A 51,819-nucleotide genomic window follows, 5' to 3' on the forward strand; every position below is an offset into this window, starting at 1 on the left:
TCGACCTCTGAACGATGCCAACAACAGCATCGCACACTTGAGTCAATCTGATTATGTACTTCTTTCACAATGTTCTTTCTCAACCCTGTGCTGTGTAACCTATTCATGAGAAAGTACAGATAGGTGGTAGCAGACAGGAAGGTCTTTAACATAAAAGTTTTTCCAGTGATACAAAATACAAGAATCTGAGTTTATCAAAGCACACTAAGTTTTAGCTATGCTTATATCATATTTTCCAAAATGTGGTGCCGTTTTAGCCCTCTTTGTCCTGAGTGTTGGTGCACCTGACACTTATCGCTGCAGTGTATGAGCGTGCTGTTATGTTACCAAACAGAACAGAACCTCCTGTGCCAAATGAAGAAGAGTGGAAATTGCGTAGGACTTGAAAAAGGAGGTGCTTTTTCTGAGACCACATTCTACCACCTCCTGACTGAGTGCCGTGGGACAGACAACCTAAACTACTGACATCTCGGTTTCTTTATCTGTAAACCAGGGATAATAAAATTTCCTCTCCTACTTCACTTTACAGAGTAGACACGCAGTATAGGGAATTCCTTGCTCGTCCAGTGGTTAGGACTCCATGCTTTCACTGCTAAGGGTCTGGGTTCAATCCCTGGTTGGGGAACTAAGATCCCACAAGTCGAGCAGCATGGCCAAAAAATAAAACACCCCCAAAATGAAAGCAAAGTGAAGTAATACATAGAATCTATACATTATGGTGCCCTCTTCGGTGTTAGCTCTCACTATGACTTTTTTTTAACAGAAGGAGCTGGATCTGAACTTTTGTTCTCTTGTCCTTCAAGAAATTTAATAATTGTTTATAGCTGTAGTTTAGGCATAAGTTTCTTAAAGAAAATCTGTATAAAATATAAGAAGGATTTTTGAAAATAAATTATTTTAGGTGTATTTACTTTTTAAAATAGTTCATATGTAATCCCTTTAAATGGCAAAATCAATGCATTAAAAAGTAATTTAATTTGCTAATTTTAAATCTACATGCCTCTGTTCAGAATTATTATCTAGCACACACAAAAAAGAAACTTCTTATATAATTTTGACCACTTGAAATCAGTTGGAAAGTCAAGTCCAATGTTGCAATATAAGAGCTCTATTATGTGAGTCAGGTCTCACCCTGGAATTTTCACCTTTGGAAAAATTTTCTCTGAACGTTGCACAGTCTGTGTTTATAGTAATCACGTAATTATGACTCAGTTTCTACTTGATTATGGGGATTTTCCCAGAGCAGGAAGGACTCATTATTTGCAGTAATTCAAGAGGCTTATACTGGAATACACTCTATTTGCCTTGGCTGATAAAACTGACTTTCTTAGGGGGAAGGTGTCCTGAAGCCTGATAATTAGTCTCTGATGAATTATTGTAAGTAGGGAAGGTAGGTGACTGATGAAACTTTAATACTACTGAGTCTTGCAGACACTTACTCAAATGGCAAGCTTTCAACTCTGTGTTGTAGAAAAGAAAAATCCAGTGTTTAATATAATGCTAATATTGGTAAAGAGAGCCCCCGTTTCTTCCCTAGTATCATTTACCCCTAAAAGGGGTAATAGGGCTTCCCTGGTGGCGCAGTGGTTGAGAGTCCGCCTGCCGATGCAGGGGACACGGGTTTGTGCCCCAGTCTGGGAAGATCCCACATGCCGTAGAGAGGTTGGGCCCGTGAGCCATGGCCGTTGAGCCTGCACGTCCGGAGCCTGTGCTCCGCAACGGGAGAGGCCACAACAGTGAGAGGCCCACATACTGCAAAAAAATAAAAATAAAAAAAAATAAAATAAAATAAAAGGGGTAATAAAAGTCCACATAGTCATCCTTGTGTATTTAAGTACTATCATTTAGAATACTGACACATGTCATTCTTCCTTGGGCTCTCCCCATGAGGAACTAATAGGAACCATTAAAGTACCCTAATTATTTAGCCCCCCCAAAAAGAGAAAGAAAACCAAAATAAAATATATAATAGTTTTATTAAGGCCTTAATGAATATGAATGTTCACAATATTACCCTGTTTTTCCTGAAGGCAAAATAAAAGAAATGGTCACAATCTCTTCCTTCTATTCAAAGACTAGTTCAACATCAATTGCAAAGGGACTGGGAAACCATGGAGAGGCTGAATGGTCTCTACAAGCAATCAGGTCATCAGTGTTCTGGGCTGTCTTCTTCTAGCTACAAAATCCATAATGGCCATTATTTATTTATTGAGCACCTGCTTGGTTCCAGAATCTGTACCTGGTACACTATGCACATTATCTCATTCAATTTATGTAGCAGGTATAACTATTCCCACTTTATTTTATTATTTTTTGTTTGTTTCTTTCTTTTTATTTATTTATTTTTGGATGTGTTGGGTCTTCATTGCTGTGCATGGGCTTCCTCTAGTTGCAGCAAGTGGGGCCTACTCTTTGTTGCAGTGAGTGGGCTTCTCACTGCAGTGGCTTCTCTTGTTGTGGAGCATGGGCTCTAGGTGCATGGGCTTCAGTAGTTGTAGCACGCAGGCTCAGTAGTTGTGACACGCAGGCTCTGGAGTGCAGGCTCAGTAGTTGTGGCGCACGGGCTTAGTTGTTCTGCGGCATGTGGGATCTTCCTGGATCAGGGCTCGAACCCGTGTGCCCTGCATCGGCAGGCGGACTCTCAACCACTGCGCCACCAGGGAAGTCCCTATTCCCATTTTAAATATGAAGAAAAGAAGGGAGGGCTAACCTGGTGGCACAGTGGTTGAGAGTCTGCCTGCCGATGCAGGGGACACGGGTTCATGCCCCGGTCTGGGAAGATCCCACATGCTGCAGAGCGGCTGGGCCCGTGAGCCATGGCCACTGAGCCTGCGCGTCCGGAGCATGTGCTCCGCAATGGGGGAGGCCACAACAGTGAGAGGCCCGCGTACTGCAAAAAAAAAAAAAGAAAAGAAGGGAGCTTAAGGTTTCACAATTGGTAATTAGCCTGGTTGGAATTCAAACACAGCCATTTCCACTGAGCCACACTAACGGAATGGACTTTTGAGTGCCTGGAAGCACCATCTTATACTTGAAATTTCCAGTGACTAGTGAATCCACTTCTTAGCGTGTTCTGGTTGCTAGGAATTTTAATCTTATTTTCCACTGAAATCATCTATCTATAACTTCCTTTGGGGTTCATACTGCTCCTATCGTATATTAAGATATGTGACTCATCTTCTTCAAATTAGAGTCTTTCAATTATTTGAAGCCAGCTATAATCCCACCTATTTCCTCACCTCAATCCCTTCTTATTTCTAGGGTAAATATCCCCAAGGTGGGTGGTTTGGGCATTACTCTGAAAAGCAATTTCATAGTCTGTATTTATCCCAGGGTTTCACTCAAGGGCCCTCTAAGATAGAAGGGAAGCTATTGTGTTGCATTGACAAATGGGGACACTGAGACTGCATAGTGAAATTCTTTTTTCCTTTTCAAAAATATTTCTGGTACCTAATGCTGCATTTGTTCTCTGTAGAAGATGATCTGCCTGGGTCCAACTCTATACTGCCTCCTAGTAGGACTGTGGCTTGGATTATGGAAAAGGTCCTCCCCATTAGAAGAGTGTTAAATTTCAAGCCCTTCATTTGTGTTCCTAGGAGAACATCATAAGAAAATATGTTGCTTCTCTTCTTCCTCCTCTTCCCCCTCAATTTGCTCTATGCTTCAGTCTTGCACTGCCATCTTGAATCTGTCAATTAAAAAATAGGTTAGTTTTCATAAAGAAGAAGATTGTATTACATGTGAGTTCTTAAATCTTTACTGTTGATTCTTAACCTAGAGCTGTTGTGTGTTATAGGTAACGGGCAAATAAAGTATGACTTTGGAAGTTCCAAAATCACTAACACACAGTGAGTTTAAGGCAGTATCTATTGAATTAAGTTTGGCTGCAGCCCAGTGCAAGAAAGGCTCATCTGTCTGGCCAAGGACAACTCTATCTACATTGTGGCAAATATTGGGGACAAGAAGCCATGCAATGCCAGTGCCCCTCAGTGTCCCCCTGATGGTCGTTACCAATACAACATTGATGTGGTATTTGATTCTGAGGGTAGGCTGGTGGCCCGCTACCACAAGGTGAGAATTACTTGTGCCTTAGCTAAGCTCAATTTACTTCTTTTGTTTGTGATATCTAGGTATACTTGTCTGTGAATGCTGGTGAGGGAACTGTTGTGAATGCGTTTCTGAATTATTACATTTAGTTGAAAAAGGGATTTAACTTACTTTGATTTCGTATAAGCGTTCTGAATTTGAATTAGTCATAAAATAGAATCTACCAGACTATTTATTTATTTATTTTTATATATTTTATTTTTGGCTGTGTTGGGTCTTCATTTCTGTGCGAGGACTTTCTCCAGTTGTGGTGAGCGGGGGCCACTCTTCATCACGGTGCGCGGGCCTCTTCACTATCGCGGCCTCTCTTGTTGCGGAGCATGGGCTCCAGACGCGCAGGCTCAGTAGCTGTGGCGCACAGGCCTAGTTGCTCCGTGGCATGTGAGAATCTTCTCAGACCAGGGCTCGAACCCATGTCCCCTGCATTAGCAGGCAGATTCTCAACCACTGCACCACCAGGGAAGCCCAAATCTACCAGACTATTAAAGCAGATGTGCTAATAGCTGCACAAGGATTTTAATATTCACTGAGAAAGGAGAAATGCTCAGTTTCATCACAAGATTTAGTACTAGAGTTAGTTTTTTGACCAATTTGTTAATATTTGGTATTAAGCTATAGTCATTCATTTCATTAGGACTTTTTTGATTGCAATGATAGCAAAACTCCCCAACTGAAATTGACTTAAAAAGAAAACAACAACACAGAATTTCCTTGCTTAGGTACCTGAGAAAATATATATCATAGAAAGGGTAGGTCTAGTTTCCGATGCAGTCTGTCCCTAAGAGACCCAGAAGATGTCAGCCGTCCCTCTAGCTCTCTTATTCCTTTGTTACAACTTTTTCCCAGGATGACTGTCCTTTCAGAAGCCACATGGCTGCTCATCACAAAACACATATCCTAACAGCAACAAAATCCAGAGGAAGACTGCATTTCTCTTTCCTAGAAACCCTGCAAAAACCTTAGCCTTCCTTGACTCCAAATCAGCCACATGCCGCCCTCAAGTCGATCACCTGGGGATGAAGGATGGGCTACCCCCTGAGCCGTGGGCCGAGGAGCTTGGGATGCTCACTGTTCGGGTGGGGGTGGGGTGTTGCCTGAGCACATATGCTCACATCAGGCCAAATAGAAATGTGAGCAGAACATAAGGCTGTTCTCCTGAGCCCAGGGTAGTTAGAGTTTGGGAGCAATAATCAGGCTGGAAAAAAAATTCTAATGGCTTACTAATTAACAAGCTATTAGCTATTACATTGTCTAAATTAAGTTCCAATCTACGTCACCTCACTTATATAAACCTAGCAGTACCATGGGGAGACATGACAAAGTTTATTTTATTACCGTGTTAGACTTCACACAGACAGTGCTGTTGGTATTTAAAGAATAGAGTGGAAAACCATCAGAAATTTGTGAGGTTCAAAATTTCAAGTGATTTTAAGACAAATATTCACCTTTTAAATATCATTTGTAGGGGCTTCCCTGGTGCCACAGTGGTTAAGAATCCGCCTGTCAATGTAGGGGACATGTGTTCAATCCCTGGTCCGGGAAGATCCCACATGCTGTGGAGCAGCTAAGCCCATGCGCCACAACTCCTGAGCCTGTGCTCTAGAGCCCACGAGCCACAACTACTGAGCCCACAAGCCACAACTACTGAGCCCACGTGCCACAACTACTGAAGCCCGCACGCCTAGAGCCCGTGCTCTGCACCAAGAGAAGCCTCCTCAATGAGAAGCCCGCGCACCACAACAGAGAGTAGCCCCCGCTCACCACAACTAGAGAAAGCCCGTGCACAGCAACAAAGACCCAACGCGGCCATAAATAAATTAATTAATTAAAAATAAATAAATATCATTTGTAGATATGAACTCATTGGTTGATTCATAAGTTGTGGGAAAATGAAGTGTTCTGATGAATGTCACAGTGAGAAAACTCACAGACAGTGGTATAGTGGGTATAATATACACTAATTTATGTGTAACAGTTTTAAATATGCACACCAACATGCGCACGAGAAAATATTTTGAAGATATTGATCACTTCTATTTGACAGTTTTCTTACTAATATTCCCCTTCTTTGCATTTCGCTTAACAGTACAATCTTTTTGCACCTGAAATTCAATTTGATTTCCCCAAGGATTCAGAACTTGTGACTTTTGACTCTCCCTTTGGGAAGTTTGACATTTTCACTTGCTTTGACATTTCTTCTCATGACCCAGCTGTGATGGTGGTGGAAGAGTTTCAGGTTGACAGCATTCTCTACCCCACGGCCTGGTACAACACACTGCCCCTCCTCTCGGCGGTCCCCTTCCACTTGGAATGAGCCCGAGCCCTGGGAGTCAACCTGCTTGCTGCCAATACCCACAACACGAGCAATGCACATGACAGGTACCTCACTCTGGTTCTGCCTCAACAGGCAGCCACAGTCTTGGGAAGCCTTCATTCATTTTCAATCCACGCTTTTCTTTAAAGATTCTTCTGTTAACTTCAATGTCACAAAATTAATAAGAGCATGGGCTTCTATACCAACATTATTTAAGGAACATTATTCCTGGGAGTAAAGAAGGAGGCAAACATTATATTCTCAATTTCACGTGAGGGGAAATTGGAGTTAGAGAGAATTCAAGTTACATTAAAAAAAAGCAAAGCCAGAGCTAAAGAATGCTGCAGCTAACATCCATGAGTAATATTGAAATAAATCTTGCTGTTGAGGTGATAAAATGACTTTAGACTTGATCAGGTTTTTAGAGTTTATCCTTTATAGTATCCACTTTCAAGGTAAAGCAGACTCCCCTCTTGACTGCTTTGTTGTTCATTGATCCAGGTGAAGAATCTCAAACACAAATAAATTAGATAGGTCAGTGGAGAGCTAAAATTGTTCTTCATGTTTGAGAAATTTTCTGGTTTACTGTTAAGTTGGCTAAAGAAAGGGGAGTTTAAGTTAAAAAAAAAAAAAGCTATCTAAGTCATATAGTTTCAGTGTAAGCAGTCCCATACGGAGGACTCAGAGTCAAATTGGAATTTAGGTCAATGTAAAGCTCTCTCCCTCCTTATCTTGAAAATGCTTATGCTTTCATAACTTTATATTTCAGTTCTTGTGGAAGTGATTCTATTAGGTTGTCACCATGCAAAATTTGAAACCAATATTTGTGTTTCTTTATGTCACCCGTAGGCAGTAGAATCTACTCACCGGATGTTGTCAAGGTGTATTACTATGACATGGAGACAGAGAGTGGCCAGCTGATGCTCTCAGAATTGAAGTCCCGGCCTTGAAGAGAACCCAGTTACTCTGCAGCTGTTCACTGGAGTGCTTATGCCAGAGGTGTCAAGCCATTCTCATGTGAACGGTTGAATTTTCCAGGGATGACTTATTTTGATGCGTTCACCTTCACCAAGCTTAAGAGAAACACAGGAAATTACACAGTTTGTCAGAAAGACCTGTGTTGTCACTTAACTTACAAGATGTCCAAGAAACGAACCAATGAGGTATATGCACTAGGTGCCTTTGACAGACTGCACATGGTAGAAGGACAGTATTACTTACAGGTAGAAACACTCCAGTATGTTAGAATGGCTCTTTTACTGATTTGTCTTCTAGGTCATCATTGCATTTCTTTAAGAATTGTGCTGGATTCAGTTAATTGGAATGGTGTTACATTTGTCTCTGAACTTTTCTCCCTAGAGCACATTATTTGTTCAGTCTTAGTGAGAACAGAATTAGAGCTGCAAGGTAAAAACATGAAGCAGATTGATTAGTTCTCAGCAAGCTGGGTTCAAGTTTAAAAAGCTACAACCCCCATATACTCTCTTTTTCTGTCAGGTTACTTTAGAGCTGTGTTTTGCAAGCTGTCTTCAACTAGAGTCCAGAGCAAGAAGTCCATTTCACATCATAAACAAGCGCAGTCAAGATGTATGACTGAGTTAAAAGAGGTACTTAATTGAAACAAACATTTTATAAAATAATTCAAATCAGAATTAGAAATAGCTATAATTATAACTAACATACTCTAATTTTGAAATTCTAGTCTACTCCATTTTGCTTCATTGAAAAAAGGGCTAATCTTGACTCACTAAATTAATTTTAGGATTTACTAATAGATTATGAGCTGCAATTGAAAAAAAAAAAACACTTAAGAGGCAACCTGACAAATATTCTTCTATTCTTTGAAATTGGATTTTTAGCTGAGAAAATATTTCCAAGATTTCCAATCACTTTTCTTTTTCTACACAGGTTTGCACATTACTGAAGTGTCAAACCACTGACCTCAGAACTTGTGGAGAGCCTGTGGGGTCAGCTTTTACCAAGTTTGAAGAATTCTCCCTCAGTGGCACATTTGGAACGAGTTATGTTTTCCCACAGATCATTTTTAGTGAGGGTCAGCTTGCCCCTGAAAGACATTATGAGGTAGGAGATTTTCAGGAGGATAAATTCCTTTGAACAGATGCAGTAGACTGGCATAATGAAAATCGTTGAAATAATGAGACAACATGGCAACATTGTCGTTCACCTTATTCAAGCAACTTATACAAAGAAACTATGATATGGAAGACAAGTTGTGGTTCTAGACTGTCCTTAGGCTGTGGTGGAGAATTTGGGGTTTATTTTTCTACATAAATGTGATTTTGAGATCCAAAGGAACAAGGAGATTATGGAAGAATTAAAATAAAAATATTGATTGTCAATGATAGCCAGCAACTAATGTTTTCTTTTTTTTGCATAGTGGAGAAGGTCCAAGTTGAATACATTTAATAATGCATCTATAACTTATTTCATGGGTGCATTATTCTGCATAGTTATAATAATGATAGTAATAATTGATACTTTGTATAGTGTTTCATGAATTAAAAAAACAACAACTCGTTTTTATACATTATCTTACTTAATCCTCAGGGCAATAGATTTATTTGCTACACGTTCATCCAAAGTCCCTCTGATACTATTAGACATGTAGAGCTGAAACAGGGGTCCACTGACTCCAAATTTTGTGCTCTTTTGACTATTTCATGTTGCTTTTAGAGTGATGTTGTCAGAGAAGGCTTCTGGGCTGGAACCAGCTCTACATTGAAGTTAATCCTTTGCTTTCTTTGATCGGGTTTCAGGAGATGGACGTCTGCAGAGCCGAGGCGGAGCCCCTTTGCCTTTCTTGGTTCTGTCCCTGTATGGAAGAGTGTTTGAGAGGGACCCTCCACGCTTAGGGCAGGGAACTGGGCAACTACCATGATCCCCTTCACCGCCATCCTTTCAGGATTAGCCTGGCAAAGAGAGAGGGAAAAGAGAGAGTCTTTAGTGTCTGTTTAGAAGAGATGTCATCACTTTGCTGAAACAACAAACTTAAGAAGATTTAAAAAGCATTTAAAAAGATGTGTGTGCACATTTTACATATTCATTTCCGAGAGCTGCATGCATCTTCTGTGTGGGTGCACTTAAGTATGTGTCAGTATGTCTATGTATAGTGTAACATGTATTTATAGGAGGGGAGCCTAGAAGAGTTCTTTTGTGGTAACTTCTCTAAGGTATGCAAATATTGTGTCTCTCATTTGTAAATGCACAGGGTAAGTGTTTAAAATGTGGAGAGTATTTGGTCCTAGTCTTTAGGATACAGGAAGTTAAAAAACAAGGGTATCTTTTAAAGTAATTATGAAAGACTTTTATAACAAATTAAAATTGTTCCATTATCTCTTTATTCTACCTTTATGGAATATTTGTATGGAAATTAGATATGTGTGAAGGGAAATTTAAAAAGAGATAAATGGGGCTTCCCTGGTGGCGCAGTGGTTGAGAGTCTGCCTGCCGATGCAGGGGACACGGGTTCGTGCCCCGGTCCGGGAAGATCCCACATGCTGCGGAGCGGCTGGGCCCGTGAGCCATGGCCGCTAAGCCTGCATGTCCGGAGCCTGTGCTCCGCAACGGGAGAAGCCACAACAGTGAGAAGCCCACGTACTGCAAAAAAAAAAAAAAAAAAGAGATAAATGAATAAATGATCTCCTTCAGACCACATGCTGTTTCCTTCTGAAATTATTCTTTCCTAAAATTTACCCAATCCTGGTTAAAGCCCCTCATACTCATGGATTTGTTGCAGCCTGTGCCAGACAGGAGCTTCCTCAGAAAAGGCTACCTTGTTAACTTTCTCCCAGTTACCTTTGGTCCCTTGACCCTGGCGCCCTGAGTCCTTTCCCTGGTTTGTCATTTATTAACTCTGGAAAGAGACACACATGAGAGCAGGAGGGCTCTCTAGGATGTGTGGGAGAGGTTGAGGATGACTCTGAGTTTGGGGACACCTTTCCCTTCCCTTAAAAGATATGACAACTGCTTTCCTAATCTTTTCCCAGGTGTTCATTTCTACTCGGTTTAATTCAATCCAGTTCCAGGAAGCTAGAGACATTCTGGGCAGCAGAAAATACCCTTTGTCTCTCTGTTCCCATTTTACCTGGAATCTCTCTCCAGGGGCTACAACACTCGATGATAGGATGCTACCTATGCCCTAGACTCCTCCACTTGTGCAGGATGTGACCTTCTTCCCCACAGTGGCCTCATGTTGGTTCTTTCTAGGCTTCTCTCTCCCTTCTAGACAGTTGTCTGGAGCTTGCATTAGTACCTGGTGGCTCTAGCTTCCTCACCACCCCTCACCCCACCCATCTTATAAAAGCTGACCTTCGCCCTTCTCTAGTACTGGGGTGTTCTCAGCTCTTAGTCACTGGGACTAAGCAACCCAGTGTCCTCTGAAAGTCGTTTTGCCCCTTATCTTTAATTTATTATTATTATTATTATTATTATTTTATTTATTTATTTTTTTTGCGGTATGCGGGCATCTCACTGTTTTGGCCTCTCCCCTCACAGAGCACAGCCTCCGGACGCGCAGGCTCAGCGGCCATGGCTCACGGGCCCAGCCACCCCGCGGCATGTGGGACCTTCCCGGACCGGGGCACGAACCCGTGACCCCTGCATCGGTAGGCAGACTCTTAACCACTGCGCCACCAGGGAAGCCCATGCCCCTTATCTTTTAATATCACATGTCTTTTATTTCTTTGACCCCTTTTTTTGGTCTCTCACACTTCTCCCCCTAATTCTCATTTTATTTACTATGACTTATAAATGAGGACCTTGCTAGACTCAGCCCTCACAGCTGTGTCTTCCTCATTGAGATTCTTTCTTTGGAGAGTGAAGCCACTCTTCTGGCTTCAACTAGTGTTTCTGAGGCAGCAGAATATAATTCACTGGTAGGCAAAAAAAAAAAAAATTTTTTTCATGAGAGACAGTTCAAGCTACATAATAATGATTTGAGGCTATATTAAAAAAATAAAAGTTTTATTAAGTCTTATGGCAAACATACATTCTTACAATGTAAACAACTTTATCAATCAGATTAATGTCAATAGGAAATTAACACAGCATTCTAGCCATTAAATATATATATATATTTCTTGTAATTGAAAAATGCTTTATTTTTAGAGATGTCACCTTTGGAATTTAAATTAAGCAGTATATGCACTAAAGAAATTGCTTTACAATACAGGTACTAAATTTTTTTTTGTCTGTGATATGTTTTTCACTAAAAAATATTTTAATAATTCTAAAAATAATTTTGGAAGACATGGGAGAAGGATGGAGGAGCTAAATTATTATTTCAGGGTCTCTGATTAGTGCTTTTTGTCCAGTCCAGTCAGGTAATTTAAGATTTATAAGAATATATGTATAAATGAATCACTTTGCTGTACACCTGAAACTAACACAATATTGTACATCAACTATACTTCAATAAAAAATTTTTTAATTAAAAAAGACAAAAGATTTATAAGAGAAATTGTTTTAGAAATCAAGGTGATAGAAATAACATTCAGCCTGGGATCATACCATTCAAGAAAAAGAACAAGAAAACCGCTTGCAAAAGCCAAGATAGTATAATCAAAGTATATTCATAAGATCCTACTCTTAGTAACAGAAATACTCAGTATAAACATTACAAAAATAATTCTTACCATTTATTCAGCACTGCCAGGCACTGTGCTAGGTGCTTTACGATCATGATTTCTAATTCTAAAAACTATTCTTAGGAAGACGGCTAACCTGTTTTTTGAACCAGGAGAAGGAAATGAAGCTTATTAAAGTGTAATGACTCATCTAAGGCTATATAGCTGGTAGATGCGAGAACTGGTGTTTGAATCCAAGGTTTTTTTCCACACTACACAGCACCTACCATATAGAAAATCGGCAGAATAAACTGCACTTACTATTTTATCCAAATTTCATTTGTAAAATCCCAGACATGACCTACTATTCTGATGGCAATATCTATCTTTCATAGTATTAATAAATAATTAAGAGAATTCACTACGTTCTTATCACGTGTTTGGAAAACAGTGTTATCACATATAACAATAATACGCTATTCTTGTCCTCAGTTCCAACAATTTAGAACCTGTTACTCAAAACAAGAAGCCCTCTGATTCAAATATAAAACACAGTATTCTAGGGCTTCCCTGGTGGCGCAGTGGTTGAGAGTCCGCCTGCCAATGCAGGGGACACGGGTTCGTGCCCCAGTCCGGGAAGACCCCACATGCCGCGGAACGGCTGGGCCCGTGAGCCATGGCCGCTGAGCCTGCGTGTCCGGAGCCTGTGCTCCACAACGGGAGAGGCCACAGCAGTGAGAGGCCCACGTACTGCAAAAAAAAAAAAAAAAAAAAAAAAAAAAATTTGCCTACTTATTCCATACCAAAATCTATAAGCTCTTTTTCTATTATTTTCCTCTCTTCTCTCTCCCTCTATCTCCCTCTTATTCTCCTTCTCATTCTTTATATTCCCCTCTCTATGACTCGTATGGTATGCAGCCTCTAAGATGGTCCCCAATGATCCCTGCCTCATTCATGCCCTTGTGCAGTCCCCTCCCAACAAGTGTGATGACTTGCTTTTAATGAATACAATACAACAAAAATGATGGGCTGTCACTTCCCAGATGACAATACTAAAGACTGTGACTTCTGTCTTGGGTGGTGGGGTCTCTTGCTCTCTGGCTTTGAGGGAACCTACATGCCATAATGTGAGTGTTCTTTTAGTGTGGCCTGAGGTCTATGTGGCAAAGAACTTATTCGGCCATAACCAGTGAGGACCCAACGCCTGCCATCAGCTGTGTGAGCCTGGAGCTGAGAAGTGAACCTTTCCCAATCAAGTTTTGAGGTAACTGCAGCCTTTGCAGACTTGTGAAAGAGACCCTGGGCCAGAGGAACCCAGCCAAGCTGTCCCATGATTCCTGACCTACAGAAAATGTGAGATCATACATGCTTGCTGTTAGAAGCCACTACTTTTGGAGGGTGATCTGTTACATAGGAATGGACAATGAATAGCCCTTTTATATTCCCCTTTGTTCTGACTCTTTGCCATTTTGTGCAAACTAAAGTGAACAAAGTATGAAGCTCAAATATTCACATGATGATATTAATAATAATTTCAAAATTGAAAAGTTATTTTTCAAATTATTTACATAGACTACTAGGTGCTAAAGTTCTCAAATGTATGAATTCCAAAAATCCACGTGTTTAAGTCTTAAGCCCGTGTACCCCAGAAAGTGACCTTATTTGGAAATAATATCATATCAGATGTAATTCATTAAGATGACGTCTTACTGGAGTAGGGTGGGCACTAAATCCATTAACACGTGTCCTTGTAAAGAGAGGAAATTGGGACTCAGGTATGCACACAGGGAGAATACCAGGTGAAGACACACAGAGAGAAGACAGCAAAACACCAGGAAAGAGGCGTGAACAGATCTTTCCCTCACAGCCCTCAGGAGGAACCAATTCTGCTGACCCCCTGCCTCTGAAACTTCTAGACTCCAGAAATGACAGAGAATACATTTCTGTTGTTTAAGCCACCCAGTGTGTGGTACTTTGTTATGACAACCCTAGCGAAGGAAAACATATGCATTTTCTTATTTGATCCTCAAAAACTCTTGCAAAAAGATGGTCATTTGTTACATAAAATCTGATTACATCTACATCTATGATGTAAAACCACAAGGCTTTCTTAAACTTAGCTTTTGTAATTTATTTTTTTTAATTTTTCTTTTAAGTTTGTATTATTTAAATACACCATACTAGAGCAAATGTCTCTGAAAATATCACAAATAAAAGATTTTTTTCTTCATTCAGCAAATTAGAAGTAGGGGGGAATTTCTACACAGTAGCTTCTATGAGCCTGACTTTTTTTCCAATTTTTTTCTTTTTTTCATTCTTTTTTTTTTCTTTGCCACGGGAGTAGCAACATTAGGACGAAAACACTTACATGCATACATACATTGTATTTTACAGAGATACAATAAAAGTGTTTGTGATAGAATATCACAAAAGCCACGTCTCTTTCCTTTATCTCATGTTCAGTTTTGATTGAAACACACTTCCTTACAACACTTAAATATACAAAGAGCAAATAGAATGTTGTTAAGGTAAAAACACAGGGTACAAACTCTGGCCAGTGCCCTGCTAATTGTTAATGAGGGTAGAAAGCAGATTTGAATGCTTCTTTTAATTAGCTTCATTAGTCATTTCCCTCCTCCCAAGCTCCCTCCCCCGCAAAGATGTCCTCCGGTGGATCTTTTTTCATTTTCTCTACAGTCTCCCATTAGCCCAGGTTCATGGAGTCCTTAATGTTCATATTCAGTCATTTTAATAATACACCAATAAATGCAAGAAGGGCAATCAAGACTAAAGAAGTGCAATGGCATGGAACTGGCACTGGTGCTAGCTACAAAGGTGACTTGTCTACTGAAGACACATGGGATCCACCTGTGATGAACAAGATCTGAGATGAAGGCACGCAGTCTGCATTACTCTGACCTTTTAGCAGACCTTCTGGTCTGGAAGTAGTGGATTGCTCTGAAGTGAATTCAAATGGCCATTGGTGAGAGCTGTAGGTCTATCATGTTCACAAAATAAACTGCCATTGATGTAGTGAAACCGATCTCCTGGGACCAGGCGATTCCGGCAGGTAGAGCATGTAAAACACTTCAGATGATACACATTGCCTTGGGCCCTCATGACGAGTTCGCTCGCAGGAATAGACTGTCCACAAGCGCTGCAAGCACCGCTATTCCCAAATAACCTAATGTAGTCATTTCTGCAAAGGATCATGCCGCTCTTGGTGTAACAGGACGTGCCGATGTCGCCCAGCTGCGCCTGGCAGCAGGAACACTTGAGGCACCGGCTGTGCCAGTAGCTGTCCATGCCATAGAGCAGAAAGCGGTCCGCAATCTTGCCTCCGCAACCTGCACACCGCTTCCAGGAGAGGGAGCCGGCCGTCACCGGGGGCGGCTGTGAGCTGCTGCCCGGATTCACCATGGTCTGCTTTCCCCCTATATTGCAATATTGCGAGAGGCGGCGGCGGCGAAATTCGAGCGAAGCCGCTCGGCTTCCAAGGAAGGGGCGCCTTGGCTGGCGGAGCTGGAGGGAGGGGGGGATGTTCTCGCAGAAGCAGGAAAGGGGAGGAGGGGGCTAAGGGCTGCTTTTCTTTCTTTCTTTCTTTCTTTTTTTAACGCGCTGCTCTGAGGCTGGGTTGGGGGGCCCCGCGTAAGTGGCAGGCGCCGGGAAGCAGAAGCGTCAGTCTCGGTCCTCGTCGTTCTTCTCCGCCTCCGGCTCCGCGCGAGCAGTTGCAGGAGCCCTCGGCCCGCGCGGCGCGGCGCAGCGGCAGCTGCAATCACTGCTGCCTGTAATTTATTTTTAAAGTGCTAAGTTCTGGGAACCACGTGATTTCTTGTGTTTCCTCCCTGTAGATATCAGGGCTTGCTCTGCTTTTCAGCAATCGTTGGACTTCAGCATGACTATGTCTCAGTTGCTGGATTATGTGGCAATTTTCTTTTTCTGTGTCTTAAAAGCCAGCTCTCTGGATACGTTTACTGCAGCTGTTTATGAGCATGCAGTGATATTGCCTAATGCCACCCTGATACCGGTGTCCCATGAAGAGGCCTTGCTATTAATGAACCAAAATCTGGATCTTTTGGAAGGAGCAATCACATCAGCATCAAAGCAGGTACCATTTCTCAAGTGTGCTGGCTTCTACGTAGAGAAAAGGGTGGGGTCTTAGGAGACAGAATCACTGTCAGGGTCAATTACACTTTTGAATGACATATGTGTCAGGGTAGCCAAGACCTTCTTTTACAGAGTCCTCCCTGCTCCTAGTTATGAGAGCAAAGACACTATTACATGCTTCCCTTGTAGTGAGAGCAACGTTTTGAAAAGAATGGCTGGTTATTAAGTGGCAACAAACTTTTGAGGAACTTGCTATAAATTCAACAGTTTTGTTGCTCTTTTCTGCTACAGATGGAGGGTGAAGGACAGATGGGTGAGGGATCAGTTGCTATTCTTAGAGTGTTTGTGGCCTTGGTGTGCTTTTGCGCTCTTAAGAGTTTGTAGGTTTTTAGGTTAGTTCATAACACCAAGACAATTAAACGTAAATTGCATTGTGTATTATATACAGTGTGTCTTATATACTTCATACTTCATTCTAATTACAAGACAAAAGTACATATGTTAATGCATAGTAAGTCCTTGAGTTGAATGAAGGGTTAAGTTTAAGTGTGTGGTTTGGACGAATATAATTGAAATAAGCTATTTGTAGATCAGGTAAACAAGGGATATATAAAGTCTGATGAAAGTCATGGATATATACATATGACATATATCTATCAACATACATTCTTCTACATGCAAAGATTTAAAAAGGTTATTAAGGGGACTTCCTTGGTAGTGCAGTGGTTAAGACTCCAAGCTCCCAATGCAGGGGGCCTGGGTTCGATCCCTGGTCAGGGAACGAGATCCCACATGCATGCCGCATCTAAGAGTTCAAATGCCACAACTAAGGAGCCGGTGAGCTGCAACTAAGGAGCCTGCCTGCTGCAACTAAGACCCAGCACAATCAAATAAATAAATTAATTAACTAGAAGGTTATTAAGAATTCTAAGGTTCTTTTTCACCTTAGTCCAACTATTTCCTTAAAGGCCACACAGCAGCTTCCAGGATGGCCCTCCTACTGAAGGCGCCCAGGTGAGCTCACGTTGTACCTGTAGGCCTGGCACCCTTCAGGTAACTGTGTCAGAGCTCCCTTCTGAGAAGCAGGAATCACATTTGCAGGGTACAAGGCAGGAAAGGCTGGGCGGAGGAGAGAGTGATAAATCAATCCTGACACACTCAGGCAAAATAATTGGCCAAAGGTCAGGGAGAGGGCTTGTCCAGGAAAGAGTTAGGTTTATAGCTAACAACCACAGTGAGTGGTTGAGCCTGAGAATAGCCTGGAAAAATATTAACAGCCGTGAAAGGATGAAAAAGTTACATAGAAATGATTACTGTGGGATTAGAAAATGAAGGTGGTTGGGCAAAGAGAATAAATTATAAAAATATAGAAAGCAAAAGAATAAGGTGGAAAAAAGAACCTGAATGTTTGTTCTTCAGCCACTCAGGTCCTCTTGCAGGCCCCCTTTTTGACTGTTTGCTTATTTGAGAAATATTTTGATTCAGCTCCATTTTTAACAGGGTGCACATATTATTGTGACTCCAGAAGATGGTATTTACGGCTTTAACTTCAACAGGGAATCTATCTACCCATACTTGGAGGATATCCCAGACCCTCAAGTGAACTGGATCCCTTGTAATAATCCCGACAGGTAAAGAAACATATTGTGGAAAATTTAACCATGAACATGAACTTACTTTACCTGGGAAAACTTTGTAGAAGATCACTGTATAAGATTTACTATTGACTCTAAGTTTCAAGATAGTTTTATAATTTTTCATCTCCTACAGATATGTGTATTAGGAAAATGAATATGAATTATGATATCACAAAAGTCAGTGCTGTAACGTAACATAGAAATGATCAAATTCAATGTGAATTTCCACTGGGGGAATGATCTGGAGATGACAGCATAACTTAGGGCCACAGGGTGGCTGGCTAGAGGAAGAACCATATCCAAACTCACCTCTTCTGACTCCTTGCCAGTAAACAGAAAATTGTTTCCCTATGTAGGTCTGTACTTTTAAAACTAAGTGAGAAAATAGTGAGACAGAGTCACATGTCAGTTTAAGATTAAAATGTTTCCTTTCACATTAATAAGATAGCTGGATGAGGTTAATATATATGAAATTCTTCAAGCTTAAGCTGATAACCTAGGAGGTGATATAGCAGAACTGTGTAAGTGTTTGACATCAAGTCTAGAATAAGAAATATGGAGTCTGATAAAAGTAGCACTATTATTTTTAATATAAGCAAAACAATACAAACTGGGTACAACACTTTAGAGAATCACATCAGTTACTCACTTCTTTCCAAATGTATTATTGCTAAAATTGTAGGAGTTCCTCTTTTGGAACTGCTCTCAAAACCACACAAACAACTATATCTGCTTATAGAGACACCTTGATTTTGACAAAGTTCAATATTATTTATCTTAATGAACTACCTTATATTTCATTACATAAATTTTTCTTATTTAACCATGTCTTATACCAGAGCTTCAGATTCTAAAGGGCAAGCACCATTATGACTTCCATTTTGAATTGATTTCATTTGTTTCTGAATGACCATTCCCTAGAGCCAAATTTCCTAGGGCCTTCTGAAAATACCCACCAGGGTGTTCCATTTTTCCATTTCAAGAAGTCTGGTAGGAGAAAGAGGAACCAAGATGGCGGAGTAGAAAGACATGCTCTCACTCCCTCTTGTGAGAACACCAGAATCACTACTAGCTGATGGACAATTATCAATAGGAAGACGCTGGAACTCATGTAAAAAGATACTCCACATCCAAAGACAAAGGAGAAGCCACAATGAGATGGTAGGAAGGGCACAATAACAGTAAAATCAAATCCCATAACTGCTGGGTGGAGAACACTTATATCACAGAAGTCCACCCACTGGAGTGAAGGTTCTGGGCTCCACATCAGGCTTCCCAACCTGGAGGTCCAGCAACAGGAGGAGGAATTCCTAGAGAATCAGTCTTTGAAGGCTGGTGGGATTTGATTGCAGGACTTTGACAGGACTGGGGGAAACAGAGACTCCACTCTTGGAGGGCACACACAAAGTAGTGTGCGCATCAGGACCCAGGGGAAAGAGCAGTGACCACAGGGGAGACTGAACCAGACCTACCTGCTAGTGTTGGAGGATCTCCTGCACAGGCAGGGGTTGGCTGTGGCTCACTGTGAGGACAAGGACACTGGCAGAAGAAGTTCTGGGAATACTCCTTGGCATGAGCTCTCCCAGAGTCCACCATTAGCCCCACCAAAGAGCCCAGGTAGGCTCCAGTGTTGGGTTGCCTCAGACCAAACAACCAGCAGGGAGGGAACCCAGCCCCACCCATCAGCAGTCAAACGGATTAAAGTTTTACTGAGCTCTGCCCACCAGAGCAACAGTCAGCTCTACCCACCACCAGTCCCTCCCATCAGGAAACTTGCACAAGACTCTTAGATAGCCTCATCCACCAGAGGGCAGACAGCAGAAGCAAGAAGAACTACAATCCTGCAGCCTGTGGAACAAAAACCACATACACAGAAAGATAGACAAGATGAAAAGGCAGAGGGCTATGTACCAGACAAAGGAACAAGATAAAACCCCAGAAAAACAGCTAAATGAAGTGGAGATAGACAACCTTCCAGAAAAAGAATTCAGAATAATGATAGTGAAGATGATCCAGGACCTCGGAAAAAGAATGGAGGCAAAGATCAGGAAGATGCAAGAAATGTTTAACAAAGACCTAGAAGAATTAAAGAACAAACAAACAGAGATGAACAATACAATAACTGAAATGAAAACTACACTAGAAGGAATCAATAGGAGAATAACTGAGGCAGAGGAACGGATAAGTAACCTGGAAGACAGAATGGTGGAATTCACTGCTGAGGAACAGAATAAAGAAAAAAGAATGAAAGGAAATAAAGACAGCCTAAGAGACCTCTGGGACAACATTAAACACAACAACATTCGCATTATAGGGGTCCCAGAAGGAGAAGAGAGAGAGAAAGGACCCGAGGAAATATTTGAAGAGATTATAGTCAGAAACTTCCCTAACATGGGAAAGGAAATAGCCACCCAAGTCCAGGAAGCACAGTGAGTCCCATACAGGACAAACCCAAGGAGAAACATGCCGAGACACATAATAATCAAATTGGCAAAAATTAAAGACAAAGAAAAATTATTCAAAGCAGCAAGGGAAAAATGACAAATAACATTCAAGGGAACTCCCATAAGATTAACAGCTGATTTCTCAGCAGAAACTCTACAAGCCAGAAGGGAGTGGCATGATATACTTAAAGTGATGAAAGGGCAACCAAGATTACTCTACTCAGCAAGGATCTCATTCAGATTCGATGGAGAAATCAAAAGCTTTACAGACAAGCAAACGCTAAGAGAATTCAGCACCACCAAACCAGCTCTACAACAAATTCTAAAGGAACTTCTCTAAGTGGGAAGCACAAGAGAAGAAAAGGACCTACAAAAAAAACCCAAAACAATTAAGAAAATGGTCATAGGAACATGCATATCGATAATTACCTTAAAAGTGAATGGATTAAATGCTTCAATCAAAAGACACAGGCTGCTGAATGGATAAAATAACAAGACCCATATATATGCTGTCTACAAAAGACCCACATCAGACCTAGGGACACATACAGGGTAAAAGTGAGAGGATGGAAAAAGATATTCCATGCAAATGGAAATCAAAAGGAAGCTGGAGTAGCAATACTCATATCAGATAAAATAGACTTTAAAATAAAGAAGGTTATAAGAGACAAGGAAGGACACTACATAATCATCAAGGGATCAATCCAAGAAGAAGATATAACAATTATAAATATATATGCACCCAATATAGGAGCACTTCAATACATAAGGCAACTGCTAACAGCTATAAAAGAGGAAATTGACAGTAACACAATAATAGTGGAGGACTTTAACACCTCACTTACACCAATGGACAGATCATCCAAAATGAAAATAAATAAGGAAACAGAAGCTTTAAATGACACAATAGACCACATAGATTTAATTGATATTTATAGGACAATCCATCTAGATTACACTTTGTTTCAAGTGTGCATGGAACATTCTCCAGAATAGATCACATCTTGGTTCACAAATCAAGCCTCAGTAAACTTAAGAAAATTGAAATCATATCAAGCATCTTTTCTTACCACAATGCTATGAGATTAGGAATCAATTCCAGCGAAAAAAACATAAAAAACACAAAAACATGGAGGCTAAACAATACGCTACTAAATAACCAAGAGGTCACTGAAGAAATCAAAGAGGAAATCAAAAAATACCTAGAGACAAATGACAATGAAAACACGATGATCCAAAATCTATGGGATGCGGCAAAAGCAGTTCTAAGAGGGAAGTTTATAGCAATACATGCCTACCTCAAGAAACAAGAAAAATCTCAAACAATCTAACCTTACACCTAAAGAAACTAGAGAAAGAAGAACAAACAAAACCCAAAGTTAGCAGAGGGAAAGAAATCATAAAGATCAGAGCAGAAATAAGTGAAATAGGAACAAAGAAAACAATAGCAAATTTCAATAAAACTAAAAGCTGGTTCTTTGGGAAGATAAACAAAATTGATAAACCATTAGCCAGACTCATCAAGAAAAAGAGAGAGAGGGGCTTCCCTGTTGGTGCAGTGGTTGAGAGTCCGCCTGCCAATGCAGGGGACACGGGTTCATGCCCCGGTCCAGGAAGATCCAACATGCCGCAGAATGGCTGGGCCCGTGAGACATGGCCGCTGACCCTGCGTGTCCAGAGCCTGTGCTCTGTAACGGGAGAGGCCACAACAGTGAGAGGCCTGTGTACCACAAAAAAAAAAAAGAAAGAAAAAGAAAGAAAGAAAAAGAGAGAGAGAAGACTCAAATCAATAAAATTAGAAATGAAAAAGGAGAATTTACAACAGACACCACAGAAATACAAAGCATACTAAGAGACTGCTACAAGCAACTCTATGCCAATAAAATGGACAACCTGGAAGAAATGGACAAATTCTTAGAAAGGTATAACCTTCCAAGATTGAACCAAGAAGAAATAGTAAATATGAACAGACCAGTCACAAGTAATGAAATTGAAACTGTGATTAAAAATCTTCCAACAAACAAAAGTCCAGGACCAGATGCCTTCACAGGTGAATTCTATCAAACATTTAGAGAAGAGCTGACACCCATCCTTCTCAAACTCTTCCAAAAAACTGCAGAGGAAGGAACACTCCCAAACTCATTTTATGAGGCCACCATCACTCTGATACCAAAACCAGACAAAGATACTAGAAAAAAAGAAAACTACAGACCAATATCACTCATGAATATAGATGCAAAAATCCTCAACAAAATACTAGCAAACAGAATCCAACAACACATTAAAAGGATCATACACCATGATCAAGTGGGGTTTATCCCAGGGATGCAAGGATTCTTCAATATACACAAATCAATCAGTGTGATACACCATATTAACAAATTGAAGAATAAAAATCATATGATCATCTCCATCGATGCAGAAAAAGCTTTTGACAAAATTCAACACCAATTTATGATAAAAAACTCTCCAGAAAGTGGGCATAGAGGGAACCTACCTCAACATAATAAAGGCCATATATGACAAACCCACAGCAAACATCATTCTCAATGGTGAAAAATTGAAAGCATTTCCTCTAAGATCAGGAAGAAGACAAGGATGTCCACTCTCACCACTATTATTCAACATAGTTTTGGAAGTCCTAGCCATGGCAATCAGAGAAGAAAAAGAAATAAAAGGAATACGAACTGGAAAAGAAGAAGTAAAACTGTCACTGTTTGCAGATGACATGATGCTATACATAGAGAATCCTAAAGATGCTGTCAGAAAACTACTAGAGCTAATCAATGAATTTGGTAATGTTACAGGACACAAAATTAATGCACAGAAATCTCTTGCATTCCTATACACTAATGATAAGAAATCTGAAAGAGAAATTAGGGAAACACTCCCATTTACCATTGCAACAAAAAGAATAAAATACCTAGGAATAAACCTACCTAAGGAGACAAAAGACCTGTAGGCAGAAAACTATAAGACACTGATGAAAGAAATTAAAGATGATACCAACAGATGGAGAGATATACCATGTTCTTGGATGGGAAGCATCAATATTGTGAAAATGACTATACTACCCAAAGCAATCTACAGGTTCAATGCAATCCCTAACAAATTAACAATGGCATTTTTTACAGAACTAGAACAAAAAATCTTAAAATTTGTATGGAGACACAAAAGACCCCAAATAGCCAAAGTGGTCTTGAGGGAAAAAAACGGAGCTGGAGGAATCGGGCTCCTGGACTTCAGACTATACTACAAAGCTACAGTAACAAGACAATATGGTACTAGCACAAAACCAGAAATATAGATCAATGGAAGAGGATAGAAAGCCCAGAGATTAAACCCATGCACCTATAGTCAACTAATAATAAGTTTAGTGTGGTTGAAATGATGTGAGGGAGAGGGAGAAAAGTAGGAGATGGAGGCAGAAAGGCAGACAGGTAGGAAAGCCCTGATCACATAAGGCTTCGTGGACCATAATAATTACTTTGGTACTTGAGTGAGAAAGCAACCATTGTAGAGTTTTGGACAGAGAAATGATGTGCTCTTACTTCAGTTTTATAAGGATCACTCTAGCAGCCTCATGGAGAATAGTCTCCAGAAAGTAGGTCAGTAAAGATGCAGGGGACAGTTAAAAAGCTATGGCGATAATCTAGGCAGAGGGATTATGGTGTTTGGATAAAGATGGTAGAAGTTTGGATATTAAGAAATGACCAGATTCTGAATAAAGTCTGAAGGTAGCTCTGACAGGGTTTGCTCAAAGATTGAATGTAGGATGAGAAAGGAAGAGAGGAGTCTAGCTCCTTTACCCCTCACATACAACCAGATACCGTGCCTTGTTGAGTATGTTTGACATATCCAGAGTTGATTGCTTTCTTTTCTCAAAGTCACCAACCTTTTGGAGGGGGGGTCTGCATCACCACTTAGCCTAGGTGTTATGGGAACAGACCCTCATTATTTCTCTTTTTAATTTTATTTATTTATTTAGCATTTATACTTCACATGCTTCCAGAAAGATCTGAGGCTTCTTGCAAAATCTTATATAATTAAAAAACACAACAGTTTAGATGTAAAAACAAAGTAGAAGCTACCTGAATAAATTACAGGAAGTAGTTGTTACAAGGCAGCATGGTAGTGGGCTGACAATTACAATTGAACATACAGTACAGTTCTGAGAGTTCCTGGGAGGCTGAGAGGAACAATATGACTTACAAGCTTTCATTGCCTCACAGAAGAAACCTTGTAGATTTCTTGAGAGACAAACTGTGTCTAGGAACCTAACTCAAAGATGAATTTACTTATTCAGCTATTTTTCCTTGACTATTTCCATGTACTGGGTACTCCACTATGGGAATGAGTAGGAATTCTTGTATAAGGGACATCCTTTAATGCAGCGAATGTCTGCACCTCTGATAAAGGTGATGTGGCCTGCAGATTAAAGAGTCAGTCATTAGTTCAATAAGTTAAAAAAAATACTTGCCTAATTAGCTAGCTTGAATGAAAAGCATTTTGATACTTGATTGCATATTATTTTGTACTGTTGTTTCAGGGTTTTGTGTGCATACACATTTTCTCCAGTAAGATTAGAGGATTTTGAAGTGCGCCAGTCATATTTTACACTGTATCTCCCACGCTGTGCACTTGGACAGCTCTACCTAGAATGTCCTTTCCCCAGATGCCTACATATCTAACATGGTGCTTTGTGTAGTGCTAGGACACAACAAATATTTTTTGAATATTTCATAACATTTTTAAGGTTAGTAAATGTCTTCTTCAATAATTGATGACTTGTATTATATTTTGAGATTGAACACTTTGAAAGCAGTCTTAGAAAATACATTTTAATTCTTCTGTTTCACCTCCTTTTTCTGTTCCCAGTAGCCCTAGGACAGAGGTCTGCATACCTTAAGGGCTCAGCAAATATTAAGGATTAAGTGAGAAGCAGATTTCAGGCTCACACAAGCAAAATGCATTTTTTAAACTCCAAATCTAACAAAGAATTTTGGAGCTTTTCTGGGTATAGCAAACAGTCTGAAAAATGTAGTTTAAATGGAAATGTATTAAAATATATGACGCACTTTCAAGATTAATACAGACAGGAGGAAAATATGCAATCGGGACTGTTTTAGAAATCCAGAACAGTAAGCTTCTATTTCATGTATCTATTCTACCACTTCAGGTGATTTGAAAAGACATGGGATAAATATGCTTCATGTGGTCCAATGTATTGTATTTATATCTGCATTTCAGATATGACTTGAAGCACACAAGGGGGGAAAATTATCAAATAGTCATTTTTTTATATAAATGCACTGAGATAATAATTTTTTAAGATGCAGTTTCCTATCCTTGTTGGTCTTTTTCAATGATATGTTTTATGGATGATTGCTATGGTTTTGCTTATATTGCCAGCAGATGACACCAAATTTTCTTATAGTAAGTTCTCAGATCTAATGTACAGCATGGTGACTATAGTTAACAATACTGTATTGTATATTTGAAAGTTGCTTTGGGAGTAGATTTTAAATGTTCTCACCATAACAACAATAAAATTTTAATTCTGTGAGGTGAAGGATAATCACATTGTGGTAAGCACTTCTCAATATATACATGTATCAAATAATCACATTTTACATCTTAAACTTATACAGTGTTATATACCACTTCTATCTCAATGCAACTGGGGAAAAAACACAATAACTCCCGACTTCACCCTTGCTTCAGCCCTTGGCAACCATCATTCGACTTCCTTTCTCTATAATTAGAGACTGCAATTTACCTTCCAAGCATTTCCCTGGAAGTTTCATGTCTTTGAGTAGACTCCAGATTTCCAAAATAATTATGTCAGCTAGATTCTTGTAGGCAAGTTTTATCTAGGTAGAGAGATGGATTCCTGGCACTTCCTACTCTGCCATCTTTCCACAATCATCCTACTTCCAAAATGTTGTTCTTTCATTCAAAATATTTTTTAATACCTCTCTTCTTTCAGGCATGTGTTCGGTGAACAGGAGATGTGTGTCTTTGCCCCCAAATATCTATAAGATGTGACATACAAGATGAGCACATAAATGAATCTATGATTATAGATGATGATAAATGCCATAAGAATATACATGACCTGGAGTCTTATCCTAGAATAGTTTCCTAGAACCAAATTCCCACAATCATGGACTTCCTCTGAAGTCTTTTCTTGTTTTAATCCTTCCCTTCTATCTATGCTATTTAGAATTTATTTTTGTGTATATCACATAAGTTCAGGCAACTATCATTCTGAATTTAATTAAACGCTAAGTTTGATTCTTTTTCCTCTTCCAATGAACACATACCAGATTTGGCCACACCCCAGTGCAAAAAAGGCTCAGCTGTCTGGCCAAGGACAACTCCATCTACATCGTGGCAAACATTGGGGACAAGAAGCCATGCAATACAAGTGACCCTCAGTGTCCCCCTGATGGTCGTTACCAATACAACACTGATGTGGTGTTTGATTCTGAGGGGAAACTGGTGGCCCGCTACCATAAGGTAAAAGTCATTTGCAGATAATTCAACTACTGAATTGCTTACCAAAATAAAGTGGACAAGAAGGGAAAAAAATCACCATTGTTGATAATAAAAAGCTTACTTTGAAAGCAGAGGAGAGACAAAGCATAGAAAGTAATGATTATTTGTGGTAAATTCCTAGAAAAGGGAGGTTTCCTGTACATTTAAGAACACAGGAATGTGTCATTAGGAGTATGTGATAATCAGTAGAAGCTACCTGTTTTGAAATAAAATGTTGCCTTTTGGACTTTGTCCTTTTAATGACATGCCCTGGCAAAGGGTCAAGGCTAAAATGAAAAACTCCTTACCAGATAGACTTGGTTTTAAAGAGAAAGGAGGAAAGAAAATTCTTTGTCCACAGAAAATTATGTGTTCTTGGCAAATAGAAGTTATCTGTTTCACTCCTATGTCTCTAATATTCGAGAAGGTCTTAATAGATAAGGATTCCCTTCTACAGATCTATCAAATGTGGAAATTAAACCAAAGGCATAGTAATCCTATCAGCATAGTGATCTTTGATTTTCTAACACTCTTTCCCTGCAGAGACAGTGGTGGTAGATGAGATTGGCACTGTTTAATAGATGTGAGCTTGCACTTTTTTAGATGCAGTGATATCTGGGCCAACTTCTTAAAAGAGATTCCCCCCCCCCCATCATCTTCTGTTTATTGCAGCAAAATCTATTCTTGGGTGAAGATCAGTTCAATGCCCCCAAGGAACCTGAGGTCATGACTTTCAACACCACCTTTGGAAAGTTTGGCATATTCACGTGCTTTGATATTCTCTTCCATGATCCTGCTGTGACTCTGGTGAAAGATTTCCATGTGGACACCATACTCTTCCCGACAGCTTGGATGAATGTTTTGCCACATTTGTCAGCTATTGAATTCCACTCAGCTTGGGCTATGGGCATGGGAGTCAACTTCCTTGCATCCAATCTACATTACCCCTCAAAGAACATGACAGGTAACGTGTCATCTTTAAGATTTTGATGTAATCAAAAAAGGGAAAAAAATCACGTTCTTTCTAGCTAACATGTACTCCTTAATACAATGTTTTCCAACTCTTAATGGTTGTACATCTAGCTGGTGACACGCTGTAGAATCAATCTCAACCTAAATTGTTTCATAAATTGATTTAGCTTTATTCAATGTACACTCTTATTGTTTTTTTCAAAATTTACTACTTCTTACATGAAACTCTCTCTTCTTGGCTTCTTGGTGACATACTCTATTGGATTTCATCTCACCTATCTGTCCTTATCAACATATTTTACTGAAATTAATGAAATATATAGCTTAGAGAAACTAAAATGTTAATATGAGTTTAGAATAACAATAACAACTATGCAACCCCTTTTTGCTTTACTGTTTTAAATGTCATTTCCAATTTCCAGGAAGTGGCATCTACGCACCTGATTCTTCAAGAATATTTCATTATGATATGAAGACAGAGGAGGGAAAACTCCTCCTCTCACAACTGGCCTCCCACCCACACCCCACAGCAGTAGTAAATTGGACTTCTTATGCGAGTGGTATAGAAGCCCCCTCAATGGGAAACCAGGAATTTAAGGGCATCATCTTTTTTGATGAATTCACCTTCTTGGAGCTCAAAGACATCACAGGAAATTACACAGTTTGTCAGAAAGATCTCTGCTGTCATCTAAGTTACAAGATGTCTGAGAAGAGATCAGATGAAGTTTATGTACTAGGGGCATTTGATGGACTACATACTGTGGAAGGGAGTTATTATTTACAGGTAATGATTGTTTTGGTGGCAGGGGAATTACTGGATAAAACAGGACATCCAGTTAAATTTGAATTTCAGATAAACAATGAATTACTTTCATTATAAGTATGTCCCACTTTGTGGGACATGTGTATACTGAAAATTGGTTATTTATTTGAAATTCCAATTTATTGGGTATCCTGAATTTTTACTTGCTAAAACTTGCAATCTTAGATGTCAGTCCAATTTTAAACTGGTTGGGAAAAGGCAGAACATTTACTTGCAGTCCCAGTGTTTAAAATGATATATTAATCAAATTACAGATAATTTTAATGAATAATTAACATCTAATATTTTCTGCCTGAACTTATTAAGGCATTTCCCATTTACGGTCACTAATGCCTATCTTGTTTTATAAGAAGCTTCAGACTGAGTATGTCCCGGAGACATATAGAGCTGACCTCTGTGATGTACAGTAGAATAGCTGCAAAGATTGAGACATCTCACAGCCCTCAACATAAAGGGGGAGCTATTATAGCCAGTTGAGATGGAACCCTTAAGAACAAGCTGCTTCCATGTTTCTCTCATTCTGCTCTTCTTTTCCTTGATCTGGTCCCCATCCTATCTCACCCAGATTATTGCAGTCTCCTCCTAAGAGGGCTTCCCATTAAAAGTTTCAGTTCTATCCAGTTCATTCTTTACACTATAATTACAAAAATCATGGAACACCATTTCTGATTATTTCCCTCACTTGCTTAAAATTCCTCACTGTTTTCTAATTGGCAAATCAAATTCCTTAACATAAAGGACTCAGGAAGTCTTAACACGTGCTTTTTCCTACTCTCTGTCCTCATGTCTCACTTCTACCCCCATGTACCCTGGGCTTCTATCGTATTGAGATTTTTCCCATCTACAGTGTGTCAGCATCTGTAGAAACTCCGGATGTTTGAACATTTTTTTTGTTTGTTTTTTTGTTTTAATCTTTGATGACCCCCAGCTACTCAGCACTCATAGTGCTTTACAGGTGTTATCTTCACCAAGGTGGCTTCTCTGACACTCCCACTCCCTAGCTGGGTTAGGTAACTCCTTTATATACTCCCATATATCCTATGCTTAACTTTTTCAAAGAAATATCATGTCAAATTATGTACATACTTGTTTGAGAGTGGAAGCCTTTTGAGTGCTGGAACCATGTCCACTGTGTAGCATTTTGTTTGCTGTATGATAAGCACCTCTACCACAGCTTGTTCATTTTGACAAATATTTATCGAGTGCAAAATACATATCAGGCATATATTTGGTGCTAATGTGGTGAAGATGAATAAGTATGGACCCTCCTCTTGAGGAATTTAGTAGGGGAGAAAGACAGATGAACATAATTTCAGTACAGGTTGGCATGTGATAGAACAAAGGCATATTTTGCTATAGAAATACTAAGAAGCTGCACTTAGCCTAATTTGGGGATCCAGGGAAGTTTCTGAAGACATGCTGCTTGAACTTATGCTATTCTATCCAGGTGAAAAAAAGTGGGAGGGAATTCTAGGTGGGGTTAAGAGCCTGAGCAGGGGGGTGGATCTGTCAAAAAGCAGGGTATGCAGAGACAAGCAAGCAGCTGACTGTCACTAAAATGTAGCATAAGAAGCAAGGATGGTTGGAAGATAAGCGTAGAGGCAGGACCACATCCTGCAGGATCTTACCTCTCATTCCTAAGATGTGGACTTCATTCCATCAGTGATAGGTTTCTGTTGGAAGGTGTTCAGCAGGGGAATGATGTGATCACATCTGTTTTTGAGTAGATTGTTTTGGTTGCACTACGGATCATGGAATATAGGACAAAATGACTAGTTAGATTATTAAAATAGTCCTATTAAGACCTGAACCAAGATTATGTTCGTAGGAATAAAAGCAGGGTATGGAGTCAAGAAATATTTAGAAAATTAAACTTAGTAGCTAATTTGACATGGAACAGGAAAGCAGAATGAAGGGTCTAGAATACCAGGTGTCTGGCAAGAGTGGCTGGATGAAATGTGATGCTTTGACAGATCAGAATTCAAGAGGAGGAGCAAATTGGATGGGAGTGGGGAAGATGTTCAATTCAGCTTTGGACGTGCTGGTTTTTAATTACTTTGGGGACATTCAGTTGGAGCCATCCAATAGGCTGTTGAATATATGGGTCTGATACTTTAGGGAGATACGAGATTTAGAAATATTGTTTTGAGAACCAGCAGGAAAAAGGTGGTGGTAAACCCACAAGAGTGAATTGCAAAAGCTGACTAAAACAGTGAAGAACAGTGAGTTAAAGGTGGAAGCTTTTGAAACTCCTGTGTTTGGGCAGGAAATAAACAGAAGAATAGAAACATGCAAATATGTTTGAGAAATAAAGGAGAACTTAAAGAGAACTCTCATGGAAGGAAAGGAAGCAGAGACTCTCAGAAGGAGGAAATTGTGAAGTGTATTTGTGCAATGTTTACCATTATTGAATGAATGAGTATAATTTTGGTGGAATCTTCTGGGCTCATAATGATAGAGTGAAAGACAGATTACAGTGGGTTGAAAAGTCAAAGGGAAGTGAGATATTGAAAGAGTGAGTGAATATTTCTTTTGCAAAAATCTTGTCTGATACAGGAAGAAAGGAAACAAGGTAGAAGCTAGACAGAGAGGCCCATGCTTTTTTTGTTTTTTGTTCTCCCAATAGATGAGAGAAATATAGGCCTAAGGGAAAGAGCAACAAGAAAGGAAAGGATGAAAATATCGGCAGAATCAATATTCTTTATCAGTGCTCTGAGGTGCTACAAGAAAGGGGAAAAAAATGGTATAAAACCACAGGTAGAAAATGTCCAATGATTGGAAATAAGTTTAAAAAATTATGTTGTAGAAGAATATTTATTGCCATATAAATATCATATATTATGCAGCATATTGACATATATTGCATTATATATGTGGTATATATATATGGTATTATATTGCCATATTTTTAAAATTAAAAAACTGTGATTATTTTTTTATTATTTTGTGATCTAGTTTTAAGTTTAAAAAGCTGGTTAAAACACAAGATACAGTCTCTCAGCTCTTCCTCCCTCTTTTCCATCCTTCCCTCTCAGTCTTGTCTGCTTCTCTGCCTGTCCCAGAGTCTTGGTTCCACTTGAGGGGATTGGCAATAGGTCTCTTCTTGGTGTTGGGAGGTTGGTTAGTGCTGTCAAGTGAAACGAAGTCCTCTGTTATTATTGCTGGACAGTGATCCCCTAGCTAAGCCACTGGTGCCAGACAGGTTTTCGAATTTAAAATTCTAAATTTAGAAGCTTTCTTCATGGATATGGTGAGTTTTTAGGGTTACCAAAACTGACTAAAAGTTCTGAGGATGTGGGTGATACTTGCCAATTTTAAGCTTCACAGAGGGATGGTCTAGCTGGGCTTTTGATTAGGGGAATCCCTGAGATAAGTGTCTTTAGAGACTTCCCTTTGGGATGATTAGGTTTTCCAGGTTTCAAAATTCTTCTATTTCCCTTCCTGAATAATTAAACAAATAAAAACACAGGATGCCCAGGTAAATTCAAATTCAGATAAACAGCAAATTAAAAAAAATAAGTATGTCCATGCAATAGTTGGGACATATTTATACTAAAAACTGGTTTTAGTTTTTTTAGTTTATCTGAACTTCAGATTTAACTGGGACTCCTGTCCCGTAATTTATCTGGCAACCTTATTCCTGAAGGATAAATGCCTTTTTTGGCAGCATTTAGAGAGTCAAGTGAGGGAAATGACCTTGCAGGGTGGAAGGAGATGGTTTTACCATTCAGTTTGATTCATTCAAGGAATCCCCTTCAAATATGTCTTTCAAAACCTCCATCTAAACATCGTCTGCTTTACCCTCTCTGAAAATAAGTATTCCACCTTTTACTGGAACAAGGAAAGGGTAGTTGCCCATCCATGGGTGGGGACTCAGTATTGAGACATTCTTAACAACTTCCCACAAATTTTCCTTTCTTCAAGCACCCCGATTTACTCCCAGCTCCTGAGGTAACCAGTGCTTCCAGGGATGGAAACTTTTGAGTATTCTCAAAAGTTTAGATAGGTTGATTCTTAGCTTTCCCCACAGCTAGTTCAGAACTTGGCTTTCTTAGGTCTGTTAAATCAGTTACCTTTTTTTAAATTGAACTTTAGTTGATTTATAATATAGTGTTAGTTTCAGGTGTACGACGTAGTGATTCAGTATTTTTGCAGATTATATTCCATTATAGGTTGTTACAAGATAATAGATATAATTCCCTGTGCTATACAGTATACCTTTGTTGCTTATCTACTTTATGTATAGTAATGTGTATCTGTTAATCTCATACCCTTAATTTGTTCCTCACACCTTCCTTCTTCCCTTTGGTAACCACAAGTTTGTTTTCTATATCTATGAGCCTGTTTCAGTTTGTTTTTTTTTTACACATTCATTTGTATCATTTTTTTTTTTTTTTTTTTTGCGGTACGCGGGCCTCTCACTGTTGTGGCCGTCTCCCGTTGTGGAGCACAGGCTCCGGATGCACAGGCTCAGTGGCCATGGCTCACGGGCCCAGCTGCTCCACAGCATGTGGGATCCTCCCGTGTTCCTTGCATCGGCAGGCGGACTCTCAACCACTGCACCACCAGGGAAGCCCTGTATCATTTTTTAGCTTCCACATTCTCTGTCTGACTTATTTCACTAAGTATAATATTCTCTAGGTCCATCCACATTGCTGCAAATGGTAATATTTCATTCTTTTTTATGGCTTAGTAATATTCCATTGTATATATGTACCTCATCTTTCTTTCTTTCTTTCTTTCTTTATTTTTGGCTACGTTGGGTCTTCATTTCTGTGTGAGGGCTTTCTCTAATTGCGGCAAGTGAGGGCCACTCTTCATTGCAGTGCATGGGCCTCTCACTATTGCGGACTCTCTTGTTGCAGAGCACAGGCTCCAGACATGCAGGCTCAGTAGTTGTGGCTCATGGGCCTAGTTGTTCCGTGGCATGTGGGATCTTCCCAGACCAGGGCTCAAACCCCTGCCCCCTGCATTGGCAGGCAGATTCTCAACCACTGCACCACCAGGGAAGCCCTGTACCTCATCTTCTTAATCCAGTAGTCTGTTGGTGGGCACTTGGGTTGCTTCCTCAGTTATCATTTTTGCATCAACACCCCAACTTCTAAACTTGTGCCATAATCTATCCTCCTGTTCTCCTAATCTTGTGGGTTTAGATCTTCCAAAAAAAAATAATAATAAAGTTGGTTTTAGTAGGATTGCAAGGGAACAAAATTGAAGCATGCCTTCATTTTACCTTTATCTGAAAGTTATTTGTATCCTGTCTTGACACACTTGCCCTAAAATGCTTGCTCTCCAACTTCAAAAGTGGAAGCAGGGAGACCATTTAGGGGCTATTGCTTTAGTCAAGCAAGAAATAAAGGTGGCTTGGAGTAAAGCTTTGAAGATACAGTACAGATGGAGTTAAATGAAGATGGATCTTCCTTTTGGGGACTTTGCATCTGCATGGTGAGGTGATTCATACACTTAAATTTACATGCAAATAGCTATGTAGTGTAGTGTAATATAGTATAACTACATAGAATAACGAGAGCTGTTATCATTATCCTGCTCAGGTATAAGGTATGTGACTTTTCCAGATCACAAGAGTTGTCTCTAGATCAACTCTAGGGCTCAGTACAAATTTAAAGTTCCTTCATTGTTAGAAATAGGTACTAAGGTAGAAATTAAACTAGTGTCTAAACTTTTTAAAAATAATCAGACAGTTTTGATTATTAAAAACATGGCTAACTTGAAAACAGTTAGAGTATAATTGTTCATGACTGTAGACCAAGGATCTGATTATTTCTTTATGTGGTTTAATCTGTTTACAGTGAACTGCAGAAAGCACTAGGGTCTGAAGTCCTTTATTTTTATTACTAGTTGCAATAGTATTCAGCAACAAACCAGATTAAATCTAATGAGGAAGTAATACTCTAACAAACATTATAAACAAAGGGGCATAGGCACTTTTTTCTAGGTCAAGAGAATGTTTCAACTGGCTTTCCTAAGATTTATTGTTTTGTTTTTACGTTCCTAGATTTGTACTCTGTTGAAGTGTAAAACAACGGACTTACACACTTGTGGTGATTCAGTTGAAACTGCTTCCACCAGGTTTGACATGTTCTCCCTCAGTGGCACTTTTGAAACCCAGTATGTCTTCCCTGAGGTGCTGCTGAGTGAAATTCAGCTTGCACCTGGAGAATTTCAGGTACGATTTTTTGCTTAATATTGCCAACTCATTTTATGTAAGAGGAAGCATCTTTTGAATAGAAAGCCTGCCCAAGTGCTTACACATATCATGAAAATCTTCATATGGAAAGGGTAAAATTGTCCTTAGGGCTCACCAAGGACACTGAGGACATGGGATCTCTTGTCTAAAATTCCCTTAGAGAAAAATGAGCTTGTCCTTGAGAATAAATAAATATATCTTATTGTGGGGACTTCAGGGAGTGGGCTGGGGTGTTTAAGGTCTGTCAAGTAGAAAGAAGACTCAAGAAGAGTTTCAGGACCAGTCCCACCTCTTGTATCACTGGGAAGGGATGGCCTAGGACACTGTGTGACCATCAGAGAAAAGGAAAGAAGGAAAAGCTGAGAGAGAATTGGACAGTCGCTGAATTGGCAAGAAAGCAAACCCTTTTTGTTGTTGTTGTTAATATGCAAGAAATAATTTATTACTGCGCAAGTGCTCTGTCCAGCCACGTTCTCCTACTGACTTTTCCTGCAGGTCCCACTCTCACTCCCCTCTCCTCGTCCAAACAGTTGCTGTGGGGAGTTGGGGACAATGGGCAGGTAGGGAGGCTGTGGTGAGTGAGTGTCAGGGATGATAGAGGCTCAGCCCATAACCCCATTAGTCAAGCCCGCCTGACCCTTTGGAGGAGTCTTTTTCCTGTTGGAGAGAACAAGATTTCTCTCTTATTTATTCTCAAGTCCATTGTTTTATGTTTATTAACTCATCAGATGCTCTCTCAGAGTAAATGATAAGATATAGATTATGGGCATTTCAATAATAAATGAATCAGTGTCAATTCCATAGCTCCAATTTTTCTTATACTCTGTACCATTTCATATATTTCAGATGGAATGGAATCTGGCCATTATTTTTACTGTTCCTTCATCCAGTTGTACTGAATTTTAAGAGTATGTTGTGAGGTTGTATAACTGAAAGTTATTCTCAGTCAACTTCCCTGTGTTTTAAATAGGTGTCAAGTGACGGACGCTTGTGCAGCCAGAAGCCACTATCTGGACCTATCTTGACAGTAACTCTGTTTGGAAGGTTATATGAGAAGGACAGTGCCCCAAATGCTTTCTCAGACCTCACGGCACAGGCACTGAGAGTAATGCTCATAGTTGTCATACCTATTGTGTACTCATTAGGCTGGTAGAATATTTACATTTTCTCTCTTTTACTTCAGATCATTTAAGTGGATGTGAAAAGAAGAATGGGTCTGGGATTTTGATAATAGTGGTCATGGTCTTTCATATCAGTGAATTACTAATACACTTTTTCTTTTGTTTAGACAAATACACACACACACACACACACACACAAACAATATAAGCCAGATAAATAGTGAAAGAATTTTGAAAGGTAAAATCTGTAAAATGAGAACAACAATTATACCCACCTGTTAGGTTTTTTTGGTGAGAGTTAAATAAGTTACTGCAGTTAAAGTGCTTAGACAAGTTCCCAGCTCATGGAAAGCCCTCTATATATGTTAGTTATGTTATGTTAGTTATTACAATGATATAGGACTATCAGAGAAAAACCAACTGTGATGTATTTATTGCTGAAATTATATCACCTCTGATTGTACAAAGTGCATATATTTTCCAACAGTTCAGCCTCTCTGCATATTTCAGTTAGAAAATCAATGAACTCGGGCCTCCCTGGTGGCGCAAGTGGTTGAGAGTCCGCCTGCCGATGCAGGGGATACGGGTTCGTGCCCCGGTCTGGGAGGATCCCATATGCCGCGGAGCGGCTGGGCCCGTGAGCCATGGCCGCTGAGCCTGCGCGTCCGGAGCCTGCGCGTCCGGAGCCTGTGCTCCGCAACGGGGGAGGCCACAACAGTGGGAGGCCCGTATGCCGCAAAAAAAAAAAATCAATGAACTCAACCTCAGCCAGTTGGGTGTGGCTTGATATCTAGCACTAAGGTATCCCAGAAGGTAGCTGGGCTTACATCTAGGAATTTGCTCAAGAGCCTTAATGTTTTTTATGTGCTTTTCAGTGGTGATTTCCTGCCTATTTTGTGCTTTGCCTATCTTGTCAACCTGTAAGCAAGCTAATAGGGTGGATTTAAAATAGACATTTATCAAATCTGGCCTGTTATTCTGTTTTTGCATGAGCTAAGAAAGGATTTTATGTTTATAAAGGTTTGAAAAAGAAAATAAAAAGAAGACATTTTTGTGACACATGAAAATTATTTGAAATTCAAAATTCAGCCTCCATACCTGAAGTTTTATTGAACACAGTCATGTTTGTTTGTTTAGTATTTTTGATGGTTGTTTTCATGCTACGATGTGGAATGGAGTAGATGTGATAGAGACCACATGGCTAAAAAGGGTGAAATTATTTATTACTTTTACAGAAAAACATTGCTGTCCCCTGCTCTAAAGTATTAAATAACAATGGACTATAGTATTGAAAACCTTTAATACAAATCAATAGGCAAATAGTCCTTGAGTGTCTTTCTTGTAATTCTTCCACCCAAGGAAAAATAAAATATTTCAATTTGCTTTCTGTTATATTAACAACACAAAAGGATTCCCTTTAATAATTTATGACTAAATATACCTATTAGGCTAATACCCCAAACAAGTGAATATAATTTTTATAAACATGATTAATATCTAATCATTGTAAGATACCACATCATAATCTTTTGTTGCATTGGTATGTTCTAAAATTTTTGAAAGAAATTGTTAGTTTTTATTTTCAAATTTTTCCTGGAGATCAACTAAAAATACGTATATTAATATACTAGCTGATATTTTTCTCTGTGACAACTTTGCTTACTTGTCTTAGAATGATTTTTCTTAAAATTTAACATTGCAGCAGTGAATTCACTTTAAAAAGTGTCATTTACTACATCCATACCCAGCTCTGATTACTTTTTCACTCTGGATTTCTTTAATGTATATACATTTTATATCATAGTTTTGATGTACTTTTTAACTGTAATTTTTCTTTCTTCTGCATAAAATATTTGTGATGCTCATTTGATGCAAACAACCCAATTCTAAGAAAGACCAATGCTCAAATATACTTTAAAAAAATCTATCTATTTATACCTTGACGAATGTAAACGGTCCAGAGAGAAACTTTTGACCCTTCCTCATTTAATGATATAATTTACGTTATCAACTTCATGATGATGTAACACACACACACACACACACACACACACACACACTCTCACTGTGGCAGCCCATTCCAAGATGCCCCCAGTGGTCCTCACCTCCAGTCTCCATGGAGAGATTCTCCATGATTAACTCTTCTGCTCTTATTTTTTATACAATTTCTGAGCCTTATCACCTACAATAAGTCTGAATTCATTACCACTTTTATTATAACACGTATCTTTTACTCTGTTCTGCTTAAGACTCCCAACAATTTTATTTATGTAATATGTTAGTTAGTTTCCTAAATAATACATTTCAGTTCTCTTATGAGCTGAATTATGTGTCCCTGAAATTCATACACTGAAGTCGTAACTCCATACCTGAGAATGTGAGTGCATTTGGAGATAGGGTTTTAAAGAAGTAAAATGAGGTCATTAGGGTGGGCCCTAATCCAATATGACTGGTGTTCTTATAAGAAAGCAGATTAGGACACAGACATGCACAGAGGGGAGACCATGTGAAGACACAGAGGAAGATGGCTATCTACAAGCCAAGGAGAGAGGCTCTCAGAAGAAATCAATCATGCTGACACTTCTAGCCTCCAGAATGAGAAAATAAATTTCTGTTGTTTAAGCCTGTCTGTGGTACTTTATTATGGCAGCCCTAGCAAACTTATACATATTCCAACACCCTCCCTCCACCTTGATTTTCCACCATTAATTGAACCTTGAAAAAATGTTTACCTAGTAAGAATATCCAGGTAGCCTGCCTCCCCAAGACTCCACTAGATATTCTTAGAGAAGCATTGCTGATGAAATGATAGTGAAGCCCCCATCTTATTGGAGATCTTCTGGAGTTAGGAAACCAGAAAGTCATATTGATGAAATTATGCAGTCAATCTGACATCAAAGACGTTCTCTTTTAGTAACAGCAGAATCTCTTGACATTATACAACTTAGTGAAACAAAGAACATCTTTGAAGTCAAATCATCTCTCAACTGATAGAATATCCACATAGCCCTGATACAAACCTCACAATGTACAAAACATGACCTTCTACAAGGAAAAGCAGGGCACTGGCAGCAGTGATCCATGCCAGCAATACACCCGTTTGAAATAGACATTTTTATGGCAGATGCTTTTCCTAAAAAATACTATATAATCCAATAAATATATAAGTAAAATTCATCTTGTGCTTTTGGACAACATTAACTGACTAAAAAAAAAAACCTATTTGAAAATAAGGAAGCTCCTTATGTATTTAGGAATAGGAATCAGCATGATAAGCCTCAGTACCGTTCTACAATTTTAGTTTAAAACAGAAAACATGCTGATGCATATCAGTAATAGGTTTAAAATATTGAAGGCTTCAAAAAACCCTAAATATTTCCTTTTCTCTTCAATCCTAACAAATGTATTAGTTATCCATTGTGACATGTTATCGATTGTGACATAACAAGTTACACCAAACTTAACACCTTAAAACAATAAACACTATCTTATACAATTTCTTAGAGTGAGGATTACTTCAAGAATTGACACTACTAGGAAAAAGGGTCTTTAAAAAGCTACATGTTTACTTAATGAGCCAATGTTATTTTAATCATCAAGGGGTTTTTCTCCTAATAATTTATAAAAATATGTATTAAAAATGGAAAAATCCACTTAAATAATTGAAGTGTTTTGAATATCAAGAGGAACATGGAAAAGGTCTAATAGGAAATCATATCAATATCAAAAGCCATTCTGAAATACAACATTTGACTCCTACACGGAAAATAACTGTTCATTCCTCACATTTCCTTTGATCCTCTGTCTTGTGGATGTTCTGGGCATGTTCCAAATGCATCAGTTTAATTTCTGTTTCTGAAAAGAACATAAAAGCATGCTGCCTAAGTATTACTAGTGGATGTGAGGTATTTTCCCCATCTAAAAATTTTGTGTACAATGGGATTAGTGATTTAGGTACAGATGATGCAAAACCAAATCTGTGTTCTAATAATTCTATTCTTACCTGGTCGTGGTTGGCAATATTAAAGTGAAACGTAGTAGATAAAATAGTAAGTAAATAGGGGATTTAATAAATCTAAATAGCACTTTAAATATGAAGACAATTATCACCAAAACTTAAAATGTGAGGAAAACCACCTATACGTTAACAGTGCTGCAGTGTCGTGCTATTATTTTGTATAGCCTTTTATCATGTAATTTAAAGATTAAACAAATAAGACCTTGTACTTTTGAAAACTGAGATCTGCTATTTCACCAAAGTTGTTCTTAGTGAATCCAAAGACAGCAACATGGAAAAGTAAATAAGGTCTAATGTGAAACAACACTGAATGGGAGGGAGGAAAGAGAATAGCAGGGGAGGGAAACCATCAGAGTTCTCCATAATCTAATAAAAATATGGTACTTTTTTTTTTGAACTAAAGATGAAGGTTTTTAAAATGGAGAGTAATGCAAAAGAACACGTGTTCACTCATACGTATGTGGGTGCACACACACACACACAGAGACACACCTTGGTGACCACACACACAGGCCATAGCACGTGTGGGAGCACATAGCTGGACACAGGTGTAGATTAAAATGTGAGTCAGTGTGTTTGTACTACTAGAAAAGTGTTTATGACAGAAAGGTTTGTTCAGGTATGGTGCTCTCAGACAGGAGACAAACGAGTCTCTTCAAAAGAGAACAATCAGTGTTATAAAGCAGAAACTAACACACCATTGTAAAGCAATTATACTCCAATAACGATGTAAAAAAAAAAATGCACCCTACGGGAAATGTGCTTGGCTTGCACTCGGAGGGCTGAGGTCTCCTGTGCCACAGTCTCATTTTCTTTCAGCCTCCAGGCATGGCAGGAGCACTTGGCTGCCTATTGTTCTTTCTACTCATAGCTCAGGACTTGGTAAATTTCAACGGCCAAGGATAAAGACTTTGTGAGCTTCCCTAGTCGTGGACTGTGGTTTCAGTACAACCTTAGAGAACCTGGGTTTCCTACAGTCAAACACTTCCTGGGCATGGATGCTGGAGAAGCCAAGATCTCAACGATCTTGTTCATACCCCACAGGGACGTGAATGGTGTCAGAATCAATGGGACTCCACGTCTGGTGTTTTTTTGACAACAGCTGACTTGGACTGATGGGATTGTTCATGCAGTTTTGAGACAGGATGATGGGTGAAGAGATCCCAGATGCCAGGACCAGGATAAAAGGGCCAGCTGAGCAGCCGGCCACAACTCCAGAATGTGGAGGCTATAGCCCTGATGACAAGTTCTCACATTCTGAGTGCTGTAGAACACCGACTGGGGAACCAATGGACTGTGACTCTTTATCCAGCTCTTTGTCTTTTTCTTTATTCCTCACTCAATGCATCTTTGTGATGATAGGAGAGCTGCTTCAATAACTTCTTTAATAGAAACTTAGGAAGACAGTAGAGGTGGGAGAGAGGGACTCATGTGGGCTTACGGTGGGGACATTTTCTCCATCTCAATTCAGTCCTTTTTTTTTTTTTCATAAAAAATCCCAAACCTCTCAAAATGTTGCTATAGTATTTTCCTGCTTCCTTTGCTAAAAGTATTCACTTTCAAGTTGGTGGAGAAGACAGGGAAAGGAAAAAGTTCCTTAGATCTCTGAATATATCTGTATAAAAATGAAAAGAAATAAAAACATAAACAAAACAGAACTTCCAGATTCCAAGAATCATCAATCCTTGGAAAGGGTTCAAAGTACCTGTGGTCTTCTCACTGTGGTAAGGATGTTTCCACTTGTCTTGAGACCCGGGTCTCACAAAAAATTCAAAATTACAAAAAAGAAAGAAAAAATTAGACAACTGTGAAATGCAAAAAAATGTCCCAGAGGAACGCATGGCCCCCTCACCCTTATTTCCTGGAACGAGGAAATATCCCACCTCTCACAACCTCAAAGGATGGTTCCTGTTTTCCAGCCCTTGATAGTTCTTTAGCACCCATTGCATTGGGACATCCATGTGTAGTGGCACCAACAAGAGTTGTGTTTATTTTTAAGATATTTCAACTGTATTTTATTATTGCTGAGGTATAATAATAATGAGCATTTCAAGGATTAACTATTAAAAGATAAAATGAGGCATATTAAATGCTCTAAGAGTTTATTTGAACAAAAATCAATTTGAGGGCCTCCCTGGTGGCGCAAGTGGTTGAGAGTCCGCCTGCCGATGCAGGGGATACGGGTTCGTGCCCCGGTCTGGGAGGATCCCATATGCCGCGGAGCGGCTGGGCCCGTGAGCCATGGCCGCTGAGCCTGCGCGTCCGGAGCCTGCGCGTCCGGAGCCTGTGCTCCGCAACGGGGGAGGCCACAACAGTGAGAGGCCCGCATACCGCAAAAAAAAAAAAAAAAAAAAAAAAAATCAATTTGAATGGGGCAGCACCAAACCAGAAGTGGTTAGGAGAGCTCCACTGACAAGAGTTAGGGGCAAGGGCTTCCCTGGTGGTGCAGTGGTTAAGAATCCGCCTGCCAATGCAAGGGACACAGGTTCGAGCCCTGGTCCGGGAAGATCCCACATGCCGCGGAGCAACTAAGCCCGTGCACCACAACTACTGAGCCTGCGCTCTAGAGCCCGCAAGCCACAACTACTGAAGCCCGTGTGCCACAACTACTGAAGCCCATGCACCTAGAGCCTGTGCTCTGCAACAAGAGAAGCCACCACAATGAGAAGCCTGCGCCCCGCAACAAAGAGTAGCCCCCGCTCACTGCAACTAGAGAAAGCCCGCGTGCAGCAGCAAAGACCCAATGCAGCCAAAAATTAAATAAATGAATAAATAAATAAATTTATTAAAGAAAAGAGTTAGGGGCAAGACTTTTATAGAGAAGATGAAAAAGCAAAGCAAGAAATAATTTTATTTGCGATAATTCAAGTGGCTGCCTTATTTGGGAAATCCTAGTTGGCTGTTTGTGATTAGTTGTCCTTAGGTTTTGATTTCTTAACTTCTAGGCATTTACAGGCTTAGGTTTTGGTTTTCTTACATAGGTTGCTAAGGTATTAGAACCACCTAGTCTAATGGCTTCCTTGTTTAATTAACTTACTATTAAAAATAGACACTTTCTCACATGAAACAATTTTTTTTCAGACTTTTTATTTTGAGAAATTTCAAACATACACAACACTGAAAGAGGATCACTGTAGTGTTATACACCTAGATTAACAACTGTTAACATTTTGCCACATTTGCTTTACTGTATAGACTTGTTAAAAAGTTTTTTTCCATAATATTTTAAATTGAATTTATGACTTCGAGGATAGAGAATTCTTACATTTTCTTTGCAAATATAAGGCACATTGAACAGTACTGATTTTTTTTTTTTGCATTCTCTGTGCTGATGGGTCAGTTTCTTCCTATATTGCGTTATTCCTGTTGCTCTCAGATCCATACCTAATTATATGGCATTGCTTCAGTGGGGGACAGGGTACAAAGTTGGAAGTCACAACTGTGGGAAACCTGTGATGCTGTAGTACACAAGTTGGGTGAATCTGGTGAGTCCATTTCCTGAGGAAGTACAGAAAGAATCAGTGTGGAAGGTGAAGAACATTAAAAATGGCCCAGTTCAGTGCCTGTCTTATTTCAGCAGTCTCCTCTTTAAGTACACTATTACTGATGGGAACCTTGCAGTCTACTCAGGCAGCCTCTTCCTTCATTAGGCAGCTTTGACTCTTTTTTTTTTTTTGACAAATAATTATTTATTCATTTATTCATCCTGCACATATTTTTTTAATTAAGGTTTAATTTAAGCAAGCATTATTATCTTCATTTTACAAGGATAACATTGAGGCTCAGAGGGACTAAGTAATATATTCAAAGTCAACCAATAATAAATAGTTAGGATGAGGTAAAACATCCAGCTCCTTTTGCCTCAGATGTATGTACGAGCGGCCCTCCATATCTGTGGTTAGTACCTCCACAGATTCAACCAACTGCAGATTGAAAATATTTGAAAAAATAATTCCAGAAAGGTCCAAAAGGCAAAATTTGAATTTTCTGTGTGCTGTCAACTATTTACATAGCATTTACATTTTATTAGGTATTATAAGTAATCTAGAGATGATGTAAAGTGTACCAGAGGATGTGCATAGGTTATATACAAATACTATACCATTTTGTATAAGGGACTTGAATATCTGAGAATTTTGATATCCACAGGAGGTCCTGAAATCAATCCCCTTTGGCTACTGAAGGATGAGTGTACTCTTTCGCCATGCTATAATTTCTCTGTAGAATGTGTTTTAGTCAGGATAGGCTAAGTAACAGTGCAGTAATAAATGATATAAAAAAACTCATGGTTTATTAAAATAAAAGTTTATTTCTTGTTCATTCAGAATCTATTCTAGGGTAGCTAGACTATATGTCAAATCTCAGAACTCCAGACTTTTTCATCTTGTATCATCTCCTTATCAACACTGCTCCCATAATTTCCAGAGCATGAGAAAAGAATATGGAGAAATTGCACACTGCCTTTTAAATGCTTTCACCCAGAGTGATACCTGCCATTTCCACTCATACTTTATTGGCCATAGAAAGTCATGTGGCTATGCCAAATTTAAATACGTAGGAAGTGTAATTCTCCTGCATGTCCAGGAAAGGGAAACGATTCACAAATATTGGCTAGCACAGTAATGTCTATCACTGAATGTAAGGTCCTCAAAAGTGTGTATCTTACATTCTTCTTTAACTTTAGCATATAGAAATCACTCAATAAATGATTAATGTCTGCCATGAGTCACCAAGGTTGCCAGTTATCCTTCCTTTATTCTCTAACCAATAGTTATGTTATACTCCTTGCCTCTTGCCAATGGGCAAGAAAAGAGGTCCCTGAGGGCAGAAACTTTTGCCACTTTTGTTTACAGCTGTATCTCCAGCGCCTAGAGCAGAGCCTGGCACATAGTAGTTGCTGAGTATTCAATGAAGGAATAACAAATCTTGGGGTGGGGACAGTGTGAGATCCCCTTTTGCTGGGAAACCAAGGCATAAAGGGGTGGCTGTCATCCCTGACTACCCAGTCTCTCCCTAACCACTAGAGGGCGAGAGCTGTTTGTTGTCAGTACCATGTACCTGCTAATTGCAAGCCAATACCAACATTTGCTCAAACTTTCCCTGCTCTTTTCATTGATCTGAGGGCAATTTTACCTGCATCTTCTTGCCAGGAGTATGTAAAGGTATCACTGATGTTTTATATATAGTATTTTATAGTTTACAAAATATTTTAACATGTATTTTCTTTTATTTCACAAAGTAGGTATATTTTTCTCTATTTTATCTTAGAGAACAAAGTGTTGTGCTCAAATCTCTTAATTTAGGTTATCAGATCCTCAAACCAGAATCTTTGAACTTCATGTCCAACGCGTTCTTTAGCAGTCTAGGTTACTAGTGTTTTCTTACATGGCCATGCTAGACTGTGGCTTCCTGAGGGACTCACTGTTAATCTTGTTTGATTGAAGGGCTGGACACTGAAATTTTGCTTAGTGATTATTAAAGTTAGGTTTTAATTGCATCCTTACCTTAAATACACCACATTCCTCATAGCCAGTCTTGTAGCTTTAATAGCCACAGACTTTGATAGAATGCAGGGTGAAGGCTTAGGTGAGAGAACAAAATTAATATTAAATATATATACACACCCTGAAGAAAGATTGAACTTGGTTAATCATATCTGTAGACGTGGCATGGAGAATATAAATTTTCCTTGAGACACTGAGAGAAGACTGTCAACAGAAAGAGTAGGAGTTTTTCAGACTTGGGAGGTAAGTTTAGAAGGATCAATGACAATGTGCTCATTGTGTTCCCTTATATGTGTTAAGAGTGAGCTCTTTTAATCTTTCTGTTTTGAAATCAGCTCCATATGGTGGTCCAGTCACAGAAATACAGCAAGAACTCTTATCAGTGTTAATAGCTGCTTAGCCATCAATACATTCTAGAAACTTTGAACTACTGCCAAAGAAAATAAAGGCCACCTGTCAGCACAGTGGTAGATTATCTGATAAATAGTTAATATTTGGGCAATATGCTTTGTAGACAGGATGAATGGATAAATTTTGAACTGAGTTATGAAAATATTAATATCACAAAATACTGTTTTAACAGATTATGATGTTGATTTAACTGAAATTGTGAACTTGCTGATTTCTTTTCTTCCTGTCTATGATAAAATTTCATCTTGCTTTATCAAAGACAACTACCCGAGGGTTTACTTGCTATAGCAATATGAGTGAAAATTAATTGACTTTGTGTGTACTTAGTACAAAAATCTAGTTGTTGTAAAGATCGATTATAAAAGCATTATAGCAAGAAAATAAAATCTGTTAGCCTGAACATATTTATAATTCAATTTTAACTGAAATAAATATGTGAAAGTTAGTTTTAGAGACTGCTGATAAAAATATACTATAATAATTTTAGAGACAAAAACAATTACAAATACTATTTTGAAAATGTTTTGAAATTACTGTTAGTATGTTATGATCTCACCTGGCTAACTTGTAATTAATGAGATTCCCCTGCCCACCTATCCATCCATGGATGTTAAGCCAAGTTCACAATAGTGTACTTATCTCAGTTTTCGCTATCTAGCTCTTTGGAGGGTCTGCGGGAAAAATCACCTCTAGAGAAGAAAACCCTTCACTCAAACTTTTTTTCTTTCAAATTCTTGGTAGTGGTCAGTAGTTGGAACTCTGGAATCAGACAAATCTGGAATCAAACTTCACTGCTGCCCCTCCGTATTAACTTAACTTAAAATATCTAATTCTCAGTCCCTTCCTTTGTAAAACAATGATGATAGTATCTATTACTTTGGAGTTGTTATGGAAATAAACTAGAGATTTCACATAATGCCCTTAGTCCAGTGACTGATAGAGGTTCAGTAAAAGTTGTTTATCGTCCCTTTTCTTCCTTCTCTCCCTCTTACTCCTCCTTTTCCCCCCTCTTCCTCCCAGGTTTCCTCCTCTTCCTCCTCTTTCTTCTTCACCTCTCCTCTTGCCCCTCCTCTTCTTCCTTCTTATTCCCCCTCTTTTTAAAAAATTATTATTGAGTGTAACCAAGCTTAGGCTATGCCCACATGAGCAGTATGTTTTGGGATTGTCTTCAAGAATTCCTAAGATGCAAGGGAAGGTCCAGAGCTGCACACTGTGGGAAATCCACTATCATAAATCATTGTCCTAGTTTATTCCTCCTCCTCTCTCCCCTGGCGGGGGGGGGGGAAATAAGTGAGAAGGATGAATTTACTTCATACTGGGTCACTCCATTCTAGGGTCCTTGGGAGGTAGGAGGAAGGATCCAGTATGAAAACCTACATCCTACAAAAATTTGCAGAAGGCCGTCCTCTATAGGTCCATGTGAATATAATATCTGGGTCAGAGATTCAAGTTCAATAAGAAATTAAGACTCAAGTTGTAGTGTCTTATGGTCAGTTAAGAAAGAGAAAATATCCTTCCTAAAGTGTGTAAGCCGAATGCCTCATTACATTTCCATTCCTCTATTTGTAGTAGCCAAAGAATAGATATACAAACAATCCTCCAAAGATCCTCCCTATAACGTTCATGAAAATATTCAGAGTTAGTGGCTTCAGGATGATTTTATTTATGAGTCAGTCTATTTTCTGAATGGAATTTTAAGAGGTTTATGAGACCTGCTAACATTTGGTCTATCCTCAGGGCTCTGAACTGATCACAATTTTTGAAGTACCACTTTGCTTTTCAGCCTCCACACTATTTGTGTGTGTGTGTGTGTGTGTGTGTGTGTGTGTGTGTGTGTGTGTGTGATGAACTGACTTTATTTTTTAAGTCCAGGTTTATTGAGATATAATTGACACACAGCACTGTACAAATTTAAGGTGTACAACGTAATGATTTGACTTACATACATTATGAAGTGATTTTCGCAAGTTTAGTGAATATCCATCACCTCATATAGATACAAAATTAAAGAAACAGAAAAACTTTTTCTTGTGATAAGAACTCAGGATTTTCTCTCTTCATTTTCATATATAACATACAGCAATGTTAATTATATTTATCCTGTTGTACATTATATCCCAAGTACTTATTTTTCTTATAACTGTAAGTTTTTACCTTTTGACTACCTTCATCCAATTCTCCGTCGCCCCACTCTGGTAAACACAAATCTGTCGAGGGACTGAACAGAACCAAAAAGCTGACCTTTGCCAAGTAAAAGAGAATTCCTTCTGCCTGATTGTTTTTGAATGAGGACATTGAGTTTTTTCTGCCTTTGGATTCAAACTGCAGCATTGACTCTTCTTGGGTCCCGAGCCTATTGGCTTTTGGACTGGAACTACACCATTGGTTCTCCTCCTTCTCCAAATTGCCAGCTCACCCTGCAGATCCTGAGACTTGTCAGTGCCCATAATCACGCGAGCCAATTCCCTATAATAAATCTCTCCATATATGCATATACAACCTACTGGTTCTGTTTTTCTGGAGAACCCTGACTAATACATACATGTTTTCAAGGTAAACAATAACTACTCCTCAAGAAAAAGGGCTGAGGGCTTCCCTGGTGGTGCAGTGGTTGAGAGTCCGCCTGCCGTTGCAGGGGACACGGGTTCGTGCCCTGGTCCGGGAAGATCCCACGTGCCGCAGAGCTGCTGGGCCCGTAAGCCATGGCCGCTGAGCCTGAGCGTCTGTAGCCTGTGCTCCACAACGGGAAAGGCCACAACAGTGAGAGGCCCGCGTACTGCCAAAAAAAAAAAAAAGAAAAAGAAAAAGGGCCTACAGCACCATTTGTCACATGTAGTTTATCCTAAATTCACTTGGTAGTTGGGCTGACCATCTGCGTTAACTAATTGGCTTTATCCAAAGGAAATATAAACTCCTCTTTATGACAAAAGATAGTTTTGCGTCCTGGGAGTGAAGTGTCTGCTGAGGTTAAGCTCCTACCAACCCACAGAAACTGGGAACTAGGGGCATCATCTTCCTTAATAATTATATTTCAGAGATAGTTCCCAGGTCCTTGAGCAAGGCATTCCTGGGTCGTAAAGCTAGCAAGAGCCAGCTTACTTAGCTTTAAAAAAAACTTACCTATATTTCAAAGAGACAGAGAAAGAACTTACACTTTTTTTCTTTTAAATAAATGCTCTAAGAAAAGGGAGAGAAGGAGTCTCTTCCCTTATTTTCAAAAAGGAGAATTAAGCCTTTTATTTTGAATTTGTATTCGCCCTTATAATTCCCTGAGCTTTTCATCTCTGCACTAATATTCCATTTTCACCTTCCTTTCACTGTCACATGTCTCAAAAAATTAATTTAACCCAGCTACTTCTATTTTTTCACTATGCACTATCTTTCTAGTGTTGTGAATCTAGCTTTCCCCTGACCTCCTCCCCCTAGTCTACAATAATCCATTGACATTGCTTCAAAATCACTAATGATGCCTTCTTTAACTTATGACCTTATTTTCAGTCCATTTCCTCACTCTTTCTTTCTCTCTCTCTCTCTTTTTATCCTCCACCACAGACAGCTTCAACTATTACCACCAAGTTGATGCCTTCCAAATCTATACCACAGCTCTGACTGCTCTTGTGCTATAGGCGTGAATATTCATCTAATCTGCTAGAAATCTCAGACAGTCAACTGATCAGTAGTTTTTGAGCACCTACTATGTTCGAGGTCCTAAGGATATAGCAGTGAATAGAGATCCCTGTCTTCCAGGAACTCACGAATTCTACAGGAGTGTCCCTCTCGAAGAGATCAGCAGAGAACCTGCACATCCAGAGACATGGATCGTGTCTTCACTAACAGCCATTGGATGGTGGAACTGAAAATAATCAATCTTTCATTTTATAGTTAGGAAGCTGATGTTCACAGAAGTTTGGCCATGTGCCCATGTATAAAGTTGTCAATAGAACTGGGAAGTGAGTGTTTATCCTTTTATTTTTATTATCATTTTAAAATTTAATTTTATTTATTTTTTTATACAACAGGTTCTTATTAGTTACCCATTTCATACATATTTGTGTATATATGTCCATCCCAATTTCCCAGTTCATCATACTGCCCCCCTGCCACTGTCACCCCTTGGTGTCCATATGTTTGTTTTCTGCATCTGTGTCTCAATTTCTTCCCTGCAAACAAGTTCATCTGTACCATTTTTCTAGGTTCCACAGATATGCATTAATATATGATATTTGTTTTTCTCTTTCTGACTTACTTCACTCTGTATGACAGTCTCTGGATCTATCCACAGCTCTACAAATGACCAAATTTCATTCCTTTATATGGCTAAGTAATATTCCATTGTATATATGTACCACATCTTCTTTATCCATTCATCTGTTGATGGGCATTTAGGTTGCTTCCATGTCCTGGCTATCATAAATAGTGCTGCAAAGACCATTGGGGTGCATGTGTCTTTTTTTTTTTTTTTTTTGTGGTACGCGGGCCTCTCACTGTTGTGGCCTCTCCCATTGCAGAGCACAGGCTCCAGACGCGCAGGCTCAGTGGCCATGGATCACGGGCCCAGCCGCTCTGCGGCATGTGATCTATCCTGGAGAATGTTTCATGCACACTTGAGAAGAAAGTGTAATCTGTTGTTTCTGGATGGAATGTCCTATAAATATCAATTAAATCTATGTGGTCTATTGTGTCATTTAAAGCTTGTGTTTCCTTATTAATTTTCTGTTTGGATGATCTGTCCATTGGTGTGAGTGAGGTGTTAAAGTCCCCCACTATTATTGTGTTACTGTCGATTTCCTCTTTTATAGCTGTTAGTGGTTGCCTTATGTATTGAGGTGCTCCTATGTTGTTTGCACATATATGTATATTTAAAAGAGATTAATTCATGAATTCAACAAACATTTCTTTCTTTCTTTCTTTTTAAAGGGAAAGCTATTTATTTATTTATTTATTTTTTTGGCTGTGTTGGATCTTCATTTCTGTGCAAGGGCTTTCTCTAGTTGCGGCGAGCGGGAGCCACTCTTCATTGCGGTGCGTGAGTCTCTCGCTGTTGTGGCCTCTCTTGTTGCAGAGCACAAGCTTCAGACGCACAGGCTCAGTAGTTGTGGCTCACGGGCCTAGTTGTTCCGTGGCATGTGGGATCTTCCCAGACTAGGGCTGAACCCGTGTCCCCTGCATTGGCAGGCAGATTCTCAACCACTGTGCCACGAGGGAAGCCCTACATATATATTTATACTTGTTGTATCTTCTTCTTGGATTGATCCCTTGATCATTATGTAGTTTCCTTCCTTGTCTCTTATAACATTCTTTATTTTAAAGTCTATTTTATCTGATATGAGTATTGCTACTGCAGCTTTCTTTTGATTTCCATTTGCATGGAATATCTTTTTCCATCCCCTCACTTTTAGTATGTATGTGTCTGTAGGTCTGAAGTGGGTCTCTTGTAGACAGCATATATATGGGTTTTGTTTTTGTATCCATTCAGCAAGCCTGTGTCTTTTGGTTGGAGCATTTAATCCATTCTCGTTTAAGGTAATCATCGATATGTATGTTCCTAAGACCATTTTCTTAATTGTTTTGGGTTCATTTTTGTAGGTCGTTTTCTGCTCTTGTTTTCCCCACTTAGAGAAGTTCCTTTAGCATTTATTGTACAGCTGGTTTGGTGGTGCTGAATTCTCTTAGCTTTTGCTTGTCTGTAAAACTTTTGATTTCTCCATTGAATCTGAATGAGATCCTTGCTGGGTACAGTAATCTTGGTTGTAGATTCTTCCCTTTCATCACTTTAAGTATATCATGCCACTTCCTTCTGGCTTGTAGATTTTCTGCTGAGAAATCAGCTGTTAACCTTATGGGAGTTCCCTTGAATGTTATTTGTCGTTTTTCCCTTGCTGCTTTCAATAATTTTCCTCTGTCTTTAATTTTTGCCAATTTGATTACTATGTGTCTTGGCGTGTTTCTCCTTGGGTTTGTCCTGTATGGGACTCACTGTGCTTCCTGGACTTGGGTGGCTATTTCCTTTCCCATGTTAGGGAAGTTT

General features: G+C 39.3%; 3 protein-coding genes across 3 annotated transcripts; 2 read left to right on the forward strand and 1 right to left on the reverse strand.

Moving 5' to 3' along the window:
• The first annotated feature begins 217 nt into the window (after positions 1-217).
• Positions 218-9,320, forward strand: LOC132499823 (vascular non-inflammatory molecule 3-like). Its single transcript, XM_060114527.1, is given in 9 exon segments — positions 218-291; positions 293-375; positions 3,476-3,543; positions 3,880-4,071; positions 6,194-6,472; positions 6,474-6,486; positions 7,271-7,644; positions 8,330-8,502; positions 9,191-9,320. Coding segments are annotated over 9 exon segments (1,386 nt in total).
• Positions 9,321-14,807: 5,487 nt separating this feature from the next.
• Positions 14,808-15,757, reverse strand: LOC132500109 (LIM domain transcription factor LMO4-like). Its single transcript, XM_060114987.1, has one exon. The coding sequence runs from the start codon at positions 15,424-15,426 to the stop codon at positions 14,929-14,931; it is 498 nt and encodes a 165-aa protein (XP_059970970.1). The 5' UTR covers positions 15,427-15,757; the 3' UTR covers positions 14,808-14,928.
• A 144-nt stretch (positions 15,758-15,901) lies between these two features.
• VNN1 (vanin 1) lies at positions 15,902-35,890 on the forward strand. The gene is made up of 7 exons (XM_060114839.1): positions 15,902-16,114; positions 17,614-17,744; positions 26,524-26,716; positions 27,407-27,698; positions 28,129-28,490; positions 34,546-34,716; positions 35,708-35,890. The coding sequence occupies exons 1-7, from the start codon at positions 15,902-15,904 to the stop codon at positions 35,888-35,890; spliced, it is 1,545 nt and encodes a 514-aa protein (XP_059970822.1).
• The last annotated feature ends 15,929 nt before the right edge of the window (positions 35,891-51,819 follow it).

Source organism: Mesoplodon densirostris, chromosome 12 (assembly GCF_025265405.1).
Source record: "Mesoplodon densirostris isolate mMesDen1 chromosome 12, mMesDen1 primary haplotype, whole genome shotgun sequence".
Lineage (NCBI taxonomy): Eukaryota > Metazoa > Chordata > Mammalia > Artiodactyla > Ziphiidae > Mesoplodon > Mesoplodon densirostris.

What these genes read in the sequence shown, in the direction of transcription:
- LOC132500109 (XM_060114987.1), bottom strand. Translation starts at nt 15,426, where the DNA reads ATGGTGAATCCGGGCAGCAGCTCACAGCCGCCCCCGGTGACGGCCGGC.
- VNN1 (XM_060114839.1), top strand. Translation starts at nt 15,902, where the DNA reads ATGACTATGTCTCAGTTGCTGGATTATGTGGCAATTTTCTTTTTCTGT. An exon ending in TGGTGGCCCGCTACCATAAG is followed by an intron (nt 26,717 to 27,406) that starts GTAAAAGTCATT and finishes TGTTTATTGCAG; the next exon opens with CAAAATCTATTCTTGGGTGA. An exon ending in CCCCTCAAAGAACATGACAG is followed by an intron (nt 27,699 to 28,128) that starts GTAACGTGTCAT and finishes TCCAATTTCCAG; the next exon opens with GAAGTGGCATCTACGCACCT.